Source organism: Rhipicephalus microplus, chromosome 3, assembly GCF_043290135.1.
Source record: "Rhipicephalus microplus isolate Deutch F79 chromosome 3, USDA_Rmic, whole genome shotgun sequence".
Lineage (NCBI taxonomy): Eukaryota > Metazoa > Arthropoda > Arachnida > Ixodida > Ixodidae > Rhipicephalus > Rhipicephalus microplus.
Window position 1 is genome coordinate 160,483,795 of NC_134702.1, and position 63,651 is coordinate 160,547,445.

At 44.9% G+C, this 63,651-nt stretch overlaps 1 protein-coding gene across 1 annotated transcript; it reads right to left on the reverse strand.

Moving 5' to 3' along the window:
* Positions 1-17,471: 17,471 nt before the first annotated feature.
* Positions 17,472-58,874, reverse strand: LOC142803036 (lysosomal aspartic protease-like). The gene is made up of 6 exons (XM_075888135.1): positions 58,812-58,874; positions 41,926-42,088; positions 38,490-38,931; positions 28,831-28,975; positions 26,939-27,037; positions 17,472-17,854 (listed from the first exon to the last, which is right to left on the reverse strand). The coding sequence occupies exons 1-6, from the start codon at positions 58,872-58,874 to the stop codon at positions 17,693-17,695; spliced, it is 1,074 nt and encodes a 357-aa protein (XP_075744250.1). The 3' UTR covers positions 17,472-17,692.
* Between the last annotated feature and the right edge of the window lie 4,777 nt (positions 58,875-63,651).

Here is a 63,651-nt window from a genome sequence, read left to right on the forward strand (position 1 = left end):
CTTCTAAAGAATCTCGGTTTGGTACTGCTCACACCTGTCGGCTAAATTCTCGCTTACGCTTACGCTCCAGCTCTTTTAAGTTGGTAAAAATGGCGCTGCTGTTTTTTGCTTCACTTCCGCTCTAAAGAAAACGGTCCTTCACCAGTTGGGGGAAAGTTTCACTAAGCAGCTATACAGGCTCCGAGAGTCGCGCTATGCTGTCGCCAGCTTGGACCGCCAATGGGAAAGAACTTTCCGGAGCTTAACATTTGAGCCGAAAGACTCTATACACAATGAAAAGGCTCGCGAGAAGCCGTTTCCCAGTTATCCCTTCGCCTGCAGAAGGTTGGCGCGAAATATCATATAGGTGTTGAATTTTAGTCTAAGAATAAGCTGGATAGGTTATGGGCCGCTGTTGTGGGAAAAGTGAGCGGTATTGCGCAGGAACAGCATGACTGTATGGTGAAACACGGCGAGAGTCCTTCAGAGTCTGATAAAAAAGTTAGTTGCATATCAGGTGCATTTTACGATTGGTACGTGCTATATGAGGCAGACAGGTCGCTTGCTGAGTGTGCACTGGCCAGATCACTGCTTACCTTTGAAGGGTCAGCGTTATTTCAATTCGTGTCTGCGCAGCCGTGAGTGTGGTGGTACCCCTCTCATGCAGAAGCGCACGTTCGTCATAAGCGAGCATGTGAGCTCGTTGAACTTTCGTATTTTGAAAACTCGAGATAACTGCGCGACGAAGCGTTTTCTCGCCTTGTATGAGGCGTAGGTAAGGTAGCTGAACGCGCACATCCGGATTGTTTGGTTCTTGTGTTTTTACCTGAGATGCATATTCGTTATTTCCAAGAAGGTTTGGTTGTAATTAGTATGCACTTGTCCTTTCGCTATCTTCGCTTCACCGCTCGTTTTTTAGTTATATTTCTTTCAGGTTACTGGAGTACACATATTTGCTTACGAAGGCAGGAAGGGTGTAGTTTGCCGACAAGAACCCAATCACGGCGTCAACGACGCAGCCGATGGAACCCCAGAGGCCCGCAAGTTGGATCGTAGCACTGCTCTCCTGTAAATATAGAATCAAATTGCACAGTTATCGTTTTTGTGAACGTATGTACAAAACAGATTTCTCCCGTACAGTTTGTCAATAGCCTGGCAAATTAGCCTGCAGCGCAGTGTTATTGGTGTATAGGCAGCATTGCCACCGTTAGTGTGAGCACCACATGCATATAAACGAGCGCACATCGCCCAGCTGCCACCGCGTTAGCCGGAGGTCGCAGCGGACAGTTGTGAGCGAAGGGCGATGCGGAGATTCTGACCAGAGCCACACAAATTATCTCAACGACGTCATCGTCATTGTGAGTTTAAGGAAAGGAAGATGACCAAATGTTAAGCCACTTAGTGCAAAGAATTGACGAGAAAGAAATCAATGTTCTGACTCCTAGGCATGATTTGAGCTGTTTGGTAAAGTGACGTTATGAAACCGGTACGCACAAAAAGACGGACCAAGAACCAAGGAAAAAAAAAGACACGATGAAGAAGATGACAGAGAGAGCGCGTGTGTGTGCCGTTTTCTGCGCGTCATCTTCTGGCACTTTTATGCTTGCGTTTACCAGTTTTATAAAGCAATGTCCCCCTTTACAAGGAAGTCTGACCACTCGTACTGTTCTTAATTCCGGTAGAATGTTCCTTATAGCCAATACTAGGGATGTGGGTGGTTAAGTTGTCAGAAATGAATTTGATTTTCGACGTTTGATGGGGCAGTGGCAGTAGTTTTTGTTTGAAAATTTTATCTATGCAAGCGGCAGGATTACTGTAACCTTACAGCACGGCATTTATTTCTGTAAAAGACAGGGCGTGGAAACACGGACCCAAGAAACCGCCAGGCCGGCGAGGAACGCGCAGCGCTACGACAGCGAAAGCTGCAAGAGCTACCTACTAGAGCCTTTTGCGTACTTTCTCTAGGTAACTGCTACAAACACACTTGCAGGATACCCATTACGCTATGAATAATATTTTTGTGTATTGGGGAGGCGTCCACTATGCCATTATTCGTCATACTTCGAGCTAGCGTGGTACCCTACAAACACTTTCGAGAGATTTCCTGCATGTTTTGGTGTTGTGGCTGACGATGTAATTGGTTGCAGAATACGACGACCCACACGTTACGCAATTGGAATTGTGTGACGCGTGGTTGTTCGTCTGCTGTTTTAAATGCTTCCTTTCACAAATTAACAAAATTCGTTTCCGGGCCTGACGAGTGCCTATGGACAGTGTGCAACTGAGCTTCAAGCACTGGCGCAGCTCAATTGTAAAAAACGGCGCTGGCACGCAGGGCAGCCTGGTTTGAATGCCACTGTGTCCATGGTGTTTTTATTTACTCATTTTTTTAATATTTTATGCGACAGTAGGTGGTTAAAGACACCGCTCATGGCAGCAGACAACTATAGCGCAACAACCCTTGCGATCTTATAGCAGCTTTCGTTGTAAACGGAAGTCGGCACGGCAAAAACAATAAAAGAAAGAAGTCTGGACACCAGAAATTTCAGGACACTAATGTCAGGACACCAAACACGTACAAAAGAAGGAAGTTGATACATTAGTAAACGTGAATAAGTGGCATGACATCGTAATAAGAATACACACATCATGCTTTAACTTACGCGGTGTTCTAAGAATGCCGTTATGAGCTCATCTATTTCTGTTGCAAAAAATATTATAGTTCATAGGAAGGCTTAGACACAGTCACGTTTCAGTTGAGGTAACAGTAAATCTGAAAAAGTAAAATATTTTGACTCCTGAATGTCTTTATTTGAGAGATGATTTCCTTAAATAAGGCAATCAGTTTTTCACTTTCATTATAATGCTAAGGAAGAGCCGTCTTACATAAAAGAAATGCACGCCACCAATTCAGATGTACTTCTACGTGTCAAGTCTTCTGCATGCCGCTTTTTGCTCAGTTCTCATGTCAAATTTGTTCATCCGATAACACGTCTTGTCGGAATGAACTTGCACAATTGTCCCAACGCGTTATTTCGAATATTTTAACATTAAGTAAAACGTTATCGTACTTAAATTCTATGAAGGCTTTGTTTTGCCAGGGTATCTATTCATAGGTGTCAAAATTTTCGAAGATTTTCTACGTTCTAGAGACTAAAATCTTCCCGCAAGCCAGGACGCAATGACAACATGAATAACAGTAATATTAACATTAGGAAAATCCTAGGTTCACGAAAGTTTGACGAAATACATTCGTTTCGGCGATTGCATGACGCATTGTTATAGGGCCTGCTCAAGAATCTCACGACGGCTGGAAAGAACACGCCTCGCTCTTTCCACACAGTGCCAGCCTAGAAAATTAATTACTTCGAACCTTAATTTTTTATTGACAGTTTTTATACCTCGATGTCGAGTACTAAACATAGCTTCACTGGGTATCCACCTTCAACCTTCACAGCACGGAATGGCTCCTCAATGATTTAACAAAAAAGCTGGTAAACCTCAAGATAAGCCCCGCCACGGTGGTCTAGTGGCTAAGGTACTCGGCTGCTGACCCGCAGGTAGCGGGATCAAATCCCGGCTGTGGCGGCTGCATTTCCGATGGAGGCAGAAATTTTGTAGGCCCATATGCTCAGATTTGGGTGCACGTTGAAGAACCCCAGGTGGTCTAAATTTCCGGAGCCCTCCACTACGGCGTCTCTCATAATAATATGGTGGTTCTGTGACGTTAAACCCCACATATCTATCAAACTTCGAGATAAAGCGTATGACTGAAAAAAAAAGAACTGTCATCATCACAAACTTGTTTTGCCACCAAAATTGAGCAAGTTGGTTCGCTTGAAATAAAGGAGGTCACAGTTAGGTCGGGAATTGGATTTCCTGCTAATTGTTGAAATTATGGTGCTCAACACTGGTTCTGCAGAAATGAAGAATGCAACAGTTAGCCCAAAAACGGCTGCGAAGCGATGGCGACGAGCTCAATACTATGGGTACGTAAAACTAGGTAATACAAGGGAACGGGAAAGGAAACAGTGGCTGCAAAAAGATCTCAAAAGTTACGGAAGGCCAGTGCCCTTGAATGAAGGCCTGTACCCTGCAGGGCTGTACAAGAGACGTGAACACTCGTGTCAGCGCGAGTTCCTTTCTGTGAAGTTCGGACATCCGCATCGTGTATGTAACTGACTCTGGTTTAAATAGAGCCTCTCTAAACAGAATCAATCTGGAAAAAACCTAGAAATTGGCAGTGCCTAGGGAATGAGAGAAACAGTACCCAGGAAATGGCAGTGCAAGCAATTTTCTCTTGATAAATGTCCTATTTCACGTGCCTCATTGCCACATTGATGTTTCTTCACTTGCATTCACATGTACTTGGCTATCAGCTATATCTTGGCAGTGATGTACGGAATCAGACTTGGAAGCACAAGAATTACAATAATAGCATTTATTATGGCTTTATTGTGTTTGGTACTTTAATGAGTCGTTTTGCATTACGAATTCCACGAAGCGTTTCGACACCATAAGGATTCATGGCATTGGTGTCTGAAAATATATACACCGCTCAGTCTTCAGTACGTCATAGTGAGAGTACATCAGCTCGATTAGCAAACGTAGATTTGCAATGACAAATGAGCACAAGTGAACGGTGGCAGCAGCAACACAACCGCGAATAGCGTTCTTAGTTTTAGCTCTATAAATAAGGTACGTTTTCCAGCCACTATCGATTCAACTGGAGGATCGTGCCTGCTAAATCCTTATTTTTATGGTGAGGAAGAAAACGTTCAGTGTCACATTGTTTCCACTGCGGTAGTCATCACACATGCTGGTTACTAAGTCGCGACGGTAAACGCTTGAAGGTGTCTTTGTGCTTGGCGCTGAGAGAATGCAACGAATGAAATTCACTTTATAGTACAAGAGGAGTCTATTAGTATGGAGTTTTTTTTCTGACACTGAAAATCAAGGAGTCAGATTCTGGTCACGATAGTCGCATGCGACGTAGCATACTTCTGTGTTTTCCGGTAATGCGAGTAGTCACAGCTCACTACTCACCAATTTACTGCATGTTAAAGAGTATGGGGCATACACATTTCGATCGCCAGGGGCTGTGCACAGTGAAACATTTTATAATTCGAAATACTTTATGATCAAAGAAATCTACAATTCTCTCAGTCAGCGCCACTTTCGCGCAGACACAAGACAGGTTGTTACCCTTGCTGCTCCAGCTAACAGGAGGACGTCGAAGATTAGGCTGACGCTTGCCAGTCCCATGGTGATCTCGTCGGAGGTTCTGCTGCTATTTACTGCACACAGAAGAATGTTGGGGTGAATTTGCATCCTCTCAGAACCAAAATAAAACGTCATAATGGACTGCTTGTTTGCTGGTGGACAAGGACAAAATGTACTAAATTGTCTGGTAATTACGTAATTTACTCCTGGTAAATAAATGTTTATTCAGAATCATTGAACTTGCTGGTTGAAAGATCAATACTTCTGGGCTAGTTTTTCCTTTGTTAGACAAAATCTTCATGAAAATCAAGAAACAAGGAAGCTACAGAGATTCTCATTAGCGGTCTTTTAACTATGTGTATTGCCACATAAAAGTGAGGTAATTATTGTTGGAGAAAAGACTGTATACTTGCTGCAGGGACCGAACTTGCCATTACGCCGTAGCTCAGCTTGAGAAAAAAAAAGCGCAGCTCAATCAGTAGAGCATTGGACGAGTTAGCCGAAGGTCGCAGGGTTCGATCGCGGCCCCGGTGGTTCATTTTCAATAGAGGGGAAATGGGAGAAGCCAGTGTACTCTGTGATGTGAGTACACGTTAAAGAAACACCAAATGGTCGATATTTTTGGAGCCCTTCACTGCGACGTCTCTCACAATGAGACCGTGGTTCTGGGATGTAAAAACCCAGATAATAATGCTAAGCTTGCACGTTTGGCCCAAGCTGATGGCAAGTTGGCTTAGGAAGTAGCCAGCAAGCGTGAGCACAGAGCTGGAGTTTTTTTTTCGCTTCCTTAGTCGTTGACTGTACTTTCACGCTTACGTGCTTCGCGTTGCTCATTGTATTCATGAGGCCAAACCAGCTCGCCAACATTTCCATTCTCCTTTAGATCATTGTACTACCATGGCAGTTAAATTGTGCTGCAGTAAAAGGGTGCGTTTGTAAAAGAGTACCCTAGGAAACGCACAAATACATCTTATCATTTGTTGTAGTCCTGACACTTTCGACGTTAATTTTTTTTACAGAAGGTGCGCAGCCGCTTATAACGCTTCCATGGGCAGTTGAATGTGGCTTACCCCAGCTTGAAAGGTCGGTGACATCCGGAATGTACGCGGCTATCTTGTGTTGGCGCAGCTCATTCCGAAAGCCAAAGAATCTTGACACAAGGTTGTACCCATTCATCCACTGCAGGCAAATGGGCCATCGACTTTCACTAAACCAGAGAGACGACACCAAGGTTAAGCCGGCATTCTATTTTGGAACTCCCGTGCCATATCTCCCCGCACTGCTCAGACGTAAAAATGGCTAACGCAGTGTGACCAGAACGTAGACGTTCCTCGTTGGTGCTATTGTACAGCGGAGATGATATTTATCTGAAGTGTCTGGAATGAGTACGGGGGGTGTTATGACTAGAAGGATGTATCCAGTTAGCGAGAAGGACACGTCAGGGGGGCATTTAAAACACAGGGAACACAGTGCTCTACAATGTCACAGCGGCTTGCAGAATACAGCGAACGGAACGTTAGGGTTACAACGCAACATTATTTGGGGGTGCGCAACACTTTTTCGGCATTGTAAGAAAACGATGCCGCTGGTATAGTTGAGCCTACTGAGTACACGTGCGCCGAAAAATATAGCGCTGCACGTGGCCTGCTTGATCTGTGTAGTTCATTCTCAGTCAGCTAGAAATCGCTCCTTATTTTGCCTATAAATGATGTCATATTCCCAACGTCACGGCCATTGGCTGATTGGAGCATCGTGCGCTGCATAGTTGCCGGTGCCGCCGCGGAGGCCTTCACGTGCCCGCGCGAACGCTCGCGATCACGCTAATAGTAAGCCGCGAGCTTGAAAAAAAAAGGAGGGGGGCTGAAGGCCTGGACGAGTGCGGGCCGCAACTTCTTTTCCTCGTGCCATCTCTCGCTGCTTAACTTCAAGCGAACTCATCAGCGCAAAAGGAGAAAGCGCCACGTATGAACACAGGTTGCTGTATGTTCGTACGTGGTGGGTTGGATAAATTAGGATGTAAAAGTGGATTCATGAGGCAATACACTCTTTAAATGAAGCTCTTCAATAGTTACTTGGGAAAGTTGTTCAGGGCTTTTTCATGCTGTTTTGGCAAACAGGATGTGAACTGACTATAGTTTAGGATTGGGCTAGTTGGTATTGGCTATCTACAAGATCGCTTTGCTTCAAATTAAGATAGACATACGTCACTACTGCTTTTATTGTGCACGTCTCATCTTTATATGAACTATCTACTTTGATTAGGTGCCTGGTGAGGTATAGCAAACTGGCTCGAGGAGCACGAGCGTAGTGGCGCCTTAACTGCAGCATATAGCAACGTTTCTTGATCTCATGTGACGTCTATCGTGCGCCATATATCAAGTCTGCAATATGCACCAACTAACACAAAATTATGCCGTAATAGGTAGATATGGTTTGCGGGCTTAACCGGAATTGTGCGATCGACATGCGCATGCGCAGTCGGTTAAATTACCCGTAGCGTTTACTGTACGCACGCTGCGTTGTAGATAGAGAGTTGTCATTTCGTGCTTAACGCAGAGTATGCGAAACATGCCAGCTGTTTCTGACGGCTGCTTTAAACAAAGTTTGGCCTTGATGTGGAAAGATTTATTCTTTTCGCAGCGACCAGCTGTGTAAAAAGGCTGTGCTTGACGTCAGGTCTCTTTGACGACGGTGTATTGTGGCTAACTTAGGGTAGTTTTTTGTTCACTTCCTATTTTGAACATCTCCAAGGCTTGCTTGAAGGTCGATGCAAGGAAATCTGCAAGATGATAGTTTTTGGTTTCGGTTCATATTTATTTACTTTTATCTTTACTATGAAAGCAGTGATATTGCTTTGTTCTAAGATACAGGCAAGCATTCTCATTTTGTCTATATTCACTTTCTTTTATGCATTCGCCTTCCACCTGTTGACGCCATTGTGAAAGCTTGAATACGTGACGCTGTCTCACTAAAATAAAGCGCGCTTTCGTGAAGTAACGTTTGCGGCACGATAACGCTATTCCCTCAACCCGCCCTACGACGCTGGCGCTAAGCTTAACTCTTAAATAATTTCATGAGCAATTTCGAGCGATTATCGTTGTAACAAAGCTTACTTTCACTTCACGCGGAAGCTATGGTCTCGAAATGCGTGGCTCTTTTGGTTTGAGGCCAGTGAAGTGTCGAGATCTTTAGCGAGCCGTATTTGCAAGTTATCTACAAGCTACTTCTAAAATAATAAAAATATCTCCTACATATTTCTATGGTGGTCACACATGTGCCTGAACTCTCACCATGCACATGATGGAGACCAGGGTCAATGTTGTCTTCGCACTCCCCCAGCACATCACAGCGGCGGTCGACTGTCTGAAAGACAGGCAAATGCAACGATGCTATCAGATGTAGCGATGACATTTGATGAACTGTATATCAGATGCAACGATCATGAGAGCAGCTATTACATGTACTTTAAAATTTTGCCATATTATTTTACTATAAAATAATATGGTTTACTTAGCTCTCGCCACATGTGAGGTTGTCAACCGATAGAGTAAAACACTTCACTGTTAGTTGAAGTGGTTTTCCTCCATCTCGCCACAAGCAAACACTTCAACTTACTGATGGCAGTAGTAATCCGGCGGGACCAGTCAGCATCAGGCCAAGGCTGTTTAAACTTGCCCACTTTCAGCGACGTCAGCCGATGCTCTAACGGTGACAAAGTGTCCACACGTTTGTTGTCGTTTTGTAACCTATAAGCAAACAGGGAAAACACTGAGCTTTCTAAAAATTACCTATAAGCACGATAGTTTTTAGTAGGTCAACAAAGAGTGAGTGAGACCTTTAACGAAGTCTATAGTTGTTATGATTCTGCATCATGACTTTTCTCTACAGTTGTATTACTGTGTATTATCCTATCTTTACATCTGTCTTAATGTGTGAATATATAAAAATTGTGAACTCTTGAACCCATGGCTGTAAAAATGCCTGACAGAATTGACAGTATCAATAAACAAATAAATAAATTAACAAATAGATGAATAAGTAGATAAATAAATAAAAATGCAATACCAAATAGAATACAATAGCACGGTTTATTTTTTTGGGTAGGAATCAAATTCTTCAACGAGCGAAAATGCCCGAGTCTAGTGCAGCGTAAACGTCGCTTCAAATTCTATCAGCTGCGGCGTTACGTGCGTTAAAGCTCTAACATGATGAGGAAGGCAGGTGTTCACTTAAGGAAACATGTGGCCATACAGCACAGCGCTGGCGCCAGACTGTCATGTTGAAACACAACGAATCAGAGAGGTATCAGCAAAAACTCCACTCTTCATCTTTGATCAAAACTGTCTACTTGAAGCGAAACAGCTATCAATGTAACCTTCACCAATCTCGGCCTACAGCTTCAACGTTTATTGTTCTTGCAGTGTTGTTAGGACAGAACTATTTTTGCAAAAACTCTATAGTTGTTGAAAAACTGTATGGAGGCGCACTGAAAGCATAATGATTCATTAACTCCTTTGCAAGTTACCTTTGACTTGGACACTAAGCAAGATGGAAAAATATTTTGCCCATTATACTCTATTTTTTGTCGATCAAAATTCGATTATCTACTCTTGAGTACCAAGATTTATCAAAAATAACATTGCTCTATGTCTATTTGACTACAAATATGGCACTATATTTAATTGGTTGGGCCACTTAGACTTTCTTTAGCAAGACTTTTGCCTCTTTTTCAGATTGGTCCAGCGGCAACCCCAAGAGAGGCGATGCTTTTTGCACATGGTTACTACGGCTATATATACAGGTGTAAAGCTGATTTTCTGAGGATAAAAGCAGCTGTGAGTGAAGCCATTTTCTGTTATGTCTCGAGTTTTCCTTAGAGGTTACGTGCCTTTGGTTTTGTTATATCAGAATACTCTACAAACCTCCTGCAAGCTGATGCAATAACACGACAATATTATAACTTCACAGCACCTGCAATGCGCTAGATGTAGTAAATATCTTGTAAAGTTTAGTAATTGCATGTGAAACGAGGCAGTATCCGTATCCACTGTTCCTAACTCTCTGGTGCTTAGGAAAGCATTTTACTAACGTTTTTTACAGGCTTCGGCTGTACTGACCGCGGTTTCCTAGACAAAGAAATATTTTTTCCATTTATTACGCACATTTTCAGTTAAGATCAGGTTGAGTTGACAAAAGGCAATAATCAGCGGTGAAAAAGAATCATGTGAGTATAGGACGAGGGCTTATTCCCACTAAATTTGGTTATGTAGTCGCAAAAACTCTTAGAAGACAGGTGTTATGGGTGTAAGGGCTTCTGAAGAGCGTGGTGACAATAACGAAAAAAGACCTATGGTAATGTGACTTTACTGCGTTTTTCCTAGGAGCGATCAACAATGTAGGTTTCATCGCTTAGTGGTTGACTTTAGCACAAATTCATTTTTTTATCCCGTACATAAAGGTGCACGTTGAATGTCGTTTGCCCTCCTACCTATGCCATGTATAGGATCCTCACTTGCTTTTGCAAATGAACGACCGTTGATTGCTTGACTGCTAAACCTTCGCGAAGAGAAAGCGCTAACACTTGCGAAGCAATTCGTCGCAGTGCTGTTAATAAAACTTACGTTGTCTCGCTGCAGTTCCTGTAACGAACTATTCTTTGCACCTAGAGCGCTCTTCTTCTTTCTTTTCGACTACAAGGATTTACGCTTAAGTGGTTTTGTTCGTTTGATTGTTAGGTGCCTGTACTTACTGGCGCATTCCCACTCTGGGGGATTGTTCATGAAATCTAGTAGAGCTTATATGGGATACACTAATTGAGTGCATGTTAGTAAAAGAACAAAAACGATGAAATAAGTAAAATAATAGAAAAATAAAAAAATATTTAAAACAATATTATAAAGAGTCAATAGGAGCAAAGGAGAGCTAGTACTATTTTAGAAGACTGAAATTTTGAGTAGACCAGACAGCTCAGTTTATCTCACCCGGCCGAAATCGAATGTTTGTGCGACTTTCATTTACATTATCACAAGTACTCGTCAAAAATATATTTAAGTAGGCGTTTTGATAACATGTGCTTATATTCTTGAATAAAATTGCATACGGCATCGAATACGTTTATGAGGCAATGTCCCAAGTCAGAGGCACCGAAACTAAGAACAATATCTGCAGCTAAATTTAAGCCAACTGTGGAAAACAGAACAACTAGAAGCCTTTTCCTAATTAAAGAATAGTTTCTACATAATATAAAGTAATTCTTTAGTGCTTCTGTTTCTTCGCAGAATGGGCACAGAGGAGATATTTCAAGACCAGCTCTGTGTGAATAAGCGTTTAATAGAGGGACACGATATCTGACTTTCGTTAAAATAACTTCCAACTTTCTAGATTGACTCCACTGAGATTTCCAGGGAACTTCTGCTACAGATGCAGTGAGAAATTTTGTGAAAAAATAAGCCTTGGGCACCCTAAGTTTTTATCAGCGAAGCTGTTTCAAAAATCGTGCCTTGTTCAGACCGTAAGAAATAACTATCATCGTCATAAAATATTATGCACCACAGAAGTTGGCAAAAACCCACTGCTCATCTCTGTTGCTATAAAAATGAAGAACACAATAGTCAGCCAAAGAAAAAAAAATGCGACACACAACTTTGTATGGGCTATCAGAAAACTATGATCATTGTAAGTAGGTATGTACCACACGAATTTGCTAAATCCCAATAAAAAAAACTTTTGCTAAGTAGGAAGAAGGCAGCAGGTAGCTCAATAAATTGCCTTAGATGAACAAATGGCGACGGAGGTGGGACTAAGACACCGAGCACGTGCAGTGAGAGAATCGGCGGTTTACCGTTAGCGTAAAAGGTGGGGTTAAGAAAATTGCGTTAGCATGCAGCAGACATTCGTTGCGGACAGCGTCTTACAGTTTAGCGAGATAGCGTTTACGTGATTTACGTGCCCCTACGGGGATTGTGATGCCATATATAGGAGGGCCAATAAGTTAAAGAACAGTAAAAAGGAAAAGAAAATGAGAATTCTTGCCTGTGTCCCCACTCGAAGCAATGCTGCAAGTTGTTTTTAGTAATAATAAAAGTAAATAAATACGAAGCACGCACAACACGTGAAGGCATTTATGTTGCCAATTTGTTCACATCGATCTTCTAGTTGGACTTAGAGACGTTCGAAGCAGAAAGCTATCTAAAAAAAATACGCTAACTTATCCGGATGCTCGGTTATCAAAGCTAAATGATTTGATATGTGGGGTTTAACGTCCCAAAACCACTATATGATTATGAGAGACGCCGTAGTGGAGGGCTCCGGAAATTTAGACCACCTGGGGTTCTTTAACGTGCACCCAAATCCAAAGCTAAATGAAAGCAAGTGAAGTCATTTAAACAGTCGCTTGCTCCGAATGAAGCGAATCTTTCAACAACTATGCCAAAATCACTTCAAAGTGGGCGTTGAAGCGCCTCCACGTTTATGTACCATACGGGCACCACACTTACACGGCAACTTAGTCTGAACAATAGCGTGCGTATGGTGAGCGGTACGGCTCACGTACGTTGCCGAGCATGCACACTTCGGTCCCGCTGTTTCGGTAAGCCCGCTAAGTGTGTGGTTTAACTGGGACCCGCATTTAATGAGAAAAAACACAGAAACAACAGAGTGCATTATCTACCTGAAATCTAGAAACGGCTTAGAAGCAAAGTAACAACAGCGTGTATCACCTAGCGAAGGCCTCGAAAGAACCTAGAAGCAACCAGATTTGTCTTCAGCATAGTCCAGTTTGGCTGGTTGAAGGCTTGCACCAATTTTGTTTGTTTTGTTTACGGTACAATAGTAACTAAGCCCCTCCGTTGCAACTTCAAATGCGTGGACTGTGCCGATGGCATCGACAACTCAATACGTGTCCAATTTGAGTACCCGGGTGCAGCGGCGTTCTTGTTGAGTTATTTACCTGTAATATCTCGTTGCGGAAAGCACAATAGCGGGTTGATCGGCGTATCATAGAAGAGGTCTTCGCCCTGTAGTGGGCTAGTCAGGCTGATGATGATGAATATTGCTTCATGAATCATACCATGTACACCAGCAAGGCAACCCAAACAGATATCTTGCGACGAGTGAAAATAAATATTGCTTGGGCTGCAAAAACCAAGCTCGACAAAAGTCTGAATCACGTAGCACATCCAGAAATGCCTGAGTGGAGCATATTTACGCTGGCTGCAAGAATCGTGACGTGATTAACGTTTTGTGATTCGAGTTATATGCCTGGCAGCATATCGATTCCGATGCATCGGTGCCCTTCTGAAGGCTGCAGATTCGCAGAGCTTTAATTCGACGTATAGAAGTAATGGGCACATGAATGAATGCCAGAAGCACTTTTTAGGCTCTACTTAACAGCATGAATTTCTTAGCATTCTCTGGCAAACACAAGATTGGCGTTTGATTTGTGTTTGTAACGCCGAAAAGCGTGATACAGTGTTCAACACAGGGATGCATAGAAAGTGCGGGGCAACATTATGTTCAAGATGCTAGTTTATAGGGAGAGGTCGTGTATTGTAATTTTTAAGGGTAAGAACGCAGCGAAAACGATGGCTGCAAGACAGGAAGCAGCGAAAATAGCCTTCCAGCTCCAAATTCCTTCCAGTTGCCTTCTCCATTTTGCGCCTTGACACATTGCCGGCTCTTCTGTTGGCTGCTGGCATAACCTAATATAGGTGTTTGGGCCAACTTGAAAATCGGGTATGTTAGGGTGCACCGAAATTCGGGGACTGGCAAAATTAGAATGAATAAACAAGTGAACTTTACTAAAGTTCAAAATAATCTTTATATGACTACTTGAAGCCCCGCCGCGGTGGTCTAGTGGCTAAGGTACTCGGCTGCTGACCCGCAGGTCGCGGGATCAAATCCCGGCTGCGGCGGCTGCGTTTCCGATGGAGGCGGAAACGTTGTAGGCCCGTGTGCTCAGATTTGGGCGCACGTTAAAGAACCCCAGGTGGTCAAAATTTCCGGAGCCCTCCACTACGGCGTCTCTCATAATCATAGGGTGGTTTTGGGACGTTAATCCCCACGTATCAATCAATCAGATGACTACTTAAAGCTTTATTTCGACTCGCCTCGCAAATTATGAGTTCATTCTACGACAAATTTAGGGCTGAACCTACTTAGTTTCCACACATTCGGAATGTAAGCACAGCTTTTGTGACAGTGACGCCACACCACATGAGACATCACCCGTGGTATGACAAAATACACATGTGGCGTGTTGAGGTAAACGTATCAGCACACCGTCAATTTGCTTTTTTTGCAGGGAATTTAGTGTGTGGCAATGATAGCAAGAAAGATGAATGCGTATACTTTATCTTTCATTGCGTGACGTGGTAGGCGATAGAAATTTGCCGCACTTGCGTTTTAATGACCAAAGCACGCTACGGTGGACGATATTCGGCGACTGCAATGTGCCACTACACTCATTCCTGTGAAATCTATAAGCCGTGGTCCGCACGATCAGTTGGTTTTGGAGACGGCAGAAATGCTACACCATATAACAGAGAAAGGGCATCAAGGTATATTTCAGTGGTTGCCAAATCACTGTGGAATCATCGGTAAAGGACGAGCTGATTAAGCTGCCCGTTCAGCTCATGCATACAGAAGATCACGACCAGTCAATACCCCTCTGTAGAACGGACGCTGCTAGAAAGCTCTGCATGCTTGCTCGTCAATGCTCCATGTCACTTTTGAATGAACCTCTTTTTTACGCATGCAAGATTGCGATTCCTTGACCCTACGTTAAGCTTAAGACTTTCACCAAAACTTCGACGAGGTGACGCTGCTGTTCTGTGCAGACTATGATGGTTGGGCGTTGTGTTTCCACGTGCTTACGCGTTCCTCATAGGAACGACCGACACCGCTGCCAGAGCACACTGCAGAGATGAATAGATAACTAGACACCTCCTATGTGACAGCCCGAAATATAACCTATAAAAAACAATACCTTTCTAATACACTCAACAAGCTAGATGACCAGCCGCTGTCATAATGAAGTATACTGAGCCATCTTCATCACTCATCACGAAAGAAGACCGTGCAAGCTTTACTGAGCTTTTTGTAAACTACAGGTCTGTCGTATTTAACCCCTCTCTCTCTCTCTTTCAACCCTCTGTTCTTCAACCATTGTGTAGGGTAGCATACCGGGTACTAGCCTCTGGTTACCCCCCTGCCTTCCTTTTCTCTCGTTTCTGTCTCTCTGTTTCATCGAAGAGCAGGTCCATGCTTACGCATACTTGCGCCACTCATCTAGAATTTCTGTGTGATGTCTGAACAAATAATAACTTAACAGTCATTCACAGCAGGGTAAACGCTAAATGAGTGCACCAGTGAGTGAAAGGGAGTCCATAAACTTCATGACGGTGTGAAATAAACTGCAAAAGACTGTTCAAAACCATATTTGTGGACTAGGTCATTAAACAACCCAGGCAAACACGCAAAGGCTTTTCAGGGATGTGGTTCACGAAAAAAAATGCGCGAAAGATATGTAGCCAGCCTTAAACATATCATTGAATTGTGTGCGTGTCTGTGCTGAGCACTTAAAAACCTAAGTGTTTATACTTTATACTTAACCACTTGTTAGCACCTTAGACGTGGCCAATTTCATTAGCTGACTGTCAAATCATTGATCAAATCAACAGTATTTTATAGTAAATACAGTTTACACAATCCGCTTAACGAGCTCGTCATCACGTCTCGCGCGTCCATCCACGTAATTAGTGCACTGTACGACCGTTGTTGATTTCGTAAGAACCGAAGAACGACCCTGGTATCGTGGTTTCTGAATAGATTATCAGCTATGAACAATCGGTTGAAATTTTACAGTAGAGCTTACTCAGTGAACAGTGAAGCTTATATGAGACACTGAAAAAAAAAACACACCATCTATTTCAACGGGTGACCATGGCCCTACCGCGGTGGTCTAGTGGCTAAGGTACTCGGCTGCTGACCCGCAGGTCGCGGGATCGAATCCCGGCTGCGGCGGCTGCAATTTCGCTGGAGGCGGAAATGTTGTAGGCCCTTGTGCTCAGATTTAGGTGCACGTTGAAGAACCCTAGGTGGTCGAAATTTCCGGAGCCCTCCACTACGGCGTCTCTCATAATCATATGGTGGTTTTGGGACGTAAACCCCACACATCAATCAATCAATACGGGTGACCATGGTAGGATGCGAGAGCATCGCCGTGGGTGCGCATCGAGTTCCCGCTTCTATTATACGACTTATGAGGCGGTGCATGGTTGTCGATGCGTTTGAATTACCACTTGCCAACTCGGACGTTTACGTCCGGCTTCCCGAACCTTCTTCTGCTCTGCGGCGAAGGCGCTGCTGCTGCAACTAGCAATCAAGCTGACGTTGTTCATGCCGTTTCGCACCCCATTGCAGAGAGAGAAAATGACGGAGGCACAGTGAACGCGCGCTTTTGCAGCTTCGGTATTCGCTTGCCGGCGTTGTCATTTACGTTCAGCTTCACGAGCGTACAAAGCAACGTTGCGAAGGAGAATGCAACAGGAGGTAGCGTGTGCCGTATTATATATGAGCGCATTGCTGTGGTGGAGACTGGAGAAAGAGCAAAGGGAGAGCAGAAACAAAGGGGAGGCAGTGCTCGCGCCACCTCCTCCACCCCACTTCTTCCCACCTGCTCGCGCTCACGCAGAGGGAGGGGGAGGGTTCGCGCGTGCGTAGTATGGACGATTGATCGATTGGTACGTGGGGTTTAACTTCCCAAAACAACCATATCATAATGAGAGACGCCCTTGTGGAGGGCTCCGAAAATTTCGACCTCCTGGGGTTCCTTAACGTGCACCCTATTCCGAGAACACGGGCCTACACCGTTTCCGCCTCCATCGAAAATGCAGCCGCCAAAGCTGGGATTCGATCTCGCCACCTGCAGGTCAGTAGCCAAGTACCTTAGCTACTAGACCACTGTGGTGTGGTATGCGCAGTATGGTGGCGTGCAAGCCACAGAACGGACACTAATCCGAGCATAACATGAATCCACATATGACACTAATATAGAGCTCTAGAGAATGCGAGTGAAACGACATCCGAATGCAAAGGCTGAATCTATCTAAAGTGACAAAAGATATTGTCAGCATCATTTGATCGTAATTTAGTTCTATTTTTATGAGGTAAGAGGAGCATTTTGTGCTGTATTTGTTGAGAGAGGTCACGCTGTTGTGGTCTTGAGTGATTTATAAAACAGTATTAGAGTGAAGGCATGGAAACAGTGATGTCGTTATTTTATTTATTTTGGTGCGTCCTCTTTCAGGCATGGCGAGTAACAAAAATGATGGACGATCAGTGAATCTTAGGTTGAATAGCAGAACTTGTAGAGTAGCGACAACCGTCTCTTTAAATACGCCGGAACAAACAGTACACCTTAAAAGCATTTTCAATAAGCGTTTGTGAAAGAAAGGGTAAATTTAGGACATTTCTTTTGAAGAGATGCTGACTACCGGGCCTCGGCAAAGCCCACGCGGTCGTTGCCTCTGTCGAAGATGGTGTAGTAGCGGCCTATGAACATGTCGCCCAGAATCCATAGGGGACCCGTTTCCGGTGGAAAGTCCATGGGGGTGAAGCCGCTCATACAGAAGGTTTTTCCTTGTTGTTTCACCTGCATCAGACGGAGAGATCGCCAAGATAGTTAAAGTGCGCCCGATCAACGGTAATCCGGCAGCAAATGTTTTAGCAAATTACCGGAAGTAAGCATTATGCGAATCGATGCCATAAGTTCGCGCAGTGTGAGTTTTCTTTTCGTCAAACAGCCACAGCCAGCCAAAAGCAAGAGAAAAAAAATTAACATAGGTTCACACTAGAGGTGCCAAGTCTACAGGAAGTGCAGAGCTGAAGAAGCTATCCTGTTTCTCTTCGTTTTTCTCCTCCTTTCATCAGCACTTTCTATCTTTTTTGTATTTGATGGTTCCTGTGTCTCTTTTATTTCTGTTTATTTCTATTTTGCTTCATGGTTTTCTCTTTTTCTATATTTTTGTTGTTTGTCGCTTTCTTTTTTTGATTTTTTATGCGTGGGTTCATTTAGTTCTCCACTCTTATCGTTGTCAAAGCGGCTGGAGATCAAGATATGAGCGACTTGTCTTCGGCAGAAGCGCGCACTCGTAATGCTAAAGATGGCTCTCCTATATGTTGTTTCGCCTGCTTAAAAGCAGTACTTAATGCTATCGGAGAACAAGAAGAAGAAGGCAGCAGTTCGCTGTGAAAGCGGGCTAAAACCTGCGCAACGCAAATAGGTCTTTTCAAATTCTATCTATCCCTCAACATATTGATAGTATAAACAAATTTGTTTACAAAGCCAGGCACTGCCAGTTGTACAGCCGATCCTCCGCGGTGCGTTGTGCTAGTTTTATAAGGGTCCGTCAATCAATCAATCAATCAATCAATCAATAAATAAATAAATAAATAAATAAATAAATAAATCAGATGGCTATGCTATATGTGATTTTGCCTGCGTTACGTGAAGTGATGAACCCCGCCGTGGTGGTCTAGTGGCTAAGGTACTCGGCTGCTGACCCGCAGGTCGCGGGTTCAAATCCCGGCTGCGGCGGCTGCATTTCTGATGGAGGCGGAAATGTCGTAGGCCCGTGTGCTCAGATTTGGGTGCACGGTAAAGAACCCCAGGTGGTCAAAATTTCCGGAGTCCTCCACTACGGCGTCTCTCATAATCATATGGTGGTTTTGGGACGTTAAACCCCACAAATCAATCAACGTGAAGTGATGAGGACATGATATAACAGATTCTCCCCCCCCCCCATGAAATTCTTTGCTTTTTAAAGATGGTGCAGCATGTGCAAGTGAAACTCAGATCTTTCCGAAGGAAGCCCTGATGTTATGGGAGCAGCAGCGTTGCCTACGGCGATTCGGCGGGTGATTCGGCAGAGGGTGCACTTTCGAGACGTTGCAGAGGACGACGACTTCGAGGATTCTGGTGTTGGCCTGCCGGTGTAGGTGCTTCCACTCGGCTTCCTTGGCTGGCGTCTTATCAGTAATGCCCGCGTGCCGTTTTCATTCTCGAACTCGATCGGCGTGGTTGACTCGCACTTCGTCGGTGTTGCAGGGGCGACGTCGCCATTCGCAAACGAGATCGGCTGTGCTACCCCCCGCAACGCCGGCGACGGCTGCGTTAGGTCAAATCGCTTCGGCGCATGTTTCGGCGGGCGAAGGAGCTTCGCTTCTAGGCGTCTTCTCCATAGCAGATAAGCGAGCCGAAAGACTGTTCACTAGATGAGCACTCGAACGTTGCGAGCGGTGAAGAAGCTGAAGTGAAAGAGAGGTGACACGTGGCGAGTGCGTCAAAGGCGAGGTAACGAGTGACGTCACCGCGCACTGTGAGAGAAGGCGTGCTCTACATGCCACCGCCACAACACATGCGGCAAAGACAGCGCCGTGCGGTGCGTTGGCACGGAGATACAGACGAACAGCGTTACACAGGCTAGTCAAAGAGCTGCTTCGCATTTAAGACATTTGTCATTGTAACAAGAAAGCTCATGGGGAACAAAAATTATTTCAAAATTGTAGCATCTTCATTGTGCGGTGGTTATTGGTTTTTCAGAATAGACCCTTTTTTTGTATCTAAAGGACATTTGCTGAGCGATTATGCAGTTATTGCACAGAGTGACCTCCTTTTATTTCTGATGCGAAATGTGCTTGGACCAATTTATTCTGCTCCAGTCATCTCGGCAAATATTTACGCTATTTTGATTCTAAGGTGGCTACAAAAGCTTCAACATGTTAACACAGCGCGTCTAAAAATGTGGTTATGCTCATCTTTGAGCAGTTATAACAAAGACGGTTAGTTTTTTGCACATGTGACAAGTGCCTTCATATTTCAACATGGTGTGGTGAATGTTAAGGCTAATTAGGTAAACGGGCTAGCTCTGAGAGCAGATCAACATTAGAAAAACATAGGCACTGTAAGAAAGAGTCGATGAAAGCGGGAAGAAAATGTGACCTTGGCGGCGAGAGTAAGAGACGTGGAGAAAAGTTAACAAGGTGTTTATGAGGCTATGGCTAGAGGGAAGATGGTGTGGAGTATACTGAAAATGTTGGCTTTTGCGAAATACTAATACTTAGTGTGGCTTGAAGTTGCGCAAAAGATCTCTGTTGCACTTAACAATGTTGTTTGTTTCTTTTTTTTGGCGCATAATAGGCCAAAATACCAATTGCAGTCGCACATATGAAGGATTTGTATTGAAAAGTTAATAATTCACGATCTTCTAAATGTGACTCATTTACACAACTTTGCCTCTTAGCAAAGTTGTGTAAATGTAGACAGCCATAGTGTGGGGTAGCACTATCAACGTTACTAAATGCATTCGTAGTGCGACTTTTCTATTGCATCTTACTGATATGCCCTTCCCGAAGTCTCAACTTCGAATGACTCAATGTCGCAGGAAAAGGCACGCAGTGTACGCAAGGGTGCAACTGCTGCACCAATTGTGCCAATTGGATACTATACTCTGTTGTTGCTCTGAGCAGCGGCGAAACCATGAAATTTGTGAAAATTGTGTCACGCTGCGCCGAAATTCCCGACCAGCCTCAAGGATTTTTTCGGGTGCGCTAATTTCATCGAGAAATAGAGACTACGTTGGTCACCTGCAGTTTGCGTCATCAATAGATCCAAACACGCAGACCCTAATCCAAATCCGCGGTGTAAAGTGAGGTGAGGGCACATGCGAAAAGGCATTGTGACAGCGCCGCGCAAACATTGATCCCCTGACCACAGCGGACACCTAACGGTGGGACGACGGAGGAGGAGGAGGAAGAGAAGAAATGAAAGGCAGGGAGGTCAACCAAACGCACGTCCGGTTTGTTACCCTGCACTGGGGAAGGAATGAGGGAATTAAAGGAGAAGAGAGAGAGAAGTGAAGGGCAACGTGTGTGTAGGTGTGACCTTGTCCATTGCACGCTTATAAGCGGTCGCGTAGTCCGTTCGTCTTTAGAAAACTTAGCAATGGCCGCGTCGCTTTGCTGGCCTGCGACGCGTAGAGCCATGAACCAAGGATCTTCTCTTTGGAAAATGATCTACTGTCTAGTGTCTCTAACGTTTCACGCAGCAAGTTGCGTTCGCTCGCAAAACGTTCACATGAACACAGTAGATGTTCTATTGTCTCGTCAGTGTCGCACGATTCACGTCGGGAGCTATCCGCCATTCCAATGCGAAAGGAGTACGCCTTCGTAAAAGCTACGCCTAACCACAGGCGGCACAGTAAAGTTGCATCCTGGCGGGAGAGGTCAGATAGAACTTGAAGCTTTCTCGATGGGTCCAATTTGTGTAGGCGGCAGTTCCCGACACTGGGGTCACTCAGCTGTGTTCTGTGTTCTGCGACTCCAAGGCATCCCTTCAGAGCTTGCAATCAGCTTTACGACAAAGGGTGCATCAACAACTAGTGAATGAAATAAGAGAAGTGCTTCACGAAGTTTCGTCGAAAGTACATGACGTGGTGTTCCAGTGGTTACCGCGACATTGTGGTATTGTCGGTAACGGCCTTGCTGATAATGCTGCCCGATCCACACACGCGGACGCCCAGACAACCCCAATGCCATTGTCGACAACCGACGCTGCAAGATGCCTTCACTCGTTCGCTAACACAATGTCGTGGGACGACGGAAATAAAAAACGAAAATGCATTGCCGTAGCCACCGACACTTCGCGGGAGATATCAATTTCCTAATCAGAAAACAACGTAATTGTGGCATGTAGGAAACTGAAGCTTGAAGGTATGCCACGTTTCCTTCACGCAAAAAAGCTCGGTATGCTGCAAACGCCGGTGTTGCCTGCCACCACGCTGGTTGCGATAGCAAAGGCACATAAAACATTTTTCTGTATTGAAGTTTCGTCGTCACTACGATAGATATCCGGCGCCATCGCCGGGACAATTGACGCGTGCAGTTGTTACATTATCCGGTAAAACGCGTTGTGCAAGCGAGCCTAGAAGTGGTGCCTTAAACCTAGCCTTACTGTGAAAAAAAAAACAGAAAAAGTAGGGGCGTGAAAGAGAGGGGAGTGTTGAGGGTCGAAAATATTTGGGCCTCGTTCTAACCCGCGCATAACGCTCCTTCGGCCACCTCCAACCCAGTACAGTAATGCTTCGCAGAAAAGCGCATTATGTTTTGGAAGTTCTGCCACTCGTGTTTCTGCATTGCGGTGCTCCTGTTCTGGTGTGCGGTTTCAGCGTTGGAGTCCTCGTGTCTATTAATGCAGTGTGTTTGTTAGCTTATAAGGTCTAACGTGTTTTTTTTGCTTCGCACAACCCACAGGCTAAATTTGGGAGGACCGAGGTGCTATTTCTGGACACTTCCCAAAAGACGAGTCCGTTTGACGCAAACATTTAATACCAATAGCTCCAGAGTTCCTAAACACAACACAAGTCCTAAGCACTCATTTTCTACACAGAGAGTGTCGCGGAATGTCGAAGGAGTGGCGTCTCACACATATCGTTGTGTAGGAGCCTGGGTGCCGAGCACGGGTCGATGCTCTTGTCGTCCTAGTTGGCATCGGTGTTGGGCAGCCACACGAGTCGTAGGAGAAGCAGCCTTCCTAGGCTGTCGGTGGACGCTGCACCAGCTGACGCTGCATTTTGCGCACCGGCCTCGAGATAGAGTCACGGCCGGACAGACTCGCCTGAGCTCGAGCCCGAAGATCGACAGCTCAGACCTGTCCATGGGTACGGGAATGTCAGCGTAGCCTCGTAGTTCTGGAGCCCATCAGGTCACAGGACGATGAAGGTAGCAGCCTTGGCTCAAGTCCGAAACCCCGACGCCCTAATGCGTGCTTTATCTTCCTCTGGCCACCGCTGCGACTCCTCTCCCTTTTCTCTGTCTCGCACGTGCTTCGATGAACGCTGCGTCTGCGTCGAATTGGCGCTTCAGTCATTTCTTGTTATTTATTATCATCCTTGCCAACTTCTTCCTTGCCGACTTCCAACTTCGTTCATGGCGCGCACTTCAAATTCCGCTCGCCCCGTTTCAAGTTCCGCGCACTCCACCCACTTTGAATTCTACGCACTCCATCACATAAGGATACTTGCTTGGGCGAGTTGGAAGTTATTATTGTTACGTTATTGCGCACTGCATAAAAGACCAACACTTGAGATGAAGGACTAGATGGACACAAGTGCAAAGGCTGTTAGCGCTAATCACGTGGCATAGCACATTTTCTTCAGTTACTGATGCATGTATGCGCCGCGTAATTGAGTGCAAGTATGATAGTTGATGCCTAAAAAGGTTACTGGCAATTTATTTTAGCATTGAATGACATTTCCGCTGGCCTAAGAAAAACAATTTGTGCACCCGTATTTACTTTCGCCACCCGTGCTTCTCGGTTTTACGATTCTGTCAAATATAAAGGATGGCAGCTTTTAGTTCGCAGTTTGTCAAAGGATTTGAGAGGCACGGCAAGTGATAATGTGGACTTACTCATTGTTTGCCCAATGTGGTTGTTAAAAATAATATTTTTTTTGAAACAGCAGTAGTGATGTACATTCTGCACGATTTGCGGAGGTTGTATGGTTTGTACATACTTTTTTTTCCCAAATTTGAGCCTAGTTTTTATACGGCTTTAAACTCTGTCTTTTATGATAAAAAGTAGATGTTTGCTTTTACGTAAGCTGCTCCAAACTTGGGCTTTATTGCTCCAAAATTAACATATTGCTGCTCCAAATTACATCTTGGCTGTTGCACCCCAGCCTACGCAAAAATCTACCTTGTGGCTAGGTACACTTATATACGACTACATCGCACCTGGTAAATAGAATTCTATTTTATAATAAAATATTCAAAGAGGAAAGAATGATTTCATTTCGTAAGAAATTCATAGAGCAATTTGAAGCCACATAGAACCAAAATAGCTGGTACGCTTCCCCGAACGGGCAGTGCGAAATGCCCCGAAAAGTTGGCTTTGTCTTACGGATGGGGGCTTTTTCCCATAATTTTAAGACTGCGAACTGTGAAAGGGTTTGTTAGAATCTTCAGGCGCCTCACGTGTTCGCACAGCAGCACATGCAGGTACTAATGTGTTCTTTACAACGTTAATGTATTTTTTTCGTGTATAACTAAACTCCATATAACCCGCACCTCATACTGCGAAACATGGAAATATGAAAAGTAATATCAATAACTTCCCGTAGGTTGCCATCAAATCTCCTTTCCTGCAATATTGAGAAGTGGAGCAATGAAGCCAACATCAGCACCAATGATCGCAAGTTTTATACAGAACTGTGCGATGTCTCGATCTGACTCCCACTTTTTCAAATTGAGATTTCCGAGTGAAGCGTATTATAGTTTAACCAAATGATGCATTTTTATACCTGTGAGCTGCAGTATTATTTCCTCTCACAACATTTCAAACAACATTTACAAATTGCAGGGCGAACAATTTTGTTGTAGCAGTGGTGGTCAGTGAATAAAGAAAATTGATGGCTATATCATCATCATCAGCAGCAGCCTGATTACGTCCACTGCAGGACAAAAGCCTCTCCCATGTTCCGCCAGTTAACCCGGTACTGTGCTTGCTGCTGCCAATTTATACGCACAAACTTCTTAATCTCATCTGCCCTCCTAACCTTCTGTCTCCCCCTGACCCGCTTCCCTTCTCTGGGAATCTAGTTAGGTACGCTTAATGACCAGCGGTTATCCTGTCTACGCGCTACATGCCCAGCCCATGTCCATTTTCTCTTCTTTATTTCAACTATGATATCCTTAACCCCCGTTTGTCGCCTAATCCAATCTGGTCTCTTCTTGTCTCTTAACGTTACACCTACCATTTTTCTTTCCATTGCTCGCTGCGTCGTCCTCAATTTAAGCTGAACTCTTTTTGTAAGTCTCCAGGTTTCTGCTACATAGCTAAGTACTGGCAAGATACAGCTGTTATATACCTTCCTCGTGGGGGATAGTGGCAATCTACCTGTCATAATTTGAGAGTGCTTGCCGTATGTGCTCCACCCCATTCTTCTTCTTCTAGTTACTTCACTCTCGTGGTTCGGCACTGCGGTTATTACCTGCCCTAAGTAGACATAGTCTTTTACAACTTCAAGTGCACTATTACCTATCTCGAAGCGCTTCTTCTTTGCGAGGTTGTACATTACTTTCGTTTTCTGCAGATTAATTTTAAGACCCACCTTTCTGCTCTCCTCGTCTAACTCCGTAATCATGAGTTGCAATTCGTCCCCTGAGTTACTCAGCAATGCAATTAGCGGCGATGGCGTAGTGGTTAGAGCATTCGCCTCGCATGCAAGAGGTCCGTGGTTCGAATCCCGGTGCCGCGCAGTTTTCAACCGGATTAAAAAAATCCGCGTGGTGATAGAAATGCATTAAGAGGCCTGGGGTGCGGCCTCACCGGTAACCACCGCCGGGAACGCAGTCCCTCACCAGAGAAGGATTGGCCACCCTCGTGCAGTATCTGGCCACTACCTCCCACATGCATACGTCAAATAACTCGTGGCCCTCAGTCCCCAGCAGCTGCGAAGCAACTGACCACGGCAGTGGTCAGATCTGCAACGCAGCAGAGGGTGCTAAGGATCTCTGAATCCGGACAGGCCGCCATTGGAACCTGAACTTGGCAACGTTTAACGCTAGAACTTTATCTAGCGAGGGAAGTCTAGCTGTACTATTCGAGGAGCTAGAAGGTGTTAAATTGGATATAATAGGGCTCAGTGAGGTTAGGAGGGCAGATGAGGCCTATACGGTGCTACAGAATGGGCACGTCCTTTGCTATCGGGGCTTGGCAGACACGAGAGAACTGGGAGTGGGGCTCCTAATTCACAGAAACATAGCTGGCAACATAGAGGAATACTATAGCATTAATGAAAGGGTGGTAGGTATCGTAATTAAACTGAATAAAACATACAAGATGAAGGTAGTACAGGCTTATGCGCCTACATCCAGCCATGATGATGACGCTTCAGTTGAAAGCTTCTATGAAGACGTGGAATCGGCAATGAGTAAGGTAAAAACACAGTATACTATAGTGATGGGCGACTTTAATGCAAAGGTAGGAAAGAAACAGGCTGGAGACCAGGCAGTAGGAGATTATGGCATCGGTACTAGAAACGCCAGAGGAGAGCTACTGGTGGAATTCGCAGAACGCAATAATTTACGGATTTGGAATACCTTCCACCGAAAACGAGAAAACCGCAAGTGGACATGGAGGAGCCCCAATGGCGAAAATAAGAACTAAATAGACTTTATAATGAGTGCACACCCAGGAATCGTGCAGGATATGGAAGTGGTTGGCAAGGTACGATGCAGTGACCATAGAATGGTGCGGTCTCGAATTCGCCTAGACTTGAAGAAGAATGGCTATATATAGTTGTCTATTAGCGAGATAGACATGCCATTGTACGACATTTGAACATGGAGCATAAGCTAATGTCTAAAGATGTAGGCTATACAGCAATGGGTAAGAAACTATAAGATAACCACCCGTTGTGACCGGCATATTTCGTGTTACATGGCTGTGCACTGCTGTTCCAAAATTAAATATGTTATCCTTTTCATGACGTTTTGCAGGTACAGCTTGGAAACCAGCGACATCGTCGCATAGTATCATTCTAATAATATTTGAATACATGCAGTCATTTACTGCTTGCCGTAAGGTAGAGTCTATGTGGTACATGTATACATAAGCGGTCTTCTCTAAATGCTGAAAATCCATGCAAAACCGAGTGTAGGGCAATAAAGGCCTCACCTTCAAGATATAGTCGTCCGCACTTAGCACAAATTCCTTCTTGCTAAGGTGAAAGGTGACCTTTGGCAATGACGGCAGCGCTTCGCAGTCCACAAGATACTGCAAGTAACAGCGAAGAGAAATTTAAGTTCCATGAAGTACAGTATCACGGAAGCCAATTCGCAAAGCAGTGAGTAATTGATGAACATGTATCAACCACCCCAGACCTTCCTTCATATTGAAAAGAAAGGTATATACGGGCACATGACAACATTTGAAGGGACTACCGCAGATGGTATCGTGATATGAATCCCAACTTGGTACTCCAGCTGTAAGGTACTGACTATGATACTGTCACGTAGTCGTAACGTGGATAAAGACAGCAGACTCGATGCTAAGTTCAAACTTGTGGCCAAGGAACTGAAGGTGAGATTGCAGCAACACACGGGTGCTGATAACGGCGAACAGAGCGTCGGCCGGCGGTCAACAAACAAGTGGTGATGCGCGTCGGCATTTATACACGTGTCATAAGATATTCTAGCGTTATCACTTGTGGCCACGTAGGTTCCAGAATAATGTACAATGTTCTCGAAGTGCACGAGCGTAATCTTAACGTCATTATCTACAACATTCTGGATCCTTCGTGAACAGTGCATGAGTGGTTCGCGCTCGTAATTACGTGCAGCGTAACGGGGTGATAATAAGACTTGTGAAGGAACTCAGCAATACATACAATAACAACAATTATGCGCTTTAGGCACGCATATTGCGCACTCACTTACAAACATATGTGCACAAAATAGTCAATATGAACTTTGGTTAGGTCCAGTGGTCCCAAAGTAATTAGTAATTCCTAATTGCAAAAGCAGGAATATCTTCGTTCAGTTTTCGAGCGCTCATGTTTGGAACATGCGCTGTTTCAAGCTTTGCTTTTCGAACTAAACTGTCCACAGCTTCGCATATGACGTAATTTGTGTGATTTTTCTTTCGGCATGGCTTTTGAATGTAAGTCGCGTTTACAATAATAAATGGCTTTTGAAGGAACAACAAGGCGCACCGTCACTTTCACGAATTCCGATAGAGTAGCGACTTCCATGTCCTAATATTTATTATTGAGAACTGAACAAAAAAGACCCCTTGTCTACAATGACTCGTTAACAGCCCACGTCGAAAACCCCTAACAAAAATATGTTAATGATCGTTATTTTCTGTATTGTAACGCCGATGGCTTATGAATCGTGCATTGTAAATTTGGATTGGTCTGTAGTTGTATAGTATTTTGCAGCAAATTCAGTTTTGTTTGAATGACTCTGAGGACCTCAATGAAAATCCAGAGAACAGGAAGTGCGCGCTAGAGCAGACGTTTCTACAAGCAGATTTTTCTTGTTGAAAAAAAGTGAGGTAGATGCGCCATTGTACGCCATAAGTCTATAGTGAATTTGAAGAAGGCAAGTCTGCTTGTCGCAATGCCGGCTCCAGCACACATACGAGTTTTTCATCGCAAGCCTCCATCATCCCCTCGTTGCCTCTCCTTCAATTGATTTTCGTCACAAAATAACACGTGAACTCTGCAGCGGAGCGAGGGGCTTAAATTCTGGTGGTCCACGACTTTTCTAATATTACAGTGGAACTTAACTCTAAACAGACTTTGTGCGTCTTTTCCTCAATGAATTGTGAATGCGAAGGCTTCTAATCGCAGCCACCACTCTTTGTTTACCAGTCTCTGTTTGGGGTTGAATGACTTATGATATCAGTAGGCGTCTGACTTGATTTAAGCTCACTTACAATGTTCTTTGTCTGTTTTGAATGAAATTTACCCTTCACTTATTTTTTGAATCATTGATGGGATACGTTCCACTTCGACACAAGTAATATTAATGCCCTCGTGTGACACATCATATATTATGTCTCACCTGACCAGGTGAGGCTTCCTTAGCCCCAATAATTCTGTTGATCTTCTTGACGTCAACGGATGGCCCAGTTAGCAAGGACGTGCCGGTGTCCGCAATTGCTTGGCAGCCCTTTTTACAGAAGGTCGCCTTGTCAGATAGACTAATTCTGTGGAGAACAATATTATGCAATAATGGTCAATGCCGAAGGCGTTCAGTGCTGAGCATAAAAGAAAAAAAATCATCAACGTCCGCACGCATCAACCTCCCACATAAAACACGTGTATACACACATCAACGAAACACTTTGCTGCCATCATGACAACCAATAGGTGATGAAGTCAAGGCAGGTGTAGTGCAGTTTTTTAATTGTGTTAACTATGACACAAGTATGAAAAAATGAAGTGGCCGCAACTATAGCTTGCGCCGGCAAGGATCAAATCAGGAACCTTCACATAAGTAGCGTGATGCTGTATAAATTGAGTTAAGGCACCGTTATTTCTCCCGTAAAAAGACAGTCGACTACCCCCTCCGTATATTACCACTTTCGCTGATTTCTCGGGAGAGAGATGTCTGATTGTTTATAAAATTGGACTCCCCATTTTCGCCCACCTACCTGTGCTGAAAACCAAATCGCAGAAGAGCAACGCTCATGCGCTTAAGACAGTGACTGGGCTGGCTAATGTGCTTGGAGAGTGATAAATTACGGAGGCCTGTTTGATGGGTGCACTGGCAGTTGAAGTGTAGTCCAAGCGTGGTTTCTCTTTGTTCAATATATTTTCATTTTTGGCACATCCACAGCCGCTTTCTTAACCACGTTGTTCGAACAACAGCTGTGGTCATCATTGATTTGACACGCAAAGCCTGAGTGGGAAATTCTGGTAACATATTGCCAGGTGTGTTGAAATACTCCTCCGGCAGAGCCGCTGAAAGGCCACCTAATAAATGAAGACAACGACGCTGTTGTTGTGGGGCTCGGTCTGGATTGTCCTGCTGACTGCTGACTCACGGGAATGTTTGCGTGGCCATATGCGATTTTCTAAAGGCAACAAAACAAATAGAATGTTAAGCTGAGGCAATAATTCAGTTTATTTTATATAATATTAGCTTGATCGTTTTTTATTAGTGCTATTCATTTTATTTTTTATTCCACCGTTTAACACTCTGTTTTTTGTTTAAACATCCCTATCTATATATCCCGGCTGGTAAAACAATTCAATCTCACAAATGAAGTGCCGTCCGTTTCATGGCCGATCCCCCGTGGTGGGTTTCACCAGGACTCTGAGGAACAATCGACCAACCAACCAATCATTTTGTGCGCCCTGTACACTGTGATTCCGGAATGGTAGCGACTCACGACCTCTAAATAAATATTACCCGTAACGTCTTCTTTGGCCGAGGTTGTGGGTCTTACAGCAACGCGGCTCTGGATCTCCACCATGCCTGAAGGTGGCCCACAGTCTTCGAAATCTGCGCCAACACCGGCCCTGCGATCCCTTCGTGCTTATTGACCCTGACACGTTTTGCGGAACCGACAAAACAGACGTCGACGAATGCCTCGCCTTGTACGAGCGAGTGAGCAAGCACCACAGGTGGGACGAGACGCTTATGCTTGCCAACGTCCTATTCTATGAGGTACGGCACGCGCGAGGTATGAGACCCACGGGGAAGAATCGACTTGTGCAAACCGAAGCTCCGCGATTTGTTTTGTTCGGTCGGTCTCTTGCTCGACAAATGGCAGCCAGACAGGAACTCGCTTCACGTGTTCAATTGGCTACTGAATTCAACATCGTCTACATTCAAGACGTGCTCGCCCCTTGTCGCAACTGCGACAAAGACATGCCAGAGGTAGACAAGGTCAACAATGAGTTTAAGACCATAGCTGACGATGCCTTCAACATTTTCATGTGTACGAACTGTGCCACAGTCGACTGCATCATCACTGAATGTCTGCGCTTTCAGCAAGCTGAAAACAGGCTGATGACTCAGCGCTTCAACCACCTTCCGAACACTGCTGCGACTTGCTCGTGCGAATATCCTGCGCGACCCCGCCCATGCGCGAATTCTGCTATCACCAGGATTGTTCACCAGAAGCTGGAAGCCATGACCCCTGCTACCTGTAGGCCCCCTCCTCTGGACAACATGGCAACTATTTTTATAATTCAAGCCGTCGTCTGGCAGGAGTTTGCCAGCATGGGCTTGCTACCTTCCTCCTTCGCTCGCCTTGCGCCTCAGCCAACATGGACTCCCATCCACAACCCTGACCACAACGCTGCCCCACTTGTTGCCGCAGCTTCTTCAGTTCCACAATTCCCATAACGATACCACAACCCATCTGAGTGGTGCACGAATGACGATAGACCGCTTTGTTTTTTTTTGTTCTCACGCTGCCCACATTTCCAGCCATTGCCGTAACCGATGGTCTTCCCAGCCAAGGTTTTCCAGTGACATCCGTCAGGCTGGCGTACAATATATTCCCCTGATGACTCGCGTACAGGACCATATTCCCCTGATGACCCCCTTCTGGACCTTCCATCACACTGCTCATTTACTAAATCTCAACCCACCTACGCGGACGTCGTCGCCCAGAGGAACTTCTCCAGCCGGTCGCTGTTCCCTCAGGTTAGCCAATCTGGCTCCCCTCTGCGCCATCGCTTTCCGTCACCGGATAATTCTCGTCACTCTTCGGAAAACTAACGTTTGCAGATCCTGGAGGTGGCGCTGCACTGGCGAATTGGACGCGAAACCCTCTACCGACTCCTCTTACTGAACGAAATTTACTTGCTGTCGTCGTCGATGGCCTGGCCGTTGCAGCACCTATTGGCACTGGCTACCGTTTATTTGTGGTGAGTTCAAAGCTTCGATCCCATCTCAAGGAAGCCCTGACACCTGCTGTATTTTCAACTGTGCGCGTAGCTAACGGTAGACAAACACCAAATTCGGTATGTGCACTGCTCGTGTTACTGTTGCAGGTCAGCAGACTTCGTTGCTCTTTGCTGTCCTTGCCCCTTGCCCACATGATGTCATCTTAACATTGATTTCCTGGCTAGTCACTTTGCCCTCATCGATTGCTTATCCAGCGTTTTAAAGCTCGACTGCCTTTGTGTGGTGATGCCCCTCCTGCAAGTTGCACGCGGCTACGGGCCACAGACTTTCTTCGAATTCCACCCCCAGTTGCGGTTTACATCCCTAAGATGCCGTTTTCGCCAGTCCCTCATGACGCATACTTGGCGGCTCCACTCCTTCACCTCACTCTTTGCCGCAACTCGTCGCAGATGAACAACAGCGAGATACTGTATTGGTTGTGGCCAACAATACGCTTCTTCCTGTCCTAAACTTTTCGAAGTCAGCCCAAGTTCGTTCCAAGGTATCACGCTAGCAGAGCTTTTCACTTTCGAAGGACGTAGAATTTCTTCCTTCACCCCTGCTACAAATACTGGGACCAAAGCTGTTATACCCGCGAACAATAGTACATTCCTAGGCAAAATGATATCCAGTGACCTCTAGCCTAGTCAAGTTGAAGTCTTTTGTGGTGTTTTGCTTTCTTACATCGATGTTTTTGATGTTCACGATCGTTCACTAGACCGCACAGGCATCGTAACCCACCGTATCGGCGCCGGAGACGCCAGTCCCCTTATAAAACGCCCTTACCATGTGTCGCTCTTTGAGGGCCATGTTATTGAGAAGGAGGTCAAGAAAATTCTAGAAAAAGATGTCATAGAACCTTCTTCCAGTTCTTGAGCATCATCTGGGGCATCACCTGTGGCGTCACCTGTGGCATCCCCTGTGGTGCTAGTTGAAAAAAGGGACAACAGATGGCGCTTTTGCGTCGACTATCAACATCTCAGTTGTATCACTAAAAACGACGTTTATACACTGCCTCGAATAGAAGATGCACTCGACTGCCTCCTTGGTGCCAAGTATTTTTCATCATTCGATCTTCGATCCAGATTCCGGCAAATTTCTGTCGATGACTATGACCGCGAGACGACAGCCTTGATCACACCCGACGTGCTTTACCAATTTAAGTTCCTGCCATTTTGGTTGTGTAATGGTTCTGCAGGTTTCGAACGCATGATAGACTCTCTCCTACGCGGTTCTAAATGTTCAACCTGCCTGGGCTATCTGGACAATGTCATCGTGTTCACGCCCACGTTTGAAAGCCACATCCCACGTCTGTCGGTCATTATTGACGTATTTCGCCTTGCTGGCCTCCAGCTGAATCCGTCAAAGTGCACTTTTGGGCGCCGTCAAACGACGCTACTTAGTCACCTTGTCGACACTACTAAAGTCCAACCCGACCCTGACAAAGTCCACCTTGTCCGTGATTTCTCCATTCGCGTTCCCCAAAGGAGGTCAGCAGTTTTCTGGGGCTCTGCTCATACATCCACCATTTTGTCGTCAACTTTGCGGATATTGTTCGATCTTTCTCAGATCCCCTCGAAAAGAACGTGGCTTTTTCCTTGGGCGCGGACCAGGTACATTGCTTCGCATCAATGATTCCCGCTCTCAGTTCACCGCCAGTACTGGCCCACTTTGAGCCAGCAAAAGAGCTTCGCACCAACGCAAGCGGCAGCGGCCGTGGCATTGGGGTATATACTCGCTCAAGTACAAAGTGGCACTAACCGTGTTATGGCATATTCCAGTAGCCTTCTGTCACAGTCTGGAAGGAATTATTCAATTACCGAGTGGAATGTCTAGCTCTCGTCTGGGCCATCGCCAAAGTTCGTCCGTATCTGTGCGGACGTCCGTTTGCAGTCATCAAAGATCATCATGTTCTGTGCTGGCTGTCAACGCTAAAGAACCCTACTGAAAGACCCGGCCGCTGGGCATTACGACTGAAGGAGTAAATGTTCTCGGTAGTGTACAAATCTGGGAAACTGCACAGTGATGCCGACTGCTTGTCCCACCACCCCGTTGAACCACCCGACTCCCCTAAATTGGAAGCCGACGCCTGTATTTTCGCCATCACAGACGTTCTGCACGTCGCAGATGAACAACGGCGAGATCCATCACTACTCTTCATCATGACCGCTTACAAGCCGATAATGCCGACCCTTCTATCAGCATGTTCTTCTGCAAGACTGTTTTGTATCACCGAATTTTACATCGAGAGGGCGCAGAACATTTATTTATGGTTCCACATCATCTGCGCAAAGACATATTTCTAGAGCTTCACGACCCCTCATCCTCAGAGCCATTAGGCGTCACCCGAACATACGACCTTATTGGACGGCGGTTTTTCTGGAAAGGCCTTTATCGTTTAATTCACCACAACGTTGCTGTTTGACACCTTTGTCAGCGCCAAAAGAAACCTACGACTCCTCCTGCTGGTCACCTCCAACTTATTCAAGTACCAGCTGAGCCGTTGAATCAAGTGGCATTGGACTTGCTTGGCCCTTTTCTAACTTTTATAAATGGAAATAAAGCGTTCGCAGTAGCCACGGATTATGTCACTCGGTACGCAACCACCCGAGCACTACCAATCAGTGGCGCGACTGATGTTGTTGATTTCCTCCTGTACCACGTCATTTTTCAGCATTGCGCTCCTTGCCACCTACTCACAGATCGTGGTCGCTGCTTCCTTTGTCGGGTGGTAAATGACCTACTGCGATCATGTGCTACTCATCACAACTTTAGCACTTCTTTTCATCGTGAGACCAAAGGGCTGACAGAACGAATCGACCGCACACTGAGAGACATAATTTCCATGCATTTTAAGGCAAAATTTCCTGAAAAAGGAGTAATGGAACCCAATAGGCGCGCGCGATGAACGGATAGACCGTTGAGGAGCAACCGCAGAGGAAAGATTGCAGCGCGAAACAACTTAGTCTCTAAAAAGGGATGAACCGCCCGGGGAATGCAGGCAGCGCGTTGCCAAGGTGACTAAGCCCTCCTACTCCACAAAACAGATGTCCTTCTCCTCCTCTGCAGGCTCAGTCTTTCCCCGTATTTTGTCGGTGACAGTTAGCGATGCATCGCGCTCGTTGTGCTCGACCACGGCAGCCTGGATTCGACGATCCAAGAATTACGACGTGGTGCTTGTGTGTACGCTTGGATGAGAGTGGGTGCTGCTTTTGCGTTTCGCTGCACCCATGAAGTCTGGGGCAAGCCTCGACACGTCACCAAGCGGCGCTGTATATCTCTGGCTTCAAGATAGTCATGACCAACAGACGACAGCAACAGTTGGGGAGGCCAATATGGCAGCCGAGAAGTCAACAGGCCTATCGGATATATACTTCAGTCCGACTCAGGGCAGAAAACAGTGCTCTATTCTAAAGCAAGTAGGTTATTATTCTTTATTCTACCTACTTGTCGCGTGTGCGATACGGATCGCGCTTGCCAGCAACGGGCTTGGTCATGTTGTATATCGCACGCACGAAATGCATCGCGAAAGTCAATCTCGGCGTCTGCAGTTCGCTGTGTTTTGCGACCGCCTGGAAATTGGCCGCCATTGCCGTCGGCCACCCGTACGCTCGCTCATCGAGTGCTCGCCTGTCTTCGCCACCGCGATGAGCTCCGGGCTGACGATATTGGGCTGAGACCAGGTCGCTGTGTTGGCAGTCGTCGAAAACACGTTGCCGGTTCTCATAAAGAGCTTGGTCTTGGTTATAGTATGTCGCGTGCTGTGTGTGCACCAGCACGGGCTGGCGTGGTTTTCGCTAGCGTCGGAACTCACTGAAAATCGGTCGCCATTACAGTCGGTCACAAGCAGCTCAGCGCCGTCCGCTGGCCACGTCGGCGGACTCGCGTTTGCCCGCTGCACTCGCTCGAATTTGTGGAAAAGGGCCGCCTTACCGTCGATTTCTTCGGCGCTAGCTCCAAACCAGCTCGGCGCTGTTCGTGGCGGCGGTGAAGCGTACGCTCGCTTCACCGAAGTTCGCTGGCGGCAGACACTCCGCGTGCAACGCTGTGTTGGTTCTCGCGTTCGCTTGCTCGAGCTGAACGACGTTGCTCGCTTAGGACTCGCCGACTTGTTAGCGGCACGGAGGTTCGCGGAGTTGTGGCTGCAGCTGCCGCTCCTAAGCTGTACCCTACGATGATCGAAATGAATCTTTGACGACGTGTCACATCACGGTGGAATCATTAGCATGTCATATCTCACGTATGTTTTCATTTCACCTTGCACGTATTTCTCATATGCATTTGTATTCATCCTCTGTCACGTGTGACTCACTATTTTACATACTTATTGTAAAGCCGTGGGCACACAGCGTGCTGAAGACTGTGTGCGCTGGCTTCTGCGATGCCTGTCATCCATCTCTTTTGCCAGAGCAGCTTCAGAAAGACATTGCGAGATGTGAAGGTAAAGTTATTAGTGTGTCATATTTTAACGCTTGTTTTTATATTAACGTGCACGTACTTGTCATATTCGTGCATATTCATCTTCTGTCACGTGTGTCTAACTATTTTTACTGTATTGTTGTACATGTAGCCGTGGGAACACAACGGGCAGAAGGCCGCGTGCGCTGTCGTCTGCAATACCTGTCATTATTCGCTTCCGTCGGAGGAGCTCCACAAGGAGTGAACAAGATGTGACAACGAGACTGGACTTGTACACTTCACCATGAATTCACTTCTCTATTTTTTCTACTTTTCGCGTGTTCTTTTCTGCTCAATTTGTTTCTCACTGCGCAGAAAAACAGGCAAAAAAAGTATTAGGCCTGGCGGAAAACAAACAAAAAACAACATTTGAACTGGGGACAAAAAGTTCATCCGATTGGGGTATTTCAGTGGATCAACCGTTCGTTCGGCAGGTGCAACTGTGAAGACTAATGGTAGCCCGGTAAGGTGTAAATGTGAAGATTAACAGTTGCTCTATAAGGTGCAAACGTGAGGACTAAATGTTAGTTCCTTGAGGTGAATTGTTAGACTAACAGTTACTCACTAAGGTGTAAGTGTGAGGACTAAATGTTAGTCCCTTGAGCTCATCTGTGTGGACTATTTGTTAGACCCGGTGCCATCAGTCCTTAATGGGATTAATGGTTATGGCAGCCCCATTAGTCCCCAAAAGAACGAACCACACACCCTTTTAACACCCTTTTGCCTGAGTGTGTACGTTTCAGACGATCACACAGTTTGGGACATTGTACTATCATTTGTCACCTTTGCTTATAATTCATCGCGCTACAAAACTGCCGGCTATGCGCCTGTTTATCTACTCTTTGGGCGTGAACCTTCGTTGCCTTTTGTTTGATGCTTCCATTTGTCCCGAAATTCACGACTTTATACACTCAAGATGCTATCACCCGAGCTTTCATCGCACGCACGGTATTCCGCACTCGGATCTTACTGTCCCAGGCTCCACAAAAGACCCTGTATGATGGCCAACACAGGGAAGGTGATTTTCCTCTGGCCTTTGTCGTCCTACTGTAGCTCCCATCTCATAGTGTTGCCCTCAGTGAGAAGCTTCTATCGCACTACGTTAGGCCCTACCAAGTTGTGCACCAGGTGACACCTGTCACCTATGAAATTTCTCCGACAACCAAATCTTTTAATCTATTTCACTACTACTCTCAGAACCAACATAGTGAATGTCTCACGCCTGAAGGCCTACAATGATGACGCGCCCTTTTAGACATAGCTGGCACCGAGACGGTGCTTTACAAGCCGGGGTAATGTAATGGATGTTGAAATACCCCTCTGAATTAGCCACTGAAAGAGCACCTAATGGAAGAAGATGATGACGCTGTTGTTGTGCAGCTCGGTCTGGGTTGTCCTGTTCACAATCATTTTGTGCTGCCTGCACACTGTGATCCCGGGCTGGAACCGACTCAGGACCCCTAAATAAATACTCCCCGTGAAAAAATCGCTACATGCATGTTGACATTTTGTGGGACGATGCGCGTGTGTGCCTGACGAAGAGGACGAAAGGTGGTCTCCGTATTTTTTGGGGGGGCTTTGTCCCTGGGATTCACTGACGGGAAAGTTCCCGATGCCTTGCAGGAGTTTATCAAAGCTTCATAAAGATTCAGACTGTAGAACGAATTATTACTCCTAAAGGACCTTTTTTCAAATTGCTTTATTCATTCATTAACCTATTGCTGTTGGTGAAACCATATACTTCATTTTCTGTATTCGTTATTTCTAGTGTTCTATTTCTCAAATATTTTTGCCCTTTTTCAATAGTTTAAAACCGTGAGCTAACAAATTAACAGTATTACGTCAACCTACCCGGTTCTTTTCCAATCCCCAGCGTGGGTGCGTGCCACAGTTTCCAGGCAATTCTTTCCTTCCTTCCAACCGGTCACAGCGCTGCTGCTTGTTTGAAATATATTTCATTCACAGCCTCATCGATACGGCGTCTCTTCTCTTCCGTAACACATAGATGCTAACCATGTGGTGGGCACATTTCTGAGATTTCACTCGTGGTATGCAGGCGTGGGAATGCAGGTATGTAGAAAAAAATAAAAATCAGAGAGAGAAAGAGCGCAAGAAACGTTTTCAACGTCTTGAAAGAAAACGTGAACTTTGTTTCGTGCAAGTAATTTTGCTAGGTACGATGCGCCTTGTTGACCCAATCAAATTAAGTTGGAGACCGGTAATCGTCGAGGGTCGCGTATTCCAAGACTGGTGCAATGTGCGCTGCGTAACAACTTTGAGCCACTCTAACATAAGGTTCAAGTGTATGCAGAAGCTACAAAAAGTAGACACCTAGACGAAAAAAAAGAAATACTACTCACCCGTCCATGTTGAACTGCCAATAAGCTTTTTTAGTCACCGGTACGTAGGTGATATCGCCCTTGTAGTGCGCTTCGTCGATGCCACCGAAAAGCACTTCGCCTCCACTTGGGTCCTCGGCGTTGCGGTCGAGATAGAAAGAAAACACAGGTTTCTCCGCTACGCCTTGATCCAACATGAGATCGAAAACGGGCGGTACATTGAGGACTGCCATCTGCGGGTAACCCAAGCCCAGTACACCATCAAACTTTCCTGCGGCGAAGCTTTCGCCGTCCTCCTCTGTGATCTCGGCAAAAGTCTGGCCCTTGACTTTCACGTTGCCCAAGCCAAAAGTATCCGAGCTCAGTTCGCCCTTCACGCTGCCGCTGCCGTACTCAATTTCGATGTGGGTGCCATTCTTGACGTAAGTACTGGACTCATTGCTGTAGTACTTGTGGTGTACGCCTGCGTACAAGGAGAAAAGTGAAGGAAAACAAGTTACAGTATGCCGTATTGAATTCTCTGCACGGTGATGGCGATTCTCGGCAAAATATCAATGCTGAGTTTTGTCTTACTAAGATTCCATGAAATGAAGACCAAAGGCTATAAGAGAGAGAGAGAGAGAGGTTTATTGACAGAAAGGCGGAGAGGTCGGCCTGAGCGATAGCTTGCTCTAGCCTGCTACATTACACTGGGGGAGGGGAAAGGAGAGAAGGAAGACTAATGGAAGTCGTTGGTGAGATAGAGAGGTGAGTATATATAATTTTTTCTAGCTGAGAAAAATGTTATAGCGGCGCATATAGTCAAGTTGCTTCCGAAATAGTTATAACCGCTCTTATGACCACAGTTGTACTGTTGGTGTCTGGCCGAGGGCCCAACACGGTCTCATAAGTTAATGACTTGCTGTGATATTGTTCAGTAGAAAAAATCCGTGTTTGTCGATGCTTGGAACTCACAAGGTATGTGCTCTAGTGTTTCTGGCACATCACAGTGTTCACAATTAGGACCGGTGTCACTGCGACCGATGATATGTCTGTAACGTCTGGTGTACGCGACACCAAGACGAATGAGGTGGATCGCACTTGCGAGTTGCCGTTTAAATTTAGGAAGCTTGCGGAACCTCATTTCCGGGTCCCATTTGTAAAGTCACCGGTGTCGCCGTTCCGGTTCGGTCCAGTGCTAAAGTGTGTAGCTGCGATCACACAGCAATGCAGGGCATTCGTGTCAGCTCGTGAAAACGCAGTGTGTACTACAGGGGCACTGGTTAAGGCATTTTTAGCTTCAGCGTCTGCCTCTTCGTTTCCCATCACGCCGCAATGCGCGATAATCCACTGGAAAGTGATGAAATGGCCATTTATTGAAGCAACTTGAATAAGTTCCGTGATTTCTATTGCCAAGATGTAATACGGACTTTGCTTACGAACCATTAAACTCGGCGGTACGTTATGTGGCCGTGTGCCCATTGCAAATTCTCAGTGCGCGGCATCCAAAACTATATCGCCGCCTGTATGAAGCTTATGTGATGATTTATTCTGGAGAGCTAGTATACATTGAATAGAGCTAAATCTACAAGCGCCACGTTTTCATTCCATCACTGATAAAAAAATTCGACAAAAGATTACTCCCAGCCTCACATTACGGTACTGCGTCGACCTTGCACCTTTCCGCACCGCTTTCCTACGGGGCCGCAATATTGTTTTGTTGTGTTTCATGTAACAAATAAAGCAGAAAGACTGCCAATATTTTCTTGTATTAGCGACACCTTTTTCTTCTTTATTTGAAATTCAAAATAAAGCCGTTGATTATGGAACATTTTGTCTGAGGTCATTACATCGTCCTCATTATTTCACATTCTTTTTAAATGCGAAGCATTTCTTGATAAACTTCGGTGCCTTTGAGCGTATCTATCTATCTATCTATCTATCTATCTATCTATCTATCTATCTATCTATCTATCTATCTATCTATCTATCTATCTATCTATCTATCTATCTATCTATCTATCTATCTATCTATCTATCTATCTATCCGTTTACGACTTCTAGTTCTCCTGGTCGTTTTGTTAATGGTATCAGTACCAAACTTGGCATGGCATAACATGGCTGTATAACGAGCATAAATGACTAGTCACAACATGACTTTCATGACAAGTATGTCATGAATGTCATGATTTACATTTTATGGTCTTGTTGCTCTTGCGGTGGTTTCGTTCACATAATATCTTGCAAAACTTGTATGGTATGACATGACTGCATGGCGAAACAAGTGACAGACCCTAACGTAGAAATCATGACATGCATGTCATGCAAGGCATGACTACACACCATGCTCATGATGCGCTCGTAGCCGTCTCACTAGCTTCACATATATCAAATTTGGAACTACATGACGTCAATAGACAACGAAGTTAACTGACACGTCCGAACATGGTAATCATGATATGCGTGTCATGTAAAAAATGATACATGCTACGCTCATAGCGTGCTCGCGGTCGTTTCACTAGTTCCAAATATGCCAAATTTAGTTCACGTGACGTGAATGACTGACGAATGTAAAGGACACGTCCAAACACGATAATCATGACATGCGTGTCATGTAAAACTGGACTACATGCTACGCTCATAGCACGCTCGCGGCCGTTTCACTAGCTCCACATATACCAAATTGGTATCAGTTGGCGTGCATAGATGATGAAGGTAAATGACACGTAGAAACATGCTAATTTTGACAATGTCATGAACGACATAATTTACCCCCGCCTCGTAACGTTGTGCTGATTTTAAACTAGCATATAAACCTTCCTCATTCGTGCTGCATATCATTGATTCCCACTGTACGTCGGATCTGCGAATTTTTAAATTGATATTCTGATTTTTTTAGTGCTATTGTTCATTCTGTTTCTGCTGGTAGTGTTATTTGAGTTTCTATCTATTTCATTCCTTCCTCTTTCAGTGACAATTTTTCACAAATCACTTTCAACCGTCCTATTCTTAGTAGATCCGACTTATCAGATATACCATAAATACTACAAATAGTAGCCATATAAATGCAGAAAATCATCATTAGGCCTACTTTATTCTAAATCTTCTGAACATTACGTAGCATGTGCAAGACTTGCGTTGCTTCCTGACGAGAGATGCCACACATCATATGCCTGTCGTATATTCTAGTTCACCATTGAGTTGTACTCCTCAAGTACTCAGTACGCGTATAGGCACAAAATCCCACTTTCGTTGTCTCGCCTACCACAATCAGGTCACGAGATGTTTAGTTCGCAGTAGCTCACCTTCGTTTTGAAACTACGGAGGTTTATCTATTCCGCAACTGCGCAGAGCATCTACACAAACATAGTAGTGTAGAGGATGCTTTTTTAGGCATCAAAAATATTCAAGGAAGGGTGAAAATGATGCTTTGTTAGTCCGCCTGATGTCTCATGTAAAAGAATATAACAGTACTCACGGCATGCGGCACTGCTCGATGGGCACCGGCTGGAAGGCACCCACAGGTTCGATGAGCCAGTGTCGAAGATGACTGCGAAGACTTGAGGTGGGGTGCCCAAAGTGATGTTGCCATAGTACTGGACCTGTGCCACATCAGACAAGATGATTATATTAGTCGCGTTCTTTTTTTGTTTATAAACTTTAAATTGGTGGCGTAAACCATTAGTTCCACATTTTGTACGAAAGGCTCTAGAATAGAACGTGTAAAAGGTGCGTCTTTGGCATTACGTTAGCTGACAATAAAAAAACGTCAATGATACCGTAGGGTCACCCTCGGAATGAAGTGTACGATGAGAGCGCATGAGCCGAGTTGGCAAGGGTAGGGGACGTGGTTTTTCTTTGAAGTGCCAAGCCCGCATTAAACAGGCTTGGGGAAAATGCAGTTTGCTACTAAAAATGCCTGCCCCAACCATTTGTCAGCACGCTCACTCCCCAAAATGCCTCAAATCTACATTGCAGTTGTAAATATGCATATCTCAGTAGCACCACTACTCAGGGGAAACATTTTGATACCGCTAATGTAGGCAACACACTCAGTGTGGCTAAGTTTGATTGAAACATCTTATTTGGCCTTGAAGTGGCTAATAAAAATGTCCATATCGAAGCGCGTGAACGATGCCGCAAAGCTATGCGTCAAAGGTGGCACGACTGAGTTGCTTTACTTGGTACCGCGCTGAGTTTCGTGGGTCTATAGGTGGTGACTAGATTTGTAGAGTGGCCAGTCTTCTCTGGTAACAGGCGCACCTTGCTGGAAAGTCGGCAGCATTTGCTTATTCTTGGCATGAACTGATGACCCCGTAAAAAAGCCTCATTTCGTATTATCTGTTTTTTACGCAGCACTGTTTGTGTGAACTTCTCATTATTAAATATCTGGGTCGGCAGTTTATTCGCTTTTGTCATTTTATATGCGTAATATATAATCCTGGAACAAAATAGGCATTAAATTGTGGCGGAAAACTTAAAATCATGGCAGAACTGAGAGGCAGAAAAGAACATTAAATGTTGCCTCTTAGTCCTTCGCTAGCTATGCGCTCAGTTTAATTCAAAAATGGGTAGCATAAAGATCGGGGTTTTTATTCTTAACTGCTTTTTTGCAGTCCTCATCAAAACGACAAATGGGCGCGTTTTGATTCGATTTTTTATAGTACAGCGTTTAAATGCATTTAACCTTTCTGTGAAATTTAACACATTCTCGATGTTTGGTGATCGGCTGTTTCAGCGAAAAATCTCTCATATAATTTGTTAGGCATGTGCAGGGAATGACCTAACTTTGCAGCTGCCATGAAAATTAAAATGTCATACTGGCCAAATGAAGAATGAGCTTGTTGTTTTTATTAGCTATTTTACTAGCATGTGTTGCCACAATTCTGGAGCTGCTCTCTATACAGTTTTATAACCAGCACCTGCCTGCTTGTTAGCGTAGCAGGTGCCTCTAAATCTTCATCTTCATACACTTGCATACATGATCAACCTCAAAGGACTGACATTCACGTCATGCAATCGGGTAAGTACGTTTTATTATTACATTTATTCATTTCTTTCATTGTTAAGAAAAGGGTTTGGCGAGAACGAGGTATTATAGCGATATATGAATGCTGGTCGCCCAGAGCGTCCAGCGCAAAACTTTATGTTTCCTTCATTTAGCAAATATAGCACGCTGCAGCATTATGTAGGAAACCCCAGGTGAGTTTACCCATGAACGGCACCATGCAGAAAATAGATTTTCTTCAGAACGCTGGCACACGTGATATTCAAGGCGCGTTACCACGATGATTGCTCAGTTGTAAGGAGAATTCTGTATTTTTTTACTTGTCATATTTCTCTTATTTGTCAGATACTGCTCTAGTCTATATTACGTGGTTCCAGCAAATACATTTTTTTAAGACAGTGCCACTGTCTGTGTCTTACTTTTCTTGTCCCTCTTTATTGGCGCTGTTTTTATGTGAATAATTGTGAGTGCTGTATGTGCACAGGCACAAACAAAGAGAAAAGCTTCTCCGTGGTCATTGTGCACTCCGCTGTAAGCAGTCAATGTACAATGGTTTCTTCCCCACGCAGAGTAGCAAGTTAGCGACATACACACGCCGGCTAAATTCTCTGCTTTTCAATGAAAAGCTCTCTCTCTCTCTTTCTTGCCACATAGGCCTCAGTCCGTGATGTCGGCCATCCCAGTGCGGAAAACCTAGGCGTTGGTAAACGCAATGCCTAACCTCAGCCTACCCAGCAAAAGGGTAAAAGGGAGAGAAAGAGAATAAAATGAGAGAATGGCAGGGAGGTTACCCAGAAATTGAAGCATCTGGTTTGCCACCCTGCACTAAGGGAAGGTAGAAAGGATATTAAAAAAAAGCGAGGAGCAAATAATACGCGCGAAAAAGAAAAGCACAAAAAGTGAGCTGGGGTGCTATAGCCTATTCAGTAGGCCACTACCACGCAAAAAGTTCAATAAGACGTTCAATGACTATGTGTGCGCAGACAGATTCTGTCGCCTTTCAAGCACTGAACTGACTGTTTTGACAAGGGTCTGTCGTCAAGGCAAGCTAACGCAGCAGATAGCTGGCCTCTTTGCATGCTGTAACGAGGCCAGTGACAGAAAACGTGCTCTGTCGTTTCATTGCTCCCTAAATGATCGCAAGCAGCCCTGAAAGGCTAAAACATTTGCATGCTCCCCTGAACTAACGTTGATAGATCGCCCTAACTGAGCAATGTATTGCTTATCAAAACTGAATAATTTGATTGATATGTACGGTTTAACGTCCGAAAACCTCCACATAATTGTGAGAGACGCCGTAGTGGAGGGCTTCGGAAACTTCGACCACCTGGGGTTCTTTAACGTGCACACGTATCTGAGCCTATTGGCCTACAGCATTTCAGCCTTCATTGGAAATGCAGCCGCCGCAGCCGTGATTCGATCCTGTGACCTGCGGGTCAGCAGCCGAGTATCTCAGCCACTAGACCACCACGGCGGGGCTGCTTATCAAAACTAAGAAGGATTCTGCACATAACACAGGTGTCCCTCGCGCAGTAATTCTTGACATGTTTGATGTCATCCTTCCTCTACCGAGCAGCGAAACCCTCTCACACAAACTAACAGGTCTGCTTTATGCAGAAAAGGCCAGTCTATTACGATTTCTCGCAGCAAACTTCTTTCAAAACTTGTCGCATCGTGTTTCTCTTCACGTCAAAAATCGAAACATTGGCTCCAGCGCCACTGGTTATGCCTCCTGTTTGAACAGATATTTCAAAATCAGTTGCCCGATTGCGGCTTCCATGATTCATGGTGGCTTTCATGGTTCCTATAGCCTTGAGTCGAACGCGCTTTGTGTTTGACCTCACGAGCTACTTATCCTTTCAGTTTCAAGAGTGAGTTATTCACGTCTACGGGGAAATTGAAACGAGCACATTTTTTTGCAGATAAAAAATGCGATTCAATTTCCTCAACTTTGGCCAAGCACTTGTGTAGTTTTTATGCATTTTCACGCTTTATTTGACAAAACTGTTGGATAGGGTATCTTGGAAGTTTCGTGGGTTTCAACGCTGTTACGTTCCACAAAAAGTGGGTTGACTGTAGTGCTTATGAGCTTGGGAAAGGATTGTCCGGCTATGGATGTGAAGACAAGTCATATAAGCCAGAATGTGCGGACCTATATGTGTCTGCAACAGCTTATAAGTGGGAGGCTCTGCACCAACAAGGCCTATCTTGGCTAATCGCTCACGAAAGCTATCTGTTGCGAGCCTCGTATTTGCGAAACTTGTCCGGGTACAATACAGGCCCTGTGATAAAATGCCGTGTAAACATCTCTGCAAATATGTATACACGCACGCTTGCGCCTTTTTTCCCCTTAACGCTAACGCTTATAGTTGTGCTCACATGAAACAAATACAAACGCACCCTGTATAATAATAATAATAATAATAATAATAATAATAATAATAATAATAATAATAATAATAATAATAATAATAATAATAATAATAATAATAATAATAATAATAATAATAATAATAATAATAATAATAATAATAATAATAATAATAATAATATTATTATTATTATTATTATTATTAAAAGGTCCTTTACCTTTCATCATGCATAGGATGAGGAAGCTGGGGAGAAAAAGCTGACGAGCATATTGACTACGACCCCCCCCCCCCGAATGTACACTTCAGCACATTTACAGATGACTGTGCCGAACACAAAAGAAAAACCAAAAACTGACTTCCAGAAAGACAAAGTGATAGGCAATAAAACAGTTTACGTAAAAAGGGCAGCGAGAAAATCCGGGAAGAGGAATTTAGGAATAGTACAATGCAATTTCATTGAAAACATCATGTAATCACACACTGCAACACTTGCTTGCTTGCTTGTTCCTTTCTTTTGTGGCTCTCACCCACTAAGGGGGATTGGCCAAGAAGCCGCTAGTTAAGGCAAGTCAATTACTTTAGATTTTCTAGACTAGAAGCATATGATTACTGTGTTTTAACTGTAAAATTAATTTGGCGCAATGTAAAAAAAAAGAAAAAAAGGGGGGGGGGAGAAATAATAGAGTTTGTTGAAAATCGGAGGTGGAATCACGATATGAAATTCTCCTGAAAGTTGAATCATTGCAGTGTATCAGCTAAATAATAAGTGGTAGTGTGGCTATTAAAATTCGAGAGCTGATCGCTGACTCAGCAAGGTAATCTTTTCGTGTTATATAGGAATTCGCGGAGAGCCCCGCAGATGTTCCTGTCGCTGTGTCCCAATGAAGTGGCCCCAAAAGACATAATGTTGGGAGTATTAAGTGATATTCCTAGTTTTTTTAATAAAGTTTCGAAGCAGTTTTTTCTTTGATTTTTGAAACGGTGACATGTGATAAGAAAATGGTCGATATGTTCAGGTTCGTTACAGCTTGAGCACAGAGGGGATGGCACCAGACCAGATGTTTAAGTAGAAATTAAGAGGTGGTACACGGCAACATAATTTTGTGATTAAGACTTCCAATTTACGCGTGGGACACCATTTATTATTCCATGTGAAGTGCAGATGCGAGAAATCTGGATTCGGTATCATGATGTTTTATGAGTCTTCAAGAAGGGAAAGTTTTCTAACCTCGCTGCTGTTACATAAGCTGTAGAAGGCATGATTGGCACAATTGGAAGATCAAGAGATGTTCGCGCAAGTGTGTCAGCCATCTCGTTTATAAATATACTACGATGGCCTGGCACCCATATTATTCGCACTAGACGAATGATTTCTGGGATTAATTATTTAAAAGTTTCTAGTACTGCTGATGTCGACGAAGATGATAAAAATGAACATACGGAATACGGGTCAGACACTATCACAGCTGTCGAATGAGTCGCAGGAAGTTTACGAATAGCTAGTATAACGGCCATTAATTCCGCTTCAAATATTGGTGTATAATCTGGGAGGCGTAATGAAAATGACCAGAATAATGAAAGAGAAAAAACACCCACACCTGCCTTCTCGCCACTCATAGATGCATCTGTTGCAATTACTATATTAGTACCTGATTGAGACAGGTGTTGTTCTAATAAACCAATCAAATACTTATAGGGCAAGTGTTTAGCGTTCATGGGGAAGATATCGTCAAATGTTATTTGCACTTGGCCGATTGGTTTGACAGATGGTGGGATCTCGAATATATTAACATTTAAAGCATCTAGAAGTGTTTGAACAAATAGCACTTGTGGTTTATATACACGGGACCAATGCTCATTGAAAAAGACACCAGGCTCGGCAAAGAATACGAACTGTCGCCTTCTTAAAGAGGATTCAGAAAATTTTAAATATGTTTTTACTGTTAAAATACGAAATCTGCAAGCAAGGGTGGGTATCTGAGCTTCTTGATACAAAACATTGTTAGCTGTGAATTTTGGCACACCTAAACAACTACGTAGAGCTTCCCGCTCTAAGAGAATCAGGGGGTTTATTTTGTATGCTGGTCCACCAGAGAATAGTACACATCCAAATTTAAGAATCAGACGAACGTACATGCGATAAATCATGATCAGTGTATCTCTGCGAAGACCGGAACGGAGGCGGCCAAGCCTACTTATCATTCCAACAGCGCGTGTAGGCTTAGTTTTAATATATTCAATGTGGTCACACCAGCTCAGTTTTTGATCGTACAGTACACCTAGATATTTAATACAGTTAACCTGGGGAATTCTTTCTTGATGGTACTGAAGAGAAATAGTAACTGGTGCTTCCAATGGAAAAACTATTAGAGCACCTTTAGTTACGTTCAGGTTCATATAAATTTTCAGAAACCAGGTTTCCAATGTTGCCAAATAACACTGTAAAGTCGATTGTAGTAAATAAATATCGCTGTCAGATGCAAAGAACGCGATATCATCTGCATATACATATACTTGTACCTTATCACTCAGTGGTATTGAACTTAACAAAATGTTAAATAGCACAGGCGATAGAACAGAGCCTTGAGGAACACCTCTCGTTTGGCTATACTTCGGCGTGGAAACACCTCGTTGGAAGCAGTAAAAGTTTCTGTCTTTTAAAAATTTGTATATCATATTTGTTATGTACTGCGGGAACGTAAGCTCTTTTAGGACATTGATAAGAATAGGATGTTCAACACTGTCATATGCCTTGGCTAAATCAAGGGTTACTAGGGCCGCATATTGTCGTCTGTGCCGAGCGAGCTTTATACGAGCCTCTAAATCAGCATGCGCCCACCATATAGAGTAACCTGGTCTAAATCCAATCTGGCACGCTATGAGTATCGCATTATCTGATATGAACTTTTTAACTCTAATGTAAAGTATTCTTTCTGTTAACTTAACCACGTGTGATGTTAAAGCGATTGGCTTAATGTTATCTATCTGCATTCCTAGTCCCTGTTTTTTAAGAAGCGGTATTATTTTTGCAAGTCTCCAGTCAGGAGGTATCCAACTATTTTGAAGTGAATAGCTGACAACGTTAAGGAGGTCTTCAGGAAAGATGTCGAATTACATTTTTAACATTTCTGAAGTGACGCCATATGGTCCTGCAACACTTGGTAACACTTGGTAAATGCAACACTTGGTAACACTTGGTAACTGCAACACTTGGTAACATATAGCCATTCACTTCTTTGCTCTCTTCTGCCACCAACACAAAAGGTCATTTTGAGCATGGATTTCCCGCAAGAATATGGAACAATATTCAGTCTGCGTGATTTGTTTGTCAGTTTTCTCCAGATTCCGACATCGAAAACGAAGATTGTGGCGTGGCCTTACGCGTAGTTGATGATTGCGTCACGTTGCCACCTCGCAGTAGTATCTTCGTGCTTGTTGAGTGTCCACGGGAGCAGTCAAATATGGGCGTCGCCGAAAGTAACCTGACGTTATTGCTTGATCGAGAAGCCGCCATTGCTCGAAGTCTTCTCCGAAATGGCCTGAGTATGTTCTTTGTTACGAACTTCAGTGGCGAATAAAAGCATTTTGCGAAACTCACAACCGTAGCTCATTTAGAGGCATTGCATAATTTGGACGCCTTCCCTTTGATTACGACGACCTCGACTGAGAGCAGCTGCGATACTGACGTGACTAGTGGCCTCATCGTCAATCGCCAGTTAAAACAACCTACGAGGGCAAGGCTTCTCAGTCGCCTCTCATCATTTAGTGACTGTTTTGCCACAACGTAGAAAGTCCGGTAGACCCTCCAATGAAGCACAGAATGATCACTAAGCCCAACGACCAACTAGTGCACCAACACGCTTACCGCGTGTCGCAGAAGTAGCAAGATGCCATCCATCATCAAGTGAAACAAATGCTCGACGACGACGTAATTCAACGACACGCCCGTTACTTCCCTTCCATGAACCTCCGTAGAAGACATTGGCAGGTTGAAATAGATAAATGGGACCGAGAAAACTAGCGTTTAATACACCTGATGGTCTTTATGAACTTAAAGTTCTCCCTTTTGGTCTGTGCTCCACTCCAGCCACATTCCAACAAATGATGGACACAGTTTTATGTGACCTGAAATGGCCCTCGTCTTCAGTGTATTTAGACGACGTAGTCGTTTTTTCTACGACCTTTGAACAGCACATCAAGCGGCTTGTGGCTGTTCTTCGGGCTATTCGCAGTGCCGTCCTGTCTTTAAAACCAGAAAAGTGTTATTTCGGATACGAGGAACTCAGATTCCTTGGCCATATTTTCAGCAGCAGTGGTGTTCATCCCGACCCTGGGAAGGATACGGCAGTGCCTTTGTTCCCGATACCGAAAACGAAGCAGGATGTACGCCACTTTTTGCGCCTTTGTGTATATTACCGCCCCTTCGTGCCAATTTTTTCGAACATCGCCGACCCTCTACAACAACTCGTCAAGGACCACGTCGCCTTCGTTTGGGGTCCCAAACAATCCGACACTTTCCGCGACCTCAACGCCAAGAAACGCCGCTGAAGTTTGGTCACTTCGACACCAAAGCTGACGCAGAAGTCCGTACTGGCGCGAGCAACCTTGGCCTCGGAGCTATTCTCGTGCAATATAAAGATGGCGTGGAACGCGTCATCGCCTACGCTAGCCGCGCGCTGTTATCAGTGGAGAAGAACTACTCGACGACTGAAAAAAGAGTGTCTGGTGGTTGTACAGCCATAACGAAATTCAGGCTCCCACTTGTATGGACGCCCCTTCCAAATCTTCAGTGACTACCACTCTCTCTACTGGCTAGCGAATCTGAAAGACCCTTCGGGCCGTATCGCAAGATGGAGCCTTCGGTTACAGATGTTCGATATAATGATGGTTTCCAAGTCTGGCCAGAAACGCACTGGTTCTGACTCTGTTTCCCGCGCGCCCGTCGAGATCACTGCAGAAGACAAGAATGAAGACTTCAGCTGCCTTGCTATTCTCGCATCATTAAACGTCGCCGAGGAGGAACGCGAATACTTAGAACTGCAACCACTGATAGAATACCTTGAGGGACGTCTCCCACAACCGCCACATCAGTTTAACGCGATTTGTCATCTTTCTGTCTACGTCAAGACATCTTCTAGAAGCACAAGTTTCATCCAACGAAAACTCTTTACCTCCTCGTAGTTCCTGCTGTTCATTCCGATGATATTTTGCGTGCTTGTTACGACGAGCCATCGTCAGGGCATCTTGGCTTCCCGCGTACTCTGGCACGGATCTAGAACAAATACTACTGGCGGAAACTTACAAAAACCGCCCGGCAGTACGTCAAGGCATGCGCAGCTTGCCAGCGTCGCAAAAACCCAACGATAAAACCAGCTGGTCGGCTTCTGCCTTTGCGGCTCCCTCGCGCACCTTTTGAAAAGGTCGGGATTGCTTTACTCGGCCTATTTCCGAAGTCCACGTCTGGTAACCGCTGGATTAGAGTTGCCACTTACTACTTGACCAGATACTGCGAAACAAGTGGCCTAGCGAGCAACTGCTTTTGATGTGGCTACCTTTTTTAACAAAAACATCGTTCTCCGCCACTGTGCTCCCACTGTCGTCATCACAGGTCGTGGTACTGCTTTTACGGCATAGTTGCTCCGAGAGAGATCCTGTTGCTGAGTGGCACAATGCACTGAACAGCATCTGCGTACCACCCGCAGGATAACGGGTGAACTGAATGCCTCAACAAAACAATTGCAGATATGCTTTCGATGTATGTCGCCAAGGATCACAAGAATTGGGACGAAATTCTCCCGTATATAACCGTTGCCTACAATACAGCCCTGCAGGAAACCACCGGCACAGCTCTTTTTCGTCTGGTTTACGGCTGTGACGTAACCACAATGCTTGACACCAAACTGCAACCAACTCTGCCCGACATGATTACACAGGACGCAGATGTATTTGTTCAGGGTGCCGAAGACGCCCGGCAGCTTGCGCGCTTTCGCATTTTATCGCGGTAAAATCAAGATGCTCGCCGGTACAGCACCCACCACAGACCAGTAATATACGAACCAGGTGACCTATTATGGGTTTGGACTCCCATACGTTACCGTGGGCGCTCATAGAAATTATTATGCCAGTACTTCGGACACTACCGAGTTCTTCATCGCCTCGGGGAACTCAACTACGAAGTTGTCCCAGCAGACACATCGCACCGTTCTCGTTCACATCTCCAGGTCGAAGCCTTACTATTCGCTCTGACTGCAAGTCACGAACTTCGTCATGTGGCACTTGCCTTCAAAACAAGTGTACATTTATTTCTCGCTCTCTTTTTCATGTCCTGTTTTTCTTCTCAGTGGACACAGACATTTTAGACAACTGTTCGTTGTTTTTCCAAGCCGCGTAATTCATGCGATGCTACTTTTGCTTTTTTTTCTTTGGGGAGAGGGTAACGCCACGCTGTGGTGGCAGAATAAGACAGCGAAAAAGTGAGTGGCTGCTGCGGCTGAGTAAACAGTCGTTCACTTCGAGTTATATATATATATATATATATATATATATATATATATATACATATATATATATATATATATATATATATATATATATATATATATATATATTTATATATATATATATATATCGTAGTTTCGATTCCTGCTCACGGCTGGTCATTTTTTCACCCACTTTTCTTTCTTCTTCTTTACATTCCATTGGTTCTAATAACTTCCCCTATACATTTCTTGGCATTACTGTCTGTTAGATTTCATTAATATAGTGTCAAAACACGAAAAAACTAGCCCTTAGGCATACACTTCTTTCCCTTATTCATTAACGAGGGTCTCGTACTGGCAGACTTCGTGTCATTAGGTTGTATACGAGGAACTATTGATCAGCTGCCCGCTCGTAATAAGTTCACGTGCTACGTGACGCCACATATGCGCATAAAAATAGTGTTTCACACTCGTCGCTTGGCTTATAGATGGCGCTGACTGACACTCTTACTTCTAAATTCACATATAAACCAAAAAAGTGGATGGAGGGAAGGCCGCTGTGATAGCTCAGTGGCTAGAGCATCGAACGCATTATCTGAAGGTCGCAGGTACAATTCCTGCTCACGGCTCGTTTTTTCACCCACTTTTCTTTTTTCTTATTTACATTCCATTGGTTCCTATAACTTCCCCTATACATTCCTTGGCATTACTGTCTGTTAGATCTCATTAATATTGTGTCAAAACACAGAAAAACGAGCCCTTAGGTATACACTTTTTTCACATATATATATATATATATATAATTGCAGGGAATAAATTCTTGGACGCCGGTAAATAGTATAAATAAAAAGAAAACACAGGTCGAAAAAAAGAAAAGTTTCTTTACGTTTCGGCCGTGGGACCGGCATATATATATATATATATATATATATATATATATCATGAAGGCCAGACTCTAGGCCGAAACGTCGAAATAAACCACGTTGTGACCGCTCACGGAGGATCTACTAAACTATATATATATATATATATATATATATATATATATATATATATATATATATATATATATATATATATATATATATATATACGTTTGAAAGAGACCTGTAGAGGTTGAAAGAGGCCGTTTATTAGGTCGTGAGGGGCAGCTCAGTAGCGGCTGACTGGTTTTGAGATCTTCCTGATCCTCTTCTTCCTTTCTCGCTCCGGGTGACAAGGGTGTTCACCGTATACGCTTTTTTGTCTTCATGCATGTGCACAACATTCCTCTCCGCGCAGAGGAAGGCCGCCGGACAAGTCAGTCGAGTTGTCGTGGTGTGAACAGTTTCAGGCGGGTAACGTGAATGACTTGAGTTTTGGCAGCTCGTCGACCACATGCCGTGAGACGAGTTATTACATTGTTGACATCTGTAAATCTGTCGACAATGACAAAAAGTCCATCGTAAGTGGCCAAAAACTTTTGGCATAACCCGCGCTTGCGCATCGGATTCCACAACCACATCAGATCACCACGGCGATAAATCACTGGTCGATGGCAAATGTCATAGCGTGCCTTCGCTTTGTCTTGCGATGCCAATTTCGGTAGTCGAGCTATGCGACACGCCTCTTCAGCGAGGCAGAGAGTCTCGGCGACAGTGACGTTGTCATGATCACAGACAGGTAATATTGGGTCGATTGTGTGCCTGGGAGAACGTGCATAGAGCAAAAAGAAAGGGCTATAACCTGTAATCTCATGCTTCGCGGTGTTGAACGCGTACGTAAAGAACGGGAGTACGTCATCCCAGTTCTTGTGGTCGCATGAGACATACATAGACAACATGTCGATAATGGTGCGGTTGGTACGCTCCATCAGCCCATTAGTTTGGGGGTGGTATAGTGTCGAATGACGCAGGCGGGATTCACATAAACGGAGTAGCTCCTCCACGACATCAGCTGTGAATTGTCGTCCGCAATTGCTGATAATCAGAGGGTGGGCCGTGTCGGAGGATGAGTTACTGTATCAAAAATGACGAGACTTCACTGGCAGTTGCGGAGGGGACGGCTGCCGTCTCGCAGTAGCGTGTGTGGTAGTTGACGCAAACAATTATCCATCGGTTGCCCTTAGCCGATTTTGAAAGGGTCCCAGAAAGTCAATCCCCACTTGTTCGAAAGGTGCGCTTGGAGATGGCATCGGCTGTAGAAGACCAGCTGAACCAGTTGATGGGCGTTTGTGACACCGACATTTAATGCCGCTTGCCACATAACTCTCAACGGACTTCTGCATACCAGGCCAATAAAAGCGCTCTTTAGTCCGGTGAAGCGTCCGCGCCAAATCTAAATGTTCAGATGTAGGGTCGTCGTGCATGACACTCAGAATAACAGTTCGCAGGCTCTCCGGGACCACTAGAAGAAAACGCGCACCACTGCTGGAGAGGTTCCTTTTGAACAATAGTCCATCACGCATACTGAAACGGCGTGCACTAGTGGAAGCGGATGAAGCGGCAAATAGTGGTGATAGTTTAGCATCCTTCCGCTGTTCTGCTCTGAAACTGGGATAGTCCGGAAACGTAGGCGAGACAGACGCTACAAGCTGGTCAAGGTCATCAGATTCACAGTCTGTTGTGCTAAGTGGCTTACGTGAAAGACAGTCCGCATCAGCATGTCGACGACCACTCTTGTAAGCGACGGTAAAACTGTATTCTTGTAGCCGGAGTGCCCAGCGCGCAAGGTGGCCACAAGGGTCACGAATGTTGATAGGCCAGCACAACGAGTGGTGGTCGGTTACGACTGTGAATGGGCGTCCGTACAGGTAAGACATAAACCGCTGAATTGCAAATAATACCGCCAGGCATTCTTGTTCTGTGAGAGTGTAGTTTTGTTCCGGCCTGCTTAGGGAGCGACTTGCGTGTGCGATGACGTGTTCGTGGTCCCCGTAACGTTGTACTAGGACGGCTCCAATACCTATGCCGCTAGCATCCGTATGAAGCTCTGTCGGAGCAGAAGGACTGAAGTGCTGAAAGACGGGTCGTGACGTCACCAAAAACTTTAATCGACGAAATGAAGAATCGCACTCTGGAGTCCACACAAAGGAATTGTGCTTTCGTAAGAGGCATGTGAGAGGATACGCAACGTCGGCAAACTTCGAAATAAAGCTGCTGAAGTACGAACAAAGCCACAGGAAACTACGAAGCTCCTTGACGGAACGCGGCGCATTGAAAGCCTCAACTGCTGCTGTCTTCTGGGGGTCAAGGTGGATGCCAACCTTGTCATAGAGATGCCCGAGCACAAGTGTCTGGCGGTCTCCGAAGTGGCGTTTCTTCGAGTTTAAAACTAGGCCAGCGTTTCGGATGCAGTTTAAAACAGTATCCAGACGAGAGTTGTGTTCACTGAACGTGCGGCCAAAGATGACGACGTCATTGAGGTAGCACATGCAGATGTTCCACTTCAAGCCACGCAGAATGTTGTCCATAAACCTCTCGAACGTTGCCGGTGCATTGCCCAGTCCAAATGGCATCACGTTGAATTCAAAGAGCCCATCAGGGGTTACAAAGGCAGTCTTCTCCTTGTCCTCTGGGTGCATCGAAATTTGCCAATAACCGGCTCTAAGTCTACGGAGGAAAAAAAAGAGGTCGAAGGTAAGCAGTCTATTGCGTCCTCTATACGGGGCAGTGGGTATACGTCCTTTTTAGTCACGGCATTCAGTCGGCGATAGTCGACGCAAAATCTTCAAGATCCATCTTTCTTCTTAACAAGAATTACCGATACTGCCCACGGACTGGCTGACTCTTGTACCACTCCCTTTTGCATCATTTCGTGCACTTGGTTGCTAATAATTTGTCTTTCTGACGGGGAAACATGATATGGGTGTTGGTGAATCAGACTTGCCGCCCCAGTGTGTATGGTATGGCGCGTTCGAGACAGGGCGATAGAGATTACTTTGCCCTTCTGCACAAAGTCAAATACCGAAACGTGCTTCAATAGCACATTCAATCAATTTCGGCGCTCGCTTGAGCTAAGCGACTTATTTATCGTTGCCATAAGCGCCCCGTCCAAATTGTGACCACCAGTTCCGTCACGTTCTTCCGGTACGTCTGTGAGCTCGACCACTGATAAGGTCGTGTGTTCTTTGCTGACCGAAGCTAATTTCAAACCATTGGGTAGTGTCACGGGCTCAGAGGAACAGTTTACAGTCCATAGACTAGTTATTCCGCCATCGATTGACACCACACAATGAGGAACACACACATTCTTCTTCACGCAAATTATGTGCATTGGTTCTACGCTCGCATCGAAGCTGTCTGAATCCGCGCCGCGACAAACAACAGGAACACGTACAGTAGACAACGCAGGTATGAACGTATAGCCACAGACACACAGCGTAGTTTGGTCATCCACTGGAGTTTTCAGAAGTTCTGACGGCATCTGGCCACTCACAAAGACTTTCCCCATGCGACAGTCTACAGTGGCACCACATTCTCGCAAGAAGTCCATGCCGAGAATGATCTCATGTGTCGACCGAGGAATAATCGCAAACTCTGTCGTTATCATAAGGCCCCCCAAAAATACTTCAGCACTACACACACCAATAGTGCGCAACGGCTCTCTACTCACTCCACATAACGTCGAAGTTTCATCCCAGGTAAAAACAACTCTCCGCCCTAACACGTCTTTAAAGGAAGCACTCATCACGGAAATCGTTGCACATGTGTCCAGCAAGGCCATCACAGGCACATAATCCACCAAAACACAGACTTTGTTTTTAAACATACATATAGTAGGTGTTTCTGTCAGTGGCACGTTTCCAGCGACCTCACCCCCATTGGCCGCGCTGGCTAGTTTTCCGGTGGCGAAGAGGGCGCTTTGCGACGCAGCGGTGAAGGATAACGATGAGGACTAGCTCGCGTTGGGGGCGTTAAACTCCTGTTAGATGCCGGGGAGTGGTTGCGGAAGTTGCTGGGAAGTTGCTGGGTACACCGCAGGAATAGCAGACCGGCCGAGGTCGAAACGTGGTCGCTCGTCGATGAATAGAGCGTCATCATTTGCTCTTGTGTGACGGATGTACTGGTCGGGTACGTCGTACCGAGACGTCGGGTGTCGAGGAGGCATGCGCGGAGAGCGTCGCTCATACCACGCCGCGGGAAATCTGGTTGTCATCCTTGACTGTGGGGCTGGGCTGTACTCCACAGTTGCCGCGCTCATCGTCGGTTGCCATGGGGTCAAAGGAGGCACATCCATAGCCTCACGTGGCAGACACAACTCGGCATGGTCAGCTGTCGAATACGACATTTCTCGGTGGGACAGTTCTTTACGAACAATCTGTGAATGGTAGAAAAGAGGTCGAGGCCAGGATTCATGTCCACACTGGCAATAGTTGTAACGTTAGCCAGCTGACCAAACTTGGGCGCAATTCGACGCATTTGAGCGTTTCAAACGTTCGGCAATGCTGAATGACGTCGGACACAGAACTGAGGCTTTCTTTTCCAATGTAAAAATTATACACGTCCTCAGCAATCCCTTTAGGCAGATGCCCAACTTTGTCCTCTTCCGACGTGGTAGCACAGACCACCTTGCACAGCCTTAACACTTCTTTTATGTAAGTGGTGCATGTCTCACCTGATAGCTGTGCCCATTGAGACAGTGTTTGCTCAGCCCGCTTTTTTCGTGCAACCGAGTCGCCGAAACATGCCCTGAGCTCTTCAACAAAAAGATCCCACGTCATGAGTGCGTCCTCGTGGTTCTCGTACCATACCAGTGCGGTGTCGGTCAGGGAGAACACTACGTTGGCTAGCATAGCGGCTGCATCCCAACCGTTGGACTTGCCCACACGTTTGTACTTGGTGAGCCAGGCGTCCACATCTTCTTCGGTTTTTCCTTCGAAGAGCGGTGGAACTCGATAGTAAGGAAGCGGACCAGACGATGCCGTCCTGGAAATGCCTGCTTCTTCGGGCATGTCGAAGTCACTCACGGCAGATGGTGGGATACCGGCAAGTTGAAGGCTGTGTCGAAGCTGTGGCAGTGATCGTTCCGTAGTTTAAGCGCTTACCCAGCTCCTCCACCACTCTGTTACGTTTGAAAGAGACCGGTAGAGGTTGAAAGGGGCCGTTTATTATGTCGTGAGGGGCAGCTCAGAAGCGGCCGACTGGTTAGAGATCCTCCTGATCCTCTTCTTCCTTTCTCGCTCCGGGCGACAAGTGCGTTCACCGTATACGCTTCTTTCTCTTCGTGCATGTGCGCAACAATATACATATATATATATATATATATATATATATATATATATATATATATATATATATATATATATTCTTAACTAGAAGAACTAGTGTTTTAAGTTATCAGCAGTAAACGAGCCAACGTATGCAGTATAATTAGAAAAAACCATTTTGCTAAAAATGGTGTAATAATCAAGTGTAGCGGATGCGGAACATGTTCTCGACTTGAATGATCCACAGGAGTGATTGGCAAGTCACAGCTGCGTTAGCGTTAAGGTAGTAGTACCTCTAACAACATCGGAAACGGGTACCTGGCCGGGTGCAGTGCCAGCAGTACCAGGGTTGAAGCCGTGGAGATTCTCATGCCGCTCCATGGAAGGTCGAGTTCGTAGTTCAGGGACACCAGTAAATGTAACATTCTGAGACGCGGTTTCGAAAACGCAGCGTGGTTTATTCCGCCACCGTTGCCACAACCTCTTGTTTCTATTTTGGAGACTACACACAGCCAGTTCATGTCCCAAGTTTGTCGTGTTAGAAGAAGAAAAAAAGTACGCCACACAAGTGCTTGATTATCAAGGGAGAAGCAATTTTAAAACTATGAATACAATTACCGTCAAAATATAAAAAAACGTACGCAGATTTATTTGTAGATAATCTTTGCGGTGCTATACTTTTGTTGCTAAGCGGGTTAAGTGATTCTGGAAGCTTGTGTTTAAGCATTTGGGTCCCACAATTTGTTCGACATAACGGTACTTTCCAAGTCTCTGGATGGCGCACTGAATATATTTGTATCCTCCTTTCTAAACAGGGTAATTGTGCTAAGAAATGGCCGTTAGCTTTAACTTCTGATTTGTATGCTATGGAGAGGTGGTAGGAGTATAGAGAGAAAATGCGTAGAATATAATGCCTATTGAATAGCAATGCTGAATGGTGGTAAAGCCTAACTACCTGTTGCAGTGTTTACCTACGTGAACAATGCAGCAATCTACATCATATGTCAAGCTCCTGAGATTTGATCACTGTATTTATTCGAATAAGTAGTAGGCAGTGCAATTAAAACAATCTATTTTCCTTATTTATATGACGTAAGGGTGTCCGCCAAAATGTATTTAAAATATTTATTTGATAAGGTTTGACATCCCACAACCACAAAATGAATATGAGAGGCGCTGTAGTAGAGAGCTCCGCAAATTGCAAGCACCTAGGTTTCTTTAAAGTGCAACTAAATTTAAGTACTAGGCATTGGGCAATTTAGACTCCATCAAAAAGGCGGGCTTCTGCAGGCGCGATCCGATACCGCAACCTGTGGGTTAGCATTTGAGCCCTATAGTGAAACGTCCAATATGGCGGGCCTGCCTAAATACTTAAATTTCACACGGCGTGTTAGTGCTAACTTCGATTGTAATTGTGCCTTATGGACGCGCGTTTAATCTACAAGATTAAACGCGCGCAAGCAAAATACATTACAGCTTTTCTCCTTCAGATAGAATGTCAGTGAACTTGAATATATATTGCTTCATCAGAGAGGTAGTTCTACTTCGCCAGTTACAAAAGTAAAGGTATTTAAACTGAGGGCAAACTATGTTTGCGTTCATTTGCCAGCGTACTTACTAAGTATTACAGCTGAACTCCTAAAAGGAAAAGGCAGGTCATGTACTGTCAATACATTAATATCTAACGTGTCCACCAATGTCTAAAGCAAGTGGAGTTCTTCAATATAGTTAGTCACTGTATTTTATTGTTCACGTCTTTTCTTTGTAAGCTGAACGCTCTTCTTTTCTAGGTTGCTCTTTTCGTGCTTCAACGTCAAAGAACTGATGAGAACTGGGCGCCATTCATTGGTTCTTTCTCGTTTTATGCTTTGTGTAACCGTAAGCTGTACACGTTAATATATAACGTGTACCAAATGTCCAAAGCATGCCGAGTCTTTCAATATAGTAAGCCACTGTATTGCTTAATTTACGTGTTTTCCTTGTTAATTTATAGCTCCACTTTTTTTAGGTCGCACGTTTAGTGCTTCAACGTGAGCTTATTCTTTATCGTTTGATACTTTGTGTAACCATAAGCTGTATTACCTAACCACATCAGCAAAACCTGGCTGCTCGAGTTTTAAGGAACACTGAGTTCCAGTTTTCCATTAAACATTTTGTGAAGAGCAAATTCTTTTTTAGCGATGGGGCTTCTGCCAACTTCTTGGACGAGGTCAGAAAGAAATGACACGCCGCTGGGTCGTGCCTTGCTGCTCTCGTCCAAGTAGCCGGCTTCCATCCCCTTGCTATGTGCAACCAATGATCTTAAATTCATTATTTTTCGCTTTGTTTCACATTTGCTTAAGAAAACTCACCGCTGCCACTTCCTGGAGACCTCTAGGTTAGCCCCAGGAAAGGAATTGCACGTGTTTGCTGACATATATCACGCTGGCAAATGATGCCTTCAAGCCCTCGTGAAGTGAATGAACAGTTCCCTTTTTGTGTACGTGTCGTTTCCTTTGTGGAAGTATGTTAATGGGTATACCTCTATAATGAATCACCTTTTTCCCCGCTCACCCCCACCACCCAAAAGTATCGGTGCCAAATGCAACTATAAGACTGCTACGGACGCGAATCATAAAGGTGTCGTCCGATTGGGGCGCTGATAGAACGTTTGCAGGATTAAGTTAGGGCAGCCAGGGAAAAATGCGTTCTTCTGAAGTATGGCGTTAGAACCTACGGATTAAAGGATTTAAGGACAGACAGAGCTCCAGGATAGGTGAGCGTGTTTTCTGAGACGAAGCGTTCACCGTTGTTTTAAACGTTGGCCCTAAAATAAGCAATCGCTGTACCCATGCTAGAATTCAATGATAAATTTGAAGTGTACTTTTGGGAACGCTTTCGGACAGTTGAGTGGGGTTGATTGCAAACCCAGCGCAAGCAATAAACATGAAAGGCAGCATTGTACTTATAATGTTTCGAAGAAATGTTTTAATCAGTTCTTTAAACTCAGATGAACGCTCTTTGAACGCCTGTGCATGGACAACAGCTATAGCACTTACAGAATGTAATAAGAAGAACTGGTGATGAAAGGTGTAAGGCGATGAACTGGGTGTAAGGCGATGAAAATAAAGCTTCAGAAAGAAGTGTGGGTATGTCTTGTATCCGTCCATTTTACAGTGATAGCTGTTATGAGATCACAGCTGCCATTTTTTTTGCGCCGTAGTCTCCCATCATGGCCGCTGCTGACGTTCATCTCCAAAAGTAGACAAAGTATAAAAATAAAGAAAAAATATTTCAGAGGTAATGTCTTTCTAACCTAGGCCCTATGCTTAGGTTCCTATTTGTTCTGCTACTCTGTAGAGAGTGGGAAAAAAGTCACAGCTTTGCCACAAAGGCGATGCAATGAATGCGATAGCAACAAATTGGAAGGTCACGTGCAGAATGGCAAGCAGATCGAAACGTGCACCGCGTTTCTAATGCACAGATAACGCACGAAACGTACTCACAGGTACAGATGAACCCAAATAAGCGTGTCAATTCTTACTTCACGTGCCTGAAAAGCGCGCTCTTTTTGCTAACGGAGACTGCACAATGGCAGTGACCTTTGTGCGCCCGATAACCACAACAGCATTGTTGCGGTGAAAACTTCAGGACAGCCAAGACAGAAGATGCTCCCAACCAAGAGATAAGGGCGCGTGGGCGTTCAAGGGCTTTACAACCACCTACTCCTCTCCGCGAGGCAAAGTACGCGTGGGAGATAAGAGCACGCGCCCCAGCGGGCTCACTGGGCCATATTGCTGGTAAGGCTGAAAACACGATAGTTCCCTTCCGAGGTGCCACTCACACGTGGTAAATGGTAGTCATATATAGCTTGCCTTTTGACCGCGGAAACACGTGCTTCCCCGTAGCTCAGTGGTTAACGCCTCACATACACGACTCGGAGATTGCACGTTCGATTCCACGCGCCAGGTTCTTTTTCTGGATTTTTTTCTTTCTTGTATTTACATATATCGTTACGTATACATATACGGTACATGACATCGACGTTGACGTTGGCGGCGAAATCCAGCTGAGAGTGCCCATATAAATGCTATCGCAATGATAGGGATCTACGCCACTTCTTGGAAAGGCTTTGCAAATTCAACTTTTGCAGGCTTCATGTTTTCTAGAAATTGAAGTTTACAATCAATTTAAGTTTAATAGAGCATTTTAGAAAATTAAGATAACAGCTAGGAGTCACACAGTCCAAATTGCGTAACGAGTGAGTCGTTAAATGTTTCCAACCCATCACGAAATGCTTAGCCATAATAATTTATTCCTGGACGTAGACCTCTGCCCCCCTCCACACAGTAAACTAAACAGAACTCAGGAAATTACGCTAGGACCCTTACAAACAAGAGCCTACCCAAACGCAATGTTACTTAACAATATTATTCTGTAGTTTTGTATTCCTACAACATGCGACAAATGCCACAACACAATAGATCTCTTTAATACGCGCTGGCGTGGCCCCGCGTTACGCAGCTACAAGGAAAAAACTTAGGAGTGGTGGGACACAGCTGTGCTCAGTGCGCCTTTTTGGGGGCGGTTACGGGCAGTCCAACGGGCCCGCAAAGCGGCTGGAAGGATAGATGTCTCGGTTGTAGCGCGGGAGCAGCCCGATTTGAGCTTGGACACTAGTACAACGTATTACACTTTAACGAAGTTCTTTCATCCATAATCCACCCTCAATTCTTCATCGTTATCAGCCACAGCATCAAGAAACTGCACGTGCCCTACAGGTGTGTAGCGGTTTCCACGCTTCTCCGAAGATGGAATAATCTGAAAATGATGCTTCGTTCACAGATATTATGATGTTTTATCGCATAATAGCTGCCATCAAACAAAGTGTACGGCATTAGCTGGCCAAGGAGTGTTTAAAATGGCTCTATTGGGGTAGGGTGCTCAACGCCTTTCACAAATCATGAGGTCGTGAAAAAAACAACAGGTTTAGATAACTTTCTAAATGATAGAATAGACTACAGAAGGCAGGAGGGGGGGGTCATAGTCTATCAACTATAAAGGGGTGCTCATTTCGCTATAGCTTAAACCCGGGAATGTGATTCGGGATTTTAGATCACGTCCTCCGGTTGTTGAAAACCAGTAGAGCCCTGAATGAACGGCTCCACTGGTCCAGTTT

What these genes read in the sequence shown, in the direction of transcription:
- LOC142803036 (XM_075888135.1), bottom strand. Translation starts at nt 58,874, where the DNA reads ATGGAGCGGCATGAGAATCTCCACGGCTTCAACCCTGGTACTGCTGGC. An exon ending in CTGGCACTGCACCCGGCCAG is followed by an intron (nt 42,089 to 58,811) that starts GTACCCGTTTCC and finishes AAACAAAAAAAG; the next exon opens with AACGCGACTAATATAATCAT. An exon ending in CGGACGACTATATCTTGAAG is followed by an intron (nt 17,855 to 26,938) that starts GTGAGGCCTTTA and finishes CGTCTGATGCAG; the next exon opens with GTGAAACAACAAGGAAAAAC.